This window comes from Schistocerca piceifrons, chromosome 3 (genome assembly GCF_021461385.2).
Source record: "Schistocerca piceifrons isolate TAMUIC-IGC-003096 chromosome 3, iqSchPice1.1, whole genome shotgun sequence".
Lineage (NCBI taxonomy): Eukaryota > Metazoa > Arthropoda > Insecta > Orthoptera > Acrididae > Schistocerca > Schistocerca piceifrons.
The window spans coordinates 695,268,404-695,340,492 of record NC_060140.1 but is presented as its reverse complement, the minus strand read 5'-3'; positions in this window follow the sequence as shown (position 1 = coordinate 695,340,492).

Here is a 72,089-nt window from a genome sequence, read left to right as displayed (position 1 = left end):
ATAATGACCTGATTTTGGTTGGTAATAATTACGAAACATGCGACTTGCCGGCAAGTGAATGTGTGTTGTTTGAATGAACGTGACCTAGAATTCCAGAAAATCACTATTAGAAGTCAGTCAGTATGTCTTCTCTGTTTGCAGTCTGTCAGAAGTAAGACGGCGTGGTCCAGCGTGATTTTCGTCAGCGTTTTGGCATTGATCCGCCTGCATCCAAAAACATTAGTCGCTGGTATCGTCAGTCTGGAGACACAAGATGCTTGTGCAAAGGTAAGAGTTCAGGTCGACCTCGCACTTCTGATGACGTGGTGGAAAGAATTCGGCGAACATTTGAGCGAAATCCACCAAAGTCCACTCGCCGCGAAAGCAGAGAACTGCAGTGTATCCTACGGCTGTCTGGCGAGTGTCGAGGCGCCGTTTGGTCCATAAACCATATAGACTACAAGTATGGAAAGCTCTAGCCCGCCCGGAAAGCTGTGCGATCTAACAAACGGCTTTCCGGGAAGGAAGGAGCGCCTGGCACGAATCCGCCCGGCGGACTTGTGTCGAGGTCCGGTGAACCGGCCAGTCTGTGGATGGTTTATAGGCGGTTTTCCATCTGCCTCGGCGAATGCGGGCTGGTTCCCCTTATTCTGCCTCAGTTACACTATATCGGCGATTGCTGCGCAAACAAGTTTTCCACTTACGCGTACACCACCATTACTCTACCACGTAAACATAGGGGTTACACTCATCTGGTGTGAGACGTTCCCTGGGGGGGGGTCCACCGGGGGCCGAACCGCACAATAACCCTGGGTTCGGTGTGGGGCGGTGGGAGGGGTGATGTGGACTGCGGCTGCGGCGGGGACGGAGCCTCTCCGTCGTTTCTAGGTCCCCGGTTCACATACAACATGCAACAACATGGAAAGCTCTTCGATAGGGCGTACGGGACCCCGAGACACTGCCCTGCATTCTTGGCCACCAAGAACGCCAGACATGAAGTCATGCAATTTTTTATTGTCTGGACATGTTCATGTGCCCTTTACCTCGTGACGTAGAAGAATTGAAGAACAGAATAACAGCCGCCATCACTCCTGTAGAACCAGATACCTTGTGTAAAGCTTATGACGCATTTAGCTATCGTCTAGAAGTTGTTTGTGCTGCATTTGTAACAGCATAGCCAAAACTTTAAGATGTTTTAAGTATTTTGCAATTCGTCTCATGTTAGTAGTAAGTTTGCCGGCCGCGGTGGCCGAGCGGTTCTAGGCGCTTGATTCCGGAACCGCTCTGCTGTTACGGTCGCAGGTCCGAATGCTGCCTCTGGCATGGGTGTGTGTGATGTCCTTAGGGTGGTTAGGTTTAAGTAGTTCTAAGTCTAGGGGACTGATGATCTGAGCTGTTAAGGCCCCCAGTCCTCAAAGCCATTTGAATCATTTTTTGTTGTACGTTTTCATCAATAAATAGGGAGTTTTGAAATCAGGTCATTCTTTTTGGACCACCCACTATATTGTTCCCTCCTATGTATGTGAAGCGAGAAGGTCATGAAGATAAAATTTAAAATTAGAGAGATTCGAGCCACACACAGGCATACCAGCAATCGTTCTACACCGTTACACGCCATGAGGTCCCTTACGGAGTATGCATATTTAAATGTTCCTTGTTTCGTCCGTCCTGTGTTAAATTGCTTCCATCTTATCATACTCCGTTCACTGCGTCCGCTTGTTGCTCTCAGTTTCGATTTTAAGTTTGTCGCTAACGTCACTAAGTTTACTCCTAAATACTCGTCCGCAGCTCGTGGTCTCGCGGTCGCGTTTTCGCTTCTCGAGCGCAGGGTCCCGGGTTCTATTCCCGGCGGGGTCAGGGATTTTCACCTGCCTCGCGTTGACTGGGTGTTTGCGTTGTCCTCATCATTTCATTATCATTCATGAAAGTGGCGATTTTGGACTGTTCAAAGGTTGGGAATTTGTACGGCCGCTGATAACCGCGCAGTTGAGCGACCCACAAACCACACATCATCATCATCATCATCATTACTTGCGTCTTTAGTTGGTTTATTCTCACTCCATACTCAGTGCGCGCTAGGCAGTTCGTCCCAGTCAGTGGGTCCTCTAATGCTTCCCCATTTTCCCGATAAGCAGTCGACTGCTCAGCTTTGGCATCTGGGCAGCCGAGGCCGCGGCGCGGCCTGGCCCTACGCAGCACGGCCCGGCGTGTTTGTGGCTGGCCGCCCGTGCGCTGCCGGATACACACGGCGGCCCCACAACGCCGCGGCCGAGGCAGGAAACGCTGATTAGCTGCACTCGGGCGCGCTCCTTCCCGTGGCACGCGCGACCGCCGTCTGCTGGCGCCGGGACGCGACGCTGCACCACGCCGTTCCGTCCACCGTGCTACACTGATAGACCGGAACATTGCGATCTATGCTTAATAACACGCTGTTACGTCTTTTGAGTCCAATACAAGGGCGATCCTGCGTCGCGTGGACTTCGTTAGGATTTCGGAAGTACGCTACTGGCCATTAACGTGCTACAGACGCGAAATTTAACCGACGGGAAGATGCTGTGATATGCAAATGATTAGCTTTTCAGAGCATTCACACAAGGTTGGCGCCGGTGGCGACACCTACAACGTGCTGACACGAGGAAAGTTTCCAACCGATTTCTCATACACAAACAGCAGTTGACCGGCGTTGCCTGGTGAAACGTTATTGTGATGCCTCGTGTAAGGAGGAGAAATGCGTACCATCACGCTTCCGACATTCATAAAGGTTGGATTGTAGCCTCTCGCGATTGCGGTTTATCGTATCGCGACATTGCTGCTCGCGTTGGTCGAGATCCAATGACTGTTAGCAGAATATGGAATCGGTGGGTTCAGGAGGGTAATACGGAACGCCGTGTTGGATCCGAATGGCCTCGTATCACTAGCAGTCGAGATGACAGGGATCTTATCCGCATGGCTGTAACGGATCGTGCAGCCACGTCTCGATCCCTGAGTCAACAGATGGGGATGTTTGCAAGACAACAACCATCTGCACGAACAGTTCGACGACGTTTGCAGCAGCATGGACTATCAGCTCGGAGACCATGGCTGCGGTTACTCTTGACGCTGCATCACAGACAGGAGCGCCTGCGATGGTGTACTCAACGACAAAACTGGGTGCACGAATGGCAAAACGTCATTTTTTCGGATGAATCCAGGTTCTGTTACAGCATCATGATGGTCGCATCCGTGTTTGGCAACATCGCGGTGAACGCACGTTGGAAGTGTGTATTCCTCATTGCCATAGTGGCGTATCACCCGGCGTGATGGTATGGGATGCCATTGGTTACACGTCTCGGTCACCTCTTGTTGACAGCACTTTGAGCAGTGCACGTTGCATTTCAGATGTGTGACGACCCGTGGCTCTACCCTTCATTCGATCCCTGCGAAACCCTACATTTCAGCAGGATAATGCACGACCGCATGTTGCACGTCCTGTACGGGCCTTTCTGGATACAGAAAATATTCGACTGCTGCCCTGGCCAGCACATTCTTCAGATCTCTCACCAATTGAAAACGTCTGGTCAATGGTGGCCGAGCAACTGTCTCGTCACAATACGCCAGTCACTACTCTTGATGAACTGTGGTATCGAGTTGAAGCTGCATGGGCAGCTTTACCTGTACACGCCATCCAAGCTCTGACTCTATGCCCAGGCGTATGAAGGCCGTTATTACGGCCAGAGGTGATTGTTCTGGGTACTGATTTCTCAGGATCTATGCACCCAAACTGCGTGAAAATGCAATCACATGTCAGTTCAAGTATAATATATTTGTCCAATGAATACCCGTTTGTTGTTGTTGTTGTGCTCTTCAGTCCTGAGACTGGTTTGATGCAGCTCTCCATGCTAATCTATCCTTTGCCAGCTCCTTCATCTCCCAGTACCTACTGCAACCTACATCTTCTGAATCTGTTTAGTGTATTCATCTCTTGGTCTCCCTCTACGATTTTTACCCTCCACGCTGCCCTCCAATGCTAAATTTGTGATCCCTCGATGCCTCAGGACATGTCCTACCAACCGATCCCTTCTTCTAGTCAAGTTGTGCCACAACTCTTCTCCCCAATCCTATTCAACACCTCCTCATTAGTTACGTGATCTACCCACCTAATCTTCAACATTCTGCTGTAGCACCACATTTCGAAAGCTTCTATTCTCTTCTTGTCCAAACTATTTATTGTCCATTTTTCACTTCCATACATGGCTACACTCCATACAAATACTTTCAGAAACGACTTCCTGACACTTAAATCTATACTCGATGGTAACAAATTTCTCTTCTTCAGAAACGCTTTCCTTGCCATTGCCAGTCTACATTTTATATCCTCTCTACTTCGACCATTATCAGTTATTTTGCTCCCCAAATAGCAAAACTCCTTTACTACTTTAAGCGTCTCATTTCCTAATCTAATTTCCGCAGCATCACCCGACTTAATTCGACTACATTCCATTATCCTCGTTTTCCTTTTGTTGATGTTCGTCTTATATCCTCCTTTCAAGACACTGTCCATTCCGTTCAACTGCTCTTCCAAGTCCTTTGCTGTCTCTGACAGAATTACAATGTCATCGGCGAACCTCAGAGTTTTTATTCCTTCTCCCTGGATTTTAATACCTACTCCAAATTTTTCTTTTCTTTCCTTTACTGCTTGCTCAACATACAGATTGAATAACATCGGAGAGAGGCTACAACCCTGTCTCATTCCCTTCCCAACCACTGCTTCCCTTTCATGCCCCTCGACTCTTATAACTGCCATCTGGTTTCTGTACAAATTGTAAATAGCCTTTCCCTCCCTGTATTTTACCCCTGCCTCCTTCAGAATTTGAAAGAGAGTATTCCAGTCAACATTGTCAAAAGCTTTCTCTAAGTCAACTAATGCTAGAAACGTAGGTTTGCCTTTCCTTAATCTTTCTTCTAAGATAAGTCGTAAGATCAGTATTGCCTCACGTTTTCCAACATTTCTACGGAATTCAAACTGATCTTCCCCGAGGTCGGCTTCTACCAGTTTTTCCATTCGTCTGTAAATAATTCGCGTTTGTATTTTGCAGCTGTGGCTTATTAAACTGATAGTTCGGTAATTTTCACATCTGTCAACACCTTCTTTCTTTGGGATTGGAATTATTATATTCTTCTTGAAGTCTGAGGGTATTTCGCCTGTCTCATACAACTTGCTCACCGGATGGTAGAGTTTTGTCAGAACTGGCTCTCCCAAGGCCGTCAGTAGTTCCAATGGACTGTTGTCTACTCCCGGGGCCTTGTTTCGACTCAGGTCTTTCAGTGCTCTGTCAAACTCTTCATGCAGTATCGTATCTCCCATTTCATCATCATCTACCTCCTCTTCCCTTTCCATAATATTGTCCTCAAGTACATCGCCCTTGTATAGACCCTCTATATTCTCCTTCCACCTTTCCGCTTTCCCCTCTTTGCTTAGAACTGGGTTTCCATCTGAGCTCTTGATATTCATACAAGTGGCTCTCTTTTCTCCAAAGGTCTCTTTAATTTTCCTGTAGGCTGTATCTATCTTACCCCTAGTGAGATAAGCCTCTACATCCTTACATTTGTCCTCTAGCCATGCCTGGTTAGCCATTTTGCACTTCCTGTCGATCTCATTTTTGATACGTTTGTATTCCTTTTTGCCTGCTTCATTTACTGCATTTTTATATTTTCTCCTTTCATCAATTAAATTCAATATTTTTTCTGTTACCCAAGGATTTCTACTAGCCTTCGTCTTTTTACCTGCTTGATCCTCTGCTGCCTTCACTACTTCATCCCTCAGAGCTACCCATTCTTCTTCTACTGTATTTCTTTCCCCCATTCCTGTCAATTGTTCCCTTATGCTGTCCCTGAAACTCTGTACAACCTCTGGTTTAGTCAGTTTATCCAGGTCCCATCTCCTTAAATTCCCACCTTTTTGCAGTTTCTTCAGTTTTAATCTACAGTTCATAACCAATAGATTGTGGTCAGAGTCCACATCTGCCCCTGGAAATGTCCTACAATTTAAAACCTGGTTCCTAAATCTCTGTCTTACCATTATATAATCTATCTGATACCTTTTAGTGTCTCCAGGATTCTTCCATGTATACAACCTTCTTTTATGATTCTTGAACCAAGTGTTAGCTATGATTAAGTTATGCTCTGTGCAAAATTCTACCAGACGGCTTCCTCTTTCATTTCTTAGCCCCAAGCCATATTCACCTACTACGTTTCCTTCTCTCCCTTTTCCTACTGTCGAATTCCAGTCACCCATGACTATTAAATTTTCTTCTCCCTTCACTACCTGGATAATTTCTTTTATCTCATCATACATTTCTTCAATCTCTTCGTCATCTGCAGAGCTAGTTGGCATATAAATGTGTACTACTGTAGTAGGCATGGGCTTTGTGTCTATCTTGGCCACTATAATGCGTTCATTATGCTGTTTGTAGTAGCTTACCCGCACTCCTATTTTTTTATTCGTTATTAAACCTACTCCTGCATTACCCCTATTTGACTTTGTGTTTATAACCCTGTAGTCACCTGACCAGAAGTTTTGTTCCTTCTGCCACCAAACTTCACTAATTCCCACTATATCTAACTTTAACCTATCCATTTCCCTTTTTAAATTTTCTGACCTACCTGCCCGATTAAGGGATCTGACATTCCACGCTCCGATCCGCAGAATGCCAGTTTTCTTTCTCCTGATAACGACGTCCTCTTGAGTAGTCCCCACCCGGAGATCCGAATGGGGAACTATTTTACCTTCGGAATATTTTACCCAAGAGGACGCCATCATCATTTAACCATACAGTAAAGCTGCATGCCCTCGGGAAAAATTACGGCTGTAGTTTCCCCTTGCTTTCCGCCGTTCGCAGTACCAGCACAGCAAGGCCGTTTTGGTTAGTGTTACAAGGCCAGATCAGTCAATCATCCATACTGTTGACCCAGCAACTACTGAAAAGGCTGCTGCCCCTCTTCAGGAACCATGCGTTTCTCTGGCCTCCCAATAGATACCCCTCCGTTGTGGTTGCACCTACGGTACGGCTATCTCTATCGTTGAGGCACGCAAGCCTCCCCACCAACGGCAAGGTCCATGGTTCATGGAGGGAGGAATACCCGTTTATCATCTGCATTTCTTCTTGCTGTAGCAATTTGAATGGGCAGTAGTGTATCTAGCGCCAGATGTCTACGCGCAGGTCATGCAATTCCTCGGTGTTTTGTGGGTGCCGAGCTGCCGCCCGATACGTTCCCAAATGTACACTCAGGAACACAGCCGCGAGGTTATAGGCGCAATGTCCCGAATTGCGCAGCCCCTCCTGCCGGAAATTCGAGTCCTCCCTCGGGCATGGGTGCGTGTGTTGTTCTTAGCATAGGTTAGTTTAAGTAGTGTGTAAGTCTAGGGACATATGACCTCAGCAGTTTGGTCCCTTAAGAATTCACACACATTTGAATATTCAGGTACACTGAAAAGAATGCCGGACATTTGACACGCCGGATATTTGCCACACTTGCCCGTTCGCCAGGTAGCGATCCTTCAGGTAAGGGACGCCTTTCCTCGTACATCTTCTGTCCGCTTTCAAACGGTCGTCTGAACATCTTACTCGATACACCCAGTACGTAAGGGACATTCTTCTTCGACATCTTGGCCAAATACAGAGCTTCTTTTCCGAAATCGAAATATTTATAACTTTTGGGAAACGAAAGCAATACCGACGATTATGTCAGTATGTAATTAGTTCCGCCAAGTAAAAATATAGATCCCTCTGCCTGTACGGTAGCTTCCTTTCATGCTTACTGATTGCGACAGGAACAGTCCATCGCCATGGGAGCAACAAGAAAGGAACGATGCAAAGAGAATGCGAATGTACGCTTATCATGTCTTTTTGATCACTGCATTTGTACCTACTTTAATTACTACAACTGCATGTCGAAAGACAATAAGGAAAAAAGAAATGGGTATGTGAATGTGAGAAAAGGAAAACGACATACTCCATATTAATTTACTCTCTAAAATGCGATATCCCTTGCGGTGAAACATTAGTTAATAAAGTGTAGCGCGACAATGTTCAAATCATGACTGAAAATACGTTCACTAAATAGAGATAAGATCATCTATGATCGACATGTCATCTAAAGTCGACATACAATTTTAAAATGTTAAAAATAAGGAAATGAAGTAATACAGAATGCTATGCTTTTAACGTACGTTGTTGTTCTACGTTGTGTAGCTCTGGCATTTACAGGGTCACAGAAAAAGCATCCTAGGTTTTGGAGGGAAAAGCCGTAAATGTAATGATCTGCACTACAAAAGATACAAGAAGCAGAACTTAAGGAAACATAATGTAATTTGTGTTCCAGCTCACAAGCGACATTGAAGCAGATACGAGGTACTGGCAGAAGTAAAGCTGTGAGTACCGGGCGTGAGTCGTGCTTCGGTAGCTCAGATGGTAGAGCACTTGCCCGCGAAAGGCAAAGGTCCCGAGTTCGAGTCTCGGTCGGGCACACAGTTTTAATCTGCCAGGAAGTTTCATTGAAGCAGATAGTTCCTGTGACTTAGTATGGGCAGAGGTTATATTCGACAACCGGAATAAATTAATAACTGGCTCCTTTTACCGACCCCTGGTCTCGGATGAAACAGTTGCTGAACAGTTCAAAGAAAACTTGAGTCTCATCACAAATAGGTACCCTACTAATACAATTATAGTTGGCAGTGACTTCAATCTACCTTCCGTACGTTGACAAAACTACATTTTCAGACCCTATTGTATATAGGAAACAACTTCCGTAATTGTTCTAAATGCTTTTTTTTAAATTATTTTGAGGAATTAGTTCACGAGGCCATTCAAATTGTAAATGGTTACGAAAACACACTTGACCTCTTAGACACAGCCGCGCGGATTAGCCGAGCGGTCTCAGGCGCTGCAGTCATGGACTGTGCGGCTGGTCCCGGCGGAGGTTCGAATCCTCCCTCGGGCATGGGTGTGTGTGTTTGTCCTTAGGATACTTTAGGTTAAGTAATGTGTCACCTTTGGGACTGATGACCATAGCAGTTAAGTCCCATAAGATTTCACACACATTTGAACATTTTTTTTTTCTTAGGCACAAATAACCTGAGCATCACGACGGGTACAGGGATTAGTTAACACACAGTCGTAGCGAGGCTCAATTCCGTGACAAAGAAATTCACCAAAATTAAACGTGAATTGTATATACACTCCTGGAAATTGAAATAAGAACACCGTGAATTCATTGTCCCAGGAAGGGGAAACTTTATTGACACATTCCTGGGGTCAGATACATCACATGATCACACTGACAGAACCACAGGCACATAGACACAGGCAACAGAGCATGCACAATGTCGGCACTAGCACAGTGTATATCCACCTTTCGCAGCAATGCAGGCTGCTATTCTCCCATGGAGACGATCGTAGAGATGCTGGATGTAGTCCTGTGGAACGGCTTGCCATGCCATTTCCACCTGGCTCCTCAGTTGGACCAGCGTTCGTGCTGGACGTGCAGACCGCGTGAGATGACGCTTCATCCAGTCCCAAACATGCTCAATGGGGGACAGATCCGGAGATCTTGCTGGCCAGGGTAGTTGACTTACACCTTCTAGAGCACGTTGGGTGGCACGGGATACATGCGGACGTGCATTGTCCTGTTGGAACAGCAAGTTCCCTTGCCGGTCTAGGAATGGTAGAAAGATGGGTTCGATGACGGTTTGGATGTACCGTGCACTATTCAGAGTCCCCTCGACGATCACCAGTGGTGTACGGCCAGTGTAGGAGATCGCTCCCCACACCATGATGCCGGGTGTTGGCCCTGTGTGCCTCGGTCGTATTCAGTCCTGATTGTGGCGCTCACCTGCATGGCGCCAAACACGCATACGACCATCAATGGCACCAAGGCAGAAGCGACTCTCATCGCTGAAGACGACACGTCTCCATTCGTCCCTCCATTCACGCCTGTCGCGACACCACTGGAGGCGGGCTGCACGATGTTGGGGCGTGAGCGGAAGACGGCCTAACGGTGTGCGAGACCGTAGCCCAGCTTCATGGAGACGGTTGCGAATGGTCCTCGCCGATACCCCAGGAGCAACAGTGTCCCTAATTTGCTGGGAAGTGGCGGTGCGGTCCCCTACGGCACTGCGTAGGATCCTACGGTCTTGGCGTGCATCCGTGCGTCGCTGCGGTCCGGTCCCAGGTCGACGGGCACGTGCACCTTCCGCCGACCACTGGCGACAACATCGATGTACTGTGGAGACCTCACGCCCCACGTGTTGAGCAATTCGGCGGTACGTCCACCCGGCCTCCCGCATGCCCACTATACGCCCTCGCTCAAAGTCCGTCAACTGCACATACGGTTCACGTCCACGCTGTCGCGGCATGCTACCAGTGTTAAAGACTGCGATGGAGCTCCGTATGCCACGGCAAACTGGCTGACACTGACGGCGGCGGTGCACAAATGCTGCGCAGCTAGCGCCATTCGACGGCCAACACCGCGGTTCCTGGTGTGTCCGCTGTGCCGTGCGTGTGATCATTGCTTGTACAGCCCTCTCGCAGTGTCCGGAGCAAGTATGGTGGGTCTGACACACCGGTGTCAATGTGTTCTTTTTTCCATTTCCAGGAGTGTATTTATAAAAGCAACTCAAAATTCGGTTGACGTCTTTCTAAGAAACAGTCTCCAGTCCTTCCAAACTATGTTAAGTGAAGACCATATGTGGCTTAAGTTCAAAGAAATAGTAGCAACAGCACTCGAGAGATTCATACCAAATAAATTAATAAGAGACGGAACTGATCCCCCATGGTACACAAAACACGACAGAAAGCTGCTGCAGGGGCACCGAAAAAGGCAAGTATAATTTAGACGAACGCAAAATCTCCAAGATTGGCGAAGTTTTACTGAGGCTCGAAATTTGGTGCGGATTTCAATGTGAGATACATTTAATAGTTTCCACAACGAAAATCTCTCTAGATATGTGTCGGAAAATCCAGAGATTCTGGTTCTATGTTAAGTAAACCAGCGGAAAGGCTCAGTAAGCGATGGGGAGGAGGAGGAGGCGGAGGGGGGGGGGGGGGAGACAAGGGACCCAACCCTTCGGAGCAGGTAAAATCGTGGCAGATGTCCGCCGTGGCAAATGTCCGCACACCCACTGAAAATAGCGCACACAGATGGGAGCATCGTATCGAAATGAAATTTATTAGACGTAATGATACAGATGAGAGATTCACTTTATACCAAAATCGAGACAAGTAAACGGATACAGTAAGTGCAAGTAAATAAACAGAGTGCAACTTCAATAACGCGCTGGACCACCTACAATACATACCACAACACAGCCCGCCGTCGAGTTGATTAGGCGTCTGATATTGTCCTGAGGCAGACTGGCCCACAAATCTTGAACAGCCACCTCCAATTCATAACCAGAGTGACACGGCGGCATCTGGCGTTTCGGCTAGTCCCACGCATGCTCTGCAGGGGCGCCTCCGGGGAGCAGGTTGGCCATGGAAGACATGGAACATGACGTAGGAAGTCTTGAGCAACTCGAGCCGTATGTAGACTAGTTTTACCTTACTGGAAAAGTTTCCCTGCTACGTCACATACAAAAGGTCTCACATGGAGTCGAAGAATGTCATCAATATAACACTGGCCTTTACAGTTCCACGTACTATATTTAGAAACTTATTTCGTGTTCTGGCTTACGGCAGGTCTTGTCGTGGGGGAAGCCTCGTCAGAAAGATCCACCGCATGAGCGTGTAGGGAAGTGATTCCCGTTGCCTTCCACTGATGATGATGAAATGATAATGAGGACAACACAACACCCGGTCCCTGAGCGGAGAAAATCTCCGACCCAACCAGCAATCTAAACCGGGGCCCTTGACTTGACAGACCGCCGCGCTTACCACTCGGCTGTCTACATTTAGAGGGGAGCTGCTATTGTTACCGGAACTGTACCCTTCACCAGGTTGCCTCCACACCCTGATGCAATTATCATTCGTCCTCAAAACGAACCAGGTTCGTCAGTGGAAACCACGTTTTGGCAATGTGTGACAGTCCACGTCATTGTGGCTTTGCACCTTTGTCGACGGAGTCGTGGATGTTTCGGTGTTAACGGCAGGACACGACAAGGACGTCTGGAATGCAAATTCGCGTCCACAAGGCATCTGGAAATCATTTGTGGAAGAAATGGCAGCCGTAGCTCTGCTTGTATCGTGGAGTGATTCACTGAAGGATCCCTGATAGCTTGCCGCAAGATCTTTCCATCCCCCCTTCTCGTCCTTCCTGTTGACTACAGACCCGGCACGTAGGGCGTGCGTGCCATCTTGTGTCCACTGCTGACGGAACACTCCGAATGATCGACTTGCCGAGCCACACGGTCTGTCGACAAGTCTGAGGTTTTCTTTCCGATGATTAGGTCCTAGCTTAACTGAGAGATGTCTAACCAGTCTACCTGGTATAGTGCATCTACTAAAATCCTCCTCGAGTAGGGATGTGATCGTCACGTGTATGACTCGTCTACTGTGGGCCGTTTAAATAGGGATCCCAGCACGACTGCAGCACCATTGGACGGTCTGTGGGCATTCGCATTGGCGCCAAACTCAGATCATTCGCATATCGGATCTCACTGTACCTATTTGAAAGTTTCGCATTTGTAGCTTTCTTCCCTCTGGGTGCGCTATTTTTAATGTTCTTGATTGTATGCCATAATGTTCAGCTAAGGAAAATTTAATGGACAAGATATCAGCGTCAGTTCACTGCCGTGCTTCTCAAACCACTGTACCACGGATCTGGGATTGTGAAACATACAATTATCCTGCTAGAATATGAAATAAATGCCAGCTCTTTCCTACATACCATGAAATACAAAGCGAATGAAACATTGTTCGCTACTACTACTACTAAACCTTCGTACAATTTACGATTGCAGTTCGTACCAACTCGCAGTTCCCGCCAATCTGGTAGTGTCGGCGTAGGGTGTAAAATAGGATTTTTTTGTACTTATTTCGTATGTGACATAACATTGGAGACCTTATTACTGTAATTAATTAGTGCGTAAACTATAAATTAGGATTTCCTTTGAATAAAATATAGAGTAGTGAAATTTACGATGGTTTAGTGACACTGTAAGATCCCCTTCCCCATTTAGTGATTTAAGGTTAAAGATTGAATAGTTTTTAAATAGTGTTCTGACACGCTTAATATGGGGGTCGTCCAATAAGTAATGCCCCACATTTAAAAAAATCCATTAATATACATCCACAAAGGTCCTTCATGTGTGTTCTGTGCGCCGGTGAGGTTCAAAATGGTTCAAATGGCTCTGAGCACTATGCGACTTAACTTCTGAAGTCATCAGTAGCCTAGAACTAAGAACTAATTAAACCCAACTAACCTAAGGACAGCACACACATCCACGCCCGAGGCAGGATTCGAACCTGCGACCGTAGCGGTCGCTCGGCTCCAGACTGCAGCGCCTAGAACCGCACGGCCACTCCGGCCGGCGCCTGTGAAGTTCCGAAGCATTCTGACAGATGGCAGATCCGTAGTACAGCCTCAAAATGGCGTCTACATTCGACTCACGTTACAAGCAGCGTGCTGTTAATGAAGTCTTGTGAGCAGAAAAAGAAACCGTGGTGAACATCCATAAATGTTTGTGTACTGTATATGGCGATGGTGCAGTTGATAGGAGTACAGTTGGGCGATGGGCCCAGAAAGTTACAGTCTCAGGAAAAGCAGAAACTCAGCTCAATGATCAGCTACGCTCGGGACGTCCTGTCACAGCCCCTGCTCCAGACATACTGAATCGAGCGGATACCATCATTCGTGACGACCGGCACATCACAGCTCGACAATTGGATCTACAGTTGTCGGTCAGCATTGGCAGTGCGTCTGTAATCATCGAGACCCTCGGATATTCAAAGAGGTGCTCACAATAGGTTCCACGAATGCTCACAGCCGACCACAAGATTCAAAGTAACGCCATTTCATCCGAATTGTTCGAGCGTTTTGAGACCGGCGGAGAGGCCTTTCGGACACGGATCGTTACGGGGGACGAAAGCTGGGCGCACCACCTTGCGTCGGAAACAAAAAGGTAGTCCATGGAGTGGCGTCATCCTCGTTCACCACATAAGAAGAAATTCATGAGAACCTGCTATGCCGGAAAAGTCATGGTGACAGTCCTCTAGGACTGTGATTGCGTCATTCTAGTGGATGTGATGCCAAGAGGGTCAACAATCATTTCAGAAGCATAAACTGGAGAACCGTTTCTGACGTGTTCGATCGGACAAGAATCCAGCAGAAATCTTGCTCCAACACGATAATGCACGCCCGCACACAAGTCTGAGAACCCGGGAACACATCGTCAAACTGGGTTGGACATCATCGCCTCATCCATCCTACAGTTCAGACCTGGCACCCACGAACTTCCATCTCATTGGGCCACTTAAGGATTCTCTACAAGGAACACACTTCGAAGATGACGAGAGTGTCAGTCAAGCAGTGAAAACATGGCTACGCCTACAGGACAAGACCTTTTACCAGCAGGGAATACATGCGCTTCCACAATGTTGGCGTACGGCCATAGAACGTGATGGAGACTACGAAGAAAAATACGACATGGAAAAAACATGTTGATGTATATTTTCACCAAATGCTGACTTTTAACAATAAATACGTTCTGAGAAAAAAAATGTGCGGCATTTATTATTAAACGACCCTTGTAAAAGTACAACCTTGCTTTCTCCTTCGTGTTAGATGATCGATGAGAGTTTTAAGTCCATAAGATGTGCTTTTCGGGACAAGGGCTGGTTTTTCGCTAAACATCAACCGAACTTTACAAGTAACTATGTCTTTTTAGATCACGTATTTTCGGCATTCAGCATCCACAGCAGTTTTCTGGCTGTGTCATATGCGTAGACTCACATTGTATGATAGCACGAACTTTCTCGTAAGACAGTAGTCGATATACCGTAGAAAACAGATAATTCTTAAATTGCAAAAACTGTAGTTTCTCCGAAACCGCACACCGCTTTTCAGAGGCTGAAACGAGACTGAGTTCGTCTCTTTGCGATTGAGCCGTAGTAAAGTTAGCTTCGAAAAGCGCGCCGCAGCGCGTAGCATTAAGCAGTGGCCCTCCGTTTTCTGGCGGTGGCCCCTTTGTCGCAATTGAAGGCTTCGGTGTCTCCCTTTAGCGGGAAAGGGGAAAAGTGGGCTGTTCGAGTGGTTTTAAGAGGTGGCTGTATGGGCTCTCGTGGAGAGCTGGCAGTCGGGGCATCAAGAAGCGACTTCTCTGCCGGTGCTAGGACAGCACGCAGATCGCGGCATCAGCGTAAGCGACGCGAGCAGCGGCTCCGTGGTATGGGGCGTTAACTGCTCGTCGCGAAAGGAATGTTCCTGAGAGCATTTGGAGGTGCTGCGTTGGTTCAGTCCTGGGAGTCGTAACGCAACAGAAGTTGAGTATTGATTGTTAACAGATTTTATGAAGTTTCATTGAATTCAATTTACTTATTCTTGTTAATTATACCAGCCGTATTTTTTTCCCGCCATTCATTCTCGTCTGTCCACCGACGGGAAGGTGGTAATATTAGAAAGGGTGGTCCGTTTGTCCCCTTTTGAGGACGAAAGGGGGGGGGAGTCGGATTGCTTCTTTCCCCTGCCAGCTTACCTACGGGTTTATTCGACTGTTAGCCTCTGCCATGCCTGTGGATGTCTAAGGCACCAATGACTGTACTGTTTAAAATGCAAGGCACTATGACCTGATCCATTCTCTCGCCTGCCATACTAGTATTACTAGACTCACGTGTAAAAGGTACTCTAAGAAAGAAGAAAAATTCCTTTTGCCTCGTGGTAAGAACTAGTCAATTGCATAACGAATTCCTGCTCATCTGGAAGCTGTAACTTTGTGTTTACGTATATTGTGTTTATGTATATTGTGTGTTTTTCCAATTCAATACGTTTTAAGCCCCTTACTCAACGTGCTTATGTGTTCTATACAGGTAGTTTATTATTAGTGTGTTTGCCATTCCATTACAGGTAGAAATTGTTGCCTTGAAAGGAGAATGCTGTAAAAGTTCGCAAGTCCTACCTGGCGAGCATGTGTGTTTGCCGTAAGTTAACTGGCAGAAATTTGTAAAATTTGTTTTTTATATATTTCGGAAATGTTAATGTTATTAACTGTGAGTGTCCTCCGTGTGCATGACTCATCCGTTTTGGTTTTTCTATTTTCAGAACTTTTGTAAACAGGATTGTCTTTATATGTTGCAGACAAGTTAGATTCTGCTCCATTTAATGAATGAAGTGAAATTCACCTGTGATTTAGCTGAGCTTGACATATTATACAGCGTCGCGTTGTATACGTTAAATTGCTTGCCTGTACTTGCCTTTTACTGGCGTGAAATTTTTTATAATAATTTAATAATTTAAGAGTCCTTTTCTATCGTAAATTGTGACTTATTTGTTAAATGATTGGAGTTTTTTTAAATATCGTAAAGTCTTGCACCAAATTTGAATAAAGAGTGTTACTGAAAATTGTGTGTAATTTCACCAGTTATTCCTTGGCACCTACTTCCACTTCAAATTTTGTGTATTGATTGTGATTAACCTTTGGTGAACCAGTTGTAATTTTACGGTTCAGCGATCTACGACACTTTCGGCAGAAATTACCCCATGTTCGCTCGGTCTGAAAAAGAGAAGTTGGTACAAATATCCCTATAATTAATATAGCTTAAAATGAGAGAATAACTGATTTATTGAGAATTTTCTGGCGAGAAACAGGATTATTGCATCTTAAACGTATCTGGAAAGATTCTGGATTAAAAGATTGAGCTACAAACAAAAAATTGTCTTCCGCTACGTTCCTATGTCAATGAAGCGAACTGAACATCGTAAAAACGAGAAATGAGAATGGAACTTTTGAGTGTCAACTTACGCCTGCGTAAGCCAAAAAGACAGAGCGGTAAGACCGCGTACTTGGCCGCGTTGTAAACAGCATTCCAACTACATTGAAGCGCCAAAGAAACTGGTACAGGCATGCGTATTCAAATTCAGAGATGTGTAAACAGGCAGAGCAAGGCGCTGCAGTGGGAAACGCCTTATAAGACAACAAGTGTCTGACGCAGTTAGATCGGTTACTGCTGCTACAATGGCAGGTTAACAAGATTTAAGTGATTTTGAACGTGGTGTTATAGTCGGCGCACGAACGATGGGACACATCTCCGAGGTAGCGATGAAGTGGGCATTTCCCGGTACGATCATTTCACGAGTGTACCGTGAATATCAGGAATTCGGTAAAACATCAATTCTCCGACATCGCTCCGGACCGAAAAAGATCCTGTAAGAACAGGACCAACGACGACTGAAGAGAATCGTTAAACGTGACAGAAGTGCGACCCTTTCGCAAACTGCTGCAGATTTCAGTGCTGGGCCATCAAGAACTGTCAGTGTGCGAACCATTCAACGAAACATAATCGATATGGGCTTTCGGAGACGAACGACCGCTTGTGTACCCATGATGACTGCACGAGACGAAGCTTTACTCCTCGCCTGGGCTGGACTGCTGATGACTGAAAACATGTTGCCTGGTCGAACGAGTCTCATTTTAAATTGTATCGGACGAGTCTTGTTTTAAATTGTATCGAGAGGATGGACGTGTACGGGTATGGAGACAACTTCATGAATCGACGGACCCTGCATGGCAGCAGGGGACTGTTCAAGCTAGTGGAGGCTCTGTAATGGTGTGCTTCGGTGCAATTGGAGTGATATGAGACTCCTGATATTTCTAGATACGACTCTGATAGGTGACATGTACGTAAGCATCCTGTCTGATCACCTGCATCCATTCATGTCCGTTATGCACTCCGACGGACTTGGACAATTCCAGCAGGTCAATGCGACAGTTCACACGTCCAGAATAGCTACAGAGTGGCTCCAGCAACACTATTCTGAGTTTGAACACTTCCGCAGGGCACCAAACTCGCCAGACATGAAAATTATTGATCATATCTGGGATGCCTTGCAACGTGCTGTTCAGAAGAGATCTCCACCCCCTCGTAGTCTTACGGATTTATGGACAGCCCTGCAAGATTCATGGTGTCAGCTCCCTTCAGCGCTACTTCAGATATTAGCCGAGTCCATGCCATGTCTTGTCGCGGCACTTCCGCGTGCCCGCAGGGGCCTTACGCGATTTTAAGCATGTGTGCCAGTTTCTTTGGCTCTTCAGTTAGAACAATCGTACGTTCTTATAGTTTACAGCTCTGACTTCAAACGGCGCGAGACGTACATTTTGTTACTGTCGCCAACAGGTGTACTCAATTTCTCATACAATATCCCGTAGTGAGCGATGAGACGAGTCTTTTTCAAATATATATACATTTTTATTCCCAACAAATCAGAACTTCAGTGCGACGTGTTGTAAGTAGGTTGTTTAGGTTTTCTTATTGGTAACGCCACATAGCGCTCTGTATGAAAATCACTGGCTGTACTGTGCGCAGTCTGCGGCTGGTTTTGCATTGTTGTCTGCCATTGTAGCGTTGGGCAGTTGGCTGTTAACAGCGCATAGCGTTGCGCAGTTGGAGGTGAACCGCCAGCAGTGGTGGATGTGGGGAGAGAAATGGCGGGGTTCTGAAATTTGTAAGAATGGATGTCATGAACTGTTATATATATTATGACTATTAAGATAAATACATTGTTTGTTCTCTATTAAAATCTTTCATTTGCTAACTATGCCTATCAGTAGTTAGTGCCTTCTGTAGTTTGAATCTTTTATTTAGCTGGCAGTAGTGGCGCTCGCTGTATTGCAGTAGTTCGAGTAACGAAGATTTTTGTGAGGTAAGTGATTTGTGAAAGGTATAGGTTAATGTTAGACAGGGCCATTCTTTTGCAGGGATTATTGAAAGTCAGATTGCGTTGCGCCAAAAATATAGTGTGTCAGTTTAAGCACAGTCATGTATAATTTTTCTAAGGGGACGTTTCATATGTCGACCCTTAGCCGAGGATACCTCACTGGAATCTTCTGATTTTTTCTTGTAGTTTGTGTAATTAGTGCAGCTATTGTTTATTGCTAGCGCGTAATCATAGAGAGAATTTCCTTTGTAGTTGTAGTTTTTCATTGTTGTGCAGTAAAACAGTTGTGGCATGCATGTAGATTTGCACCAAGTATTTCGCAGCTGCGCTTGCAATTAAGTAGATATTATTTTCAGTGCTATGTTAATGTGTTTTCTTATTTTGCTCTTCAAATTGTGCTTTTCTGTGTTTTCGTGTGAAATACGTGATAATTATGGCGTGTGAAAAACGTAACACTAGGCTCCAAAGTAAACCGAGAAACAATAGTGACGACGAGCGTAGCTTATCAGCACCACTGTGTAATGAATTAACAGACATTCAAAGTAGTAAATGGTAATTGTGCATAGCGAAATGGAGCGGGCGGCAAATAATGGCGTAGACAGTGAAACAAATAGTGAACAGGGAAGCATTATCGATCGATCGGTCGGCAACAGCTCGCCTGAGGAATCCGAAATGACAGGGCACAATCTTGCAAATACTGTAGATTCAGGTTCTGCGTCCTCACCGTTTTCTCAAATAAGTCAAGACACATTTTCTGCTTTTCAAAATGCGAATATTGCCGGTTCAAATGCACTGCCGAATAGCACTGAGGAACATGCTTCAGACACCAGTGCATTGTTATTACAGTTAATGCAACAAATGGGACAAAGGCTACAAAGGTTATACACAATGGAACAAAATCTTCAAAAGTTAGACACGATGGAACAAAATCAGAGACAAACACAGAAAAAGCTTCTAAAGTTAGACACAATGGAACAAAATCTTCAAAAGTTAGACACAATGGAACAACACCAGAGACAAACAAAGCAAAAGCTTCAAAGGTTAGACGCAATGGAACAAAATCTTCGGAAGTTAGACACCACGCTTGAACAAACACGTGAAGATTTAACTACTGAGTTACATAACATTGATTCGAAATGTCAAAAAGTCTGTAATGACGTAAAAACACAAATTTGTGAGCATTTTCAACCTATTTTTTCGCAGCATGAAAATGCATTACAGAGTCACGAAGCAGCCATAAAAGAACTGCAAACTATTGTTCATGAAAATCATGAGACCTTGCTAGCTAAAACTGACTCAGTTGCATGTACCGGTTCGGTTACGCAACTTGCAAAAACTCAGGAAAACCTAAAGGACACAGTAGATGCGATGTCAACACAAATGGACACTCTGAAACTTGGTTCAGAAAAACACACAGAGGAAATAATTTCACTATCGGATAGAGTAGCCGAACTTTCAGATCAGTTCACTAACTTATCTACAAAGGTAGATGATGATCTGAATGACACAAGACCTGTAGCCTTCACTGACACTGAAGAGTATGAACAAATTAGAAAACTCAAACAAAATCAAAATCAAATCAATAAACAGTGCAAAAGAGAAATCCGGGAAGTACAAGATCAGTTGGCACAAGTAATACAAGAATTACATATTTCAGAGGACACTCGCACTCCAGTACAGGAAGAGGGACATAGAAATACGGAACAACCACAAAATAATAACACAGGACACTTCGGAAATTATGAAAAAAATTCGCAAGGCGCATTGAATTTTGAAATGGAACCGCCGAAACGAAGTAACAATGAGCGATGTGCGACTCGCCGACACGATGATTTTGACTATAAACTGTTCATTACTACACGTAAATTCAAAACATTTAAGAATTCTGACAACGACATTCATCCACGAGCATGGCTTCATCAATTCTCTCATTGTTTTCCTCCCAACTGGTCATTGCAGCACAGATTAGAATTTATGTGTGGCTACTTAGAGAATGAACCAGCTGTAAGAATGCGATCTGTCATTCACGATTGTCACAGTGAAGGAGAATTTTATCATGCCTTCCTCTCAGCATATTGGTCTCAAGCTACACAAGACCGAGTAAAACATAGCATCATAATGATGAAACATTTCGAACAATCTGAATTCTCCAGTCTTGTGAAATATTTTGAAGACATGTTGCACAAGAATCAGTACCTGTCAAACCCATACAGCCCCTCAGAACTGATTCGCATTTGCTTATTCAAATTACCTGAACATTTACGACATATTATTTTGGCAGGACGTTGCAAAGACGACATTGAAGCTTTTCAGGGACTCTTACAAGAATTAGAAATTGACACTGACAATCGCAGAACGCGAAAACAGGAACACAACAATTACAGGTCACATCCGTCGCAATTCCGCGATGAAAGAAATAATAACTGGACACGACAAGGCTGTTCTCACAACACAAATCGTAAAGTCATTTCAGATAATGGACCGCAATTCAGATCTGCTGTTTGGTCATGCATGCTACGGAACCATAAAATCAAACCTGTTTTGGTTTCATTGTACTCACCACATTGTAACCCGTCTGAACGGATTATGAAAGAAATCAATAAACTTTGCAGACTTTATTGTCACAGAAAGCATCAGCATTGGGACAGATATTTACACTTATTTCAAAATGTGCTGAATGAAATGCCTCATGACTCCACTGCTTTACCACCTATTCTTGTACTAAAGAATGAAGAACCACCGAACAGAATCCGAGAGCTTGTACCTTTTCCAAATATGCGTAAACTTCGACACAAAGACATACTTGATTTAGCTATTAAAAATATAAAATCTGCAGCAGACAAAAGGAGAAAACTACACGATTAAGCAAATGCAAAGAAGTTATACATTGGTCAGAAAGTTCTCATTAAAGCTCATTCATTGTCACATAAGAAGAAACACTTGAGTCACAAATTCTTTCTAGTTTACAATGGACCTTACAGAATCCAACGTATACCACATGATAATTGCGTTGAAGTTGAAACTCAGCATACTAGGAAGAGTAAAGGATTGCACCACCACATTTCACATGCAAAACCGTTTATTGACAGATAATCTGCTTTATAACTTAGTCTTTGCCATAAAATTTTTCACTTCACGTTACTAGTATGCTTTGTCAGACTTAGAAACTGTTAACACGCAACAATGTTTTGAAGTTCAATATCCAGTCTAGAACCTAGGTACGAGTGCATTGTTATAGTGAACAGATGACACAGTGTTATTGTGTGTGTACATTCTTGCTTGTGAGTTGCACGATTATGTAACGACTATAAGGCTGAGAGAACATGTACCGGTACTGCTAATGAGATTATAATGTAACATTATGGTTTACTTGAAAATACATTCTAGAGTTAAAGTACTTTCTGAGAGATACCAGATGACACAGTGGCTAGTTTATTTGACAGCTACACGATTATATCACGACGCCACTAATATGTGACACAGTTTACATTGTTGCTTTTGCGGTGTATCTGTTTTATATCTGCACAGTTTCTCTGTATTATTCTGGAAAGTAAAAATTGTTTTAGTAGTAACTTTTGTGGTATAGCTACAATGACATAGCCTTTTCCGTAGCAGAACAATATGTTACATTATAGTACTTTCTTGATCACGGTAAGGTACGTAATAACTACGATATCTATATGCAAAGCATTTCACTTTCGCTTATGATGAGGTAAGTACATTGACTTCAGCAGAACATTGCTTACAGAGGACGATAACTACGACACTTCCACAGAATTATCTTACAGCAAGATGCACATCTAGCGCTACAGGACACGCATTTGAGTGACTAATTTTGTACTTAAACCATTTATTTTTCAAGATTTTTCACTTACAAAGAAAGTTTTCTGTGATACATTTCATTCCATTGCTGTAATCTGTAACACCTGAGGGTATAATTACATTAATCCTCAGGGGGTACACGCTTACTTCGTGTACCATGTGTTTGGCAAGCACAAGGAGCCCTAGCTAATATGGTATTTGCTTATACAACTTTACACATCGGTACCATATTTCTCTAACACATAAATTACACAGCTATCTGATCATTTAACTGAGAGAGACAAAAATTTTTTTCACTACATCAGTGACAGATGTTTACGTACTTACACCGTTGGATAACTTCACACTTACAAAATTGTATTTTGTCTGTACTTTATGAACTATTCATATTTTTTTCTGAACCATTGTGATACTATGAGAGCTTTGAATGATGTATTTGGAATGGGATCATGATTTTTAAAGTATGTTTGAGGTAGATGACACTACTGAAATGAGCAGTGAATTTTCTTTAGGTTTTGAAATTATTGGAGGAAGCTACGACGTTTTTGAGATTTGACTGAGTTTTTATGATATTATTACGACGACAATGTGTATTATGCTGTTGAGGAATGTTTATTATGATATGTATTTATTATGAGGAAATATTGAAGAAGTGTCGACGAATATGTATATGTGTAATAAGGTAAGGCATAATGAGTAGTGGTTAGGGACTCTGACTTGTGAAAAAGGATGCTGGAAACCAAGAATCGTACCTCAAGAGTTATGAAATGTGTGTAAGTGCGTGAATGCATCACAATGCCGGCGAAAATGTTTTGGACACTTATATTTATAGGATTTTGTTTCTACAGATTTGTAACGCAAATATTCCGACCTGTGAAATTTTATTTGTATCAAACTGTCACTGTAGCAGAAACTGATGTCGTAAATATTTCGGTAAGGAAGGTAGGTCACTGTAAGCAGCCAGCTGCGCGACAGTCGCCTGGAAAAAAGCCATTAGTGTGTGCCTTTCAGAGGCACAGGTGGAGATAAAAAGAGGCCATTATCCTTGCTATTGACCGATGACCTCGCTGTCTGGTCTCCTTCCCCAAAAACAACAACAACATCCTCGCTATTGACATTTCTTTGTAGAAAGCATCACAAATACGACACACCCAAACTTGAAAACATACGATTACACTGTGGAGCTCTTAATTTATGATATTTACTAAATTGCCTAATGAAATGATGAGAAACATTTTTACATCTATTGTCTTTCTAGTTGAGAGATTGCTTATTTTGTTTAATATCTAGTTTCTAGCTGCACTGCAGCATTGGTTAATATAAAATTTAATAGATGTACTAATGTAAATATTTTCTGTCTACAGATCCATTAAACAGTAATTTTATGAACTACTTCCAAAAAAACGAGGGAGCACAAAAAGACATTTCCCTTCACAGGAATTGCATACATAATTTTTGTCAATGACTGGTAACTTTTTAGTAGTGTAAGTTAAGGTGATGCATCACCCTAGTGTTAAGATGTGACATAGGTATTAAACATTGCCATTTTTACTGTAATATTTTTTCTGCTTGAGCTTTGTCATGTTTAGGTGTAAAGTTACTGCATTTGCTGCTGCTGCTTGCCAGGCACAGTGCTATTAAATTTCACTTTGTATTACTCTGTTAAGCCAGTTTTACTACTGATTTATTTTTCTTTTTGCTGCACATTGGCTCATATTAGTGATAATGTTGCATTTGCTTTTGTAACTTATGTATATTGCTGCTTGCTTTGCCAATTTGCATTTTTTGTCATTGCTGTTTGTGTTAATTGTTTTGTGGTGCTGCATTGCCTTGTCCCTTAGTTTAGCATCTGAGCTCAGTAGATTTAAGTTAGCTTAAGAGGGGGTAGACTACATAAGAAACTAACTATGATGAATTGGAAGAAATACATTGAGAAGCTATAAGAAAATGGTTTGGCCAAAAAAAAGTAGTGTACAGTGGAGAAAAACTATTTTTGAAAGAGGATGTGAACAGAATACAGAAAGCATGCTTGGATAGGATTTTTTTTGGCTGGAGCAAATGTTGAAATAAGAGGGACGATCTATGGAATGAAGTTTTGGGTTGGACTGCAGTACCAAATGTTACACTGAAAACAAACCCTGTCCTTTCCTTTTGTGTTATCCCACTATGTGTTTGTGTACCCTTGTGTATTTGTTTTCTTCCTGTCTCTGTGTACTGTTTCATAGATTTTTTCTCTTCTAATACTAAGCTACATTCACTGTGATGAGGAATACTGTTATCATCAAATATAATTTGCATTAATAATATGTTATTTACTTCGTAAAGATGTTTAGACATTATTTATTCTGTTTTGTTTTAATACTCATGTGTGAAGTTGATGTTTCAAAAGTTATTCTGATCTTTTATGTATGAACTTACGTCATAATTCCTGTAACACTGATGTATATGTATATTTCTATTCTTTTGTAAAGACTGTTTTACTAAAAATGTTATCTGTATTATTATGTTTTTAATGATGTTTTCTGTATCTCTGTAATTGTATTCTCATGTTATAAAATTGTAATTGACACCAGTTTATCAAATTAAGTTTCATTTCACTGCACACGTTTTTGTTGGTCATAGTACACGCAGAATATGTGAGAAACAAAAGGGGACTGGTAGCATTTGCACGTGTGTTAATAATTCAGCAAGGGACTGGATAACAGCGTTGCTGGGTCTAAGGACATTTCAAAAAAAAATTTTGTCAGTGTGCAAGTGGTGGTTCATGGACTTGCTATGTTCTCCACAAGACTCTTCAATGGTGATTATGCACCTGCACAGTCACAGCAAATGGCTGCTAGCCATCTCTACAAGGACTACAGCGGGTCTACACCTTCAATAACTCACCAATACCATTATTTCTACAAGGACTGCACTGGGTCTGCACCTCTGGTGGCCCACCAATACCATACTCTCTACCAAGACTATAGTTGATCTGCTCTGTGATGAGCTACTTACCAATATTCTTCAAAACTTCGAATGACTCTGCTGTGGGTTTGCTCTGTTGTGGCCCATTACCTGTCTGCATGTCAAGAGTCAGCACTGTCTTTCTGTTGGAAGGACAACACTACTTCTTCAATACTGCGTTGAAATCCACTACTTCCGTGTGCATTGTCTTTTACTGCTCAGACTTTGAGAAAAACATTGCTATTTTACTGTGATGAACGATCAGGACTGTCTTTATGGACTGTGACAAAATTTTAGCTTTTGAACAACATTGTATCAATAAGTGTGGGCATTAGATTTCTTTGTTATTGTAATTGTGAAAAAATTTTAACAAATATGTATTGGCCAGTGCCCAAAACAATTTGCAAAATTTTTTGTGGGGAGCATGGGGGCTATGTAAGTAGGCTGTTTAGGTTTTCTTATTGGTAAGGCCACGTAGCGCTCTGTATGAAAATCACTGGCTGTACTGTGTGCAGTCTGTGGCTGGTTTGCATTGTTGTCTGCCATTGTAGTGTTGGGCAGTTGGCTGTTAACAGCGCATAGCGTTGCGCATTTGGAGGTGAACCGCCAGCAGTGGTGGATGTGGGGAGAGAAATGGCGGAGTTTTGAAATTTGTAAGAATGGATGTCATGAACTGTTATATATATTATGACTATTAAGATAAATACATTGTTTGTTCTCTATTAAAATCTTTCATTTGCTAACTATGTCTATCAGTAGTTAGTGCCTTCCGTAGTTTCAATCTTTTATTTAGCTGGCAGTAGTGGCGCTCGCTGTATTGCAGTAGTTCGAGTAACGAAGATTTTTGTGAGGTAAGTGATTTGTGAAAGGTATAGGTTAATGTTAGACAGGGCCATTCTTTTGTAGGGATTATTGAAAGTCAGATTGCGTTGCGCCAAAAATATTGTGCGTCAGTTTAAGCACAGTCATGTATATTTTTTCTAAGGGGACGTTTCAGTGTGATAGAACTGTGGGAGAATATGTTATCCAGAGTTTTAGGTTTTTCAGAGTCAGGTTAACTGTTTAACTTTCCCGTTTATTCTGCGAACAATAAATCCTAAAGGAAGTAAATAAATAACGATTTTTCATTTCGAGCATAGCAGCATGTGCTCTTCGGGGTATTTACCTCTTTATCAGACTCCATACACAGGGTGTTTCACAATTCCCGTTTCAGGATTCTAGACGTTGCAGGGGGAAATCAGTAGACGAAGTTTTGACAAGGAACCCATGGCTGAAAATGTACCCTTTGGACGTTAAATAAGTTTGAAAACTGGATCTCATTAAAATCTCCCGCTACACGGTACACAAAACAGCTACACGGTCCTTGCTGTTGTTCTGATCGTCACATACAGTCTATGTCCGACCGCAACTATGGGTGCGCCACGGACGCGCCGTACTCTAGACTTTGAAGAGTACGTCCGTCTCGTAATAGAGAACTCTACGACCAGTACTCGGAACACTGCCCACGCCGTGGGCTGCTGTAAATCATACAGGTCAGAGCTTGTTGTCTCCGCTGTTTGCGTACCGTGAAACGGGAAATTTAAACGTGATCCGATCTTTAACTTCATTTTACATCCAAACGGAGCATTTTAGGACAGAGATTTCTCATCAAAACTTCACCTACTAGTTGCCCTACACAGTCCCTGGAAGCCCATAGTAGGGATTGTGAAATACCCTGTGTACACCAATGGAAAACATTGCACCACTAACACTTTGACGAACGCTGCTAAACTGCACTAGAGTATTTCTATGCTTGAGGGACATGTTGACTAAAATTACATCCTTATGTGAGCTTATTTTCTTTCTAGAAGAAACCAGAGTTGCAGATGAAAACTGACGTGAGTGAATGATAGCTGTTGCCTGTGTCCATCATTACTGAAACTTTGCAGCTCGCTACACGACATGTCCAAAGGATGTGCATTGATAGCTTACGCTATCGCCGTCAGTGTAAGAGGGACGTCTGAGAACCATCCGTCAGATTTGTACATGGAGTTGACAGTAGCATAATCATTGCTGAAAGAGTAACGATGAGGTAGACGTAGGACAACAGTATGCCCCCGTATCATTGCACTTTCTTTAATAAGCGTCAGTAAAGCACTGAATCAACTCAACTTGACAGCCGAGAGCGTTAGCAGGCCGATTCCGGTATTCGAGAGTCGCGCCGGCTCCGGATCGGATCCGCCCGGAGGATTAACGACAAGGGTCGATGTGCCGCCCAGCCTGGATGTGGTTTTTAGGCGGCTTCCCACATCCCACTTGGCGTATATCGGGTTGTTGACCGAGCGAGATGGAGCAGTGGTTAGCACACTGGACTCGCATTCGGGAGGACGACGGTTCAATCCCGCGTCCGGCCATCCTGATTTAGGTTTTCCGTGATTTCCCTAAATCGCTCCAGGCAAATGCCGGGATGGTTCCTTTGAAAAGGCACGGCCGACTTCCTTTCCCATCCTTCCCTACCCTAAACCGATGAGACCGATGACCTCGCAGTTTGGTCTCTTCCCCCAAACAACCCAACCCCAACACGATTCGCAAACGTCGAAAAACTTTTTCACTCTTTCACGAGGGATGGTATTAAAAGGTTCAGAAATGGTTCAAATGGCTCTGAGCACTATGGGACTTAACATATGATGTCATCAGTCCCCTAGAACTTAGCACTACTTAAACCTTACTAACCTAAGGACATCACACACATCCATGCCCAAGGCAGGATTCAAACCTGCGACCGAAGCAGTCGAACGGTTCCGGACTGAAGCGCCACTGTGGCCGGCGGTATTAAAAGCAGAAAGATGGGGTGCACAAGTTCTGTCCCGCGTTTGCTGCGATTGGGCGGGGTGGGGTGGGGGGGGGGGGGGGGAGGGTGTTGAATGAAGGCAGGAACTGTTTCCGGCCCACTCTCTACCATTAACGCTGGCAAACCCAGAAGTAACATGCTGACCTTGTGAAGACACAAGGCCAAGAAAGAAGTACTAAGGTACTGAGACAAATGCTTTGTGGATTTCAAGAAATATTAAATTTACCTAACAGCCGAAAGGCATAAGGGGTTAGGATGCCACGTGAGAAAAGCACGATGGTCAGGATCAAATAATGCGGCAACTATCTCCCATAAAGCTATACCTGAGTTAATTCTTCATATCAGATCTTCTGTCCTCTGTCTTTTGATTTATGGACATAGGTGATTTAAGATGGGCAGCGTATCACAGCCACTACCCACTCCTCCCCCTGATCTAGAGAAAAAGGTATTAATGAAGCCTTTTATAGAGTATATTAAGAAAAGATATTCCATACTTTTCGAGGTGATAAAATGGATCAAAACAAGACGAAAATATCCAGCAAAAATTGGAATCTAAAGTGCTTAACTTAGCAGTTAAGAGCACTTGTTCATCTTCGCTGCTGTGAAACACAACTCGTCTACTGCAAGCTCTCTGCCATTACGAACGCCCTACAAAATGCAGTAAACAAATGGGAATATGCACTGTCCAGTCGCCTGTCAAAAGCTTGAATAACCAGCATTTGCAGCGTGGACCGCTGAGAAATGTGTAGGGAGAGAGCCAGAGAGGTTCGGGAAGGTACCGACACAGATGTGGAGCCATACTGTCTTCAGTACCATAGGCAGCTGCGCTAGGTTTTCAGCTGAAAATCTGTGTTTAAATCCGTGGAATTTGATGGTAAACTCGTCCTGGTGCTCTTCCAACCACACATGTACACTGCGAGCTGTGTGACATGCTGCATTGTTCTGCTGGTACATACCACAGTGCTGAGGAAAACCAAACTGGATGTAGTGTTGGACATGGTTCCCAAAGATAGTTGCATACTTGTATTGTCCCAATGTGCCTTCCAGAATAACGAAATTCCCCACAGAATATCACAAAACATACCCCAGACAATAGCGCTCCCTCCTCCGGCCTGGAACCTTCCGACAGTTGCTGCAAGGTGTTTCACTCGGTGGATGCCAACGGCCATCTGAACGATGGAGCGTAAAACGCGATTTATTTGAAAAGGCTACCCGTCGCCTCTCAGTGGACGTTCAGTTGCGGTATTGGCGTGCAACTTCCAGCCTCCGTCACCGATGAACAGCATTCAGCTTGGGTGCGTGAACCAGCCGCCTCATGCCGAGGCCATTACGCAGCAACGTTCGCTGAACGATAGTTGGGTAGCCGCTGTTGGTAGAGCCTTGGTCCATCTGGGAGGTCAGTTGCTCAACAGTTGCACGCCTATTCGCCCCTACACATCTTCGCAGCCGTCATTAGCCTCTGTCATTCATGGCCGATGGCGCACAACTGCCTCGGCGCCAGTTTTTGGTAACGCCGTTTTGCCCTGCACAGTATACTTTAACCACGGAGGCACGAGAACAGTTTACAGACTTTGGCGTTTCGGAAAAACTTTCATTCTTGGCCCGAGGGCCAATGATCATGCCTTTTTGGACGTCAGATAAACCGCAACATTTCCCCATTACGAGAACGACAACGACTGCAGTGTTATTCGCGTCCGCAGGTAGGCTTAATGTACCCTCCACTGCCACTGCTGCCATGTGCAGCATGTGAGGGGCTACTGCGCACAGACGTCGAACATAGGCGGCGGTCTTATTAATGTGACTGGACCGTCTATTATTCTGTATCAGTGGAACAGGAGAGCTTCTAATGTACAGGAGACTGCCAGACCATAAAAGAAGATCACGTCTGCCAGCTCCCGTGTGGAATAATAGGCTTCCTTTACGCTCGTACGTGCAAAAGTAAAACTACAATGTGGAAGCTTTCACGAACATATCGTAACACAAACTGGTGAACTTAGTATGTGCCGCATTTACCCAGAACTGTGAATACGGTTTACAGTAACGCCACTAACAGATGTTTACTACACTACTGGCCATTAAAATTTCTACACCAAGAAGAAATGAAGATGATAAACGGGTATTCATTGGACAAATATATTATACTAGAACTGACATGTTATTACATTTTCACGCAATTTCGGTGCATATATCGTGAGAAATGAGTACCCAGAACAATCACCTCTGGCCGTAATAACGGCCTTAATACGCCTGGGCATTGAGTCAAACAGCTTGGATGGCGTGTACACGTACAGCTGCCCATGCAGCTTCAACACGATACCACAGTTCATCAAGAGTAGTGACTGGCGTATTGTGACGGGCCAGTTCCTTGGCCACCATAGACCAGACATTTTCAATTGGTGAGAGATCTGCAGAATGTGCTGGCCAGAGCAGCAGTCGGACATTTTCTGTATCCAGAAAGGCCCGTACAGGGCCTGCAACATGCGGACGTGCATTATCCTGCTGAAATATAGGGTTTCGCAGGGATTGAATGAAGGGTAGAGCCACGGGTCGTAACACATCTGAAATGCAACGTCCACTGTTCAAAGTGCCGTCAATGCGAACAAGAGATGACCGAGCCGTGTAACCAATGGCACACCATACCATCACGCCGGGTGATGCGCCAGTATGGCGAAGACGAATGCACGCTTCTAATGAGCGTTCACCACGATGTCGCCAAACAAGGATGCGACCATCATGATGCTGTAAACAGAACCTGGATTCACCCGAAACAAATGACGTTTTGCCATTCGTGCACCCAAGTTCGTCGTTGAGTACACCATTGCAGGCGCTCCTGACTGTGAGGCAGCGTCAAGGGTAACCGCAGCCATGGTCTCCGAGCTGATAGCCCATGCTGCTGCAAACGTCGTCGAACTGTTCGTGCAGATGGTTGTTGTCTTGCAAACGTCCCCATCTGTTGACTCAGGGATCGAGACGTGGCTGCACGATCCGTTACAGCCATGCGGATAAGATGCCTGTCATCTCGACTGCTAGTCATACGAAGCCGTTGGGATCCAGCACGGCGTTCCGTATTACCCTCCTGAACCCACTGGTTCCATATTCTGCTAACAGTCATTGGATCTGGACCGACGCGAGCAGCAATGTCGCGATACGATAAACAGCAATCGCGAGAGGCTACAATCCGACCTTCATCAAAGTCGGAAACATAATGGTACGCATTTCTCCTCCTTACACGAGGCATCACAACAACGTTTCACAAGGCAAAGCCGGTCAACTGCTGTTTGTGTATGAGAAATTGGTTGGTAACTTTCCTCATGTCAGCACGTTGTAGGTGTCGACACCGGCGCCAACCTTGTGTGAATGCTCTGAAAAGCTAATTATCTGCATATCAAAGCATCTTCTTCCTGTCGGTTTAATTTTGGGTCAGTAGCACATCACCTTCGTGGTGTAGCAATTTTAATGGCCGGTAGTGTACATGCTCTATGCGGACAACACAGAAATGATTCCTCATTTTTCTACGGCATTCTGCAGGTCATTCATACTTGGCAGCAGAAGAGATGGGTTTTTTTCTGTAGGTCATTCATACTTGCAGCAGAAGAGATGGGTTTCACAGTGGCGAAGAGGAGCAAGCGCTCGTTACTGCTAAGGTAAACACTTTGGAATTGTTTACTGGAAACTTTTGTCTTGTTTTGGTCCATACTAACATCTTTCAAAATATGGAATACCTTCTTTGCAACACCCTGACCTTTTAACACACACACATCAAAAAAAGTTTTGCATCACCTCGGTTCCGGAACCTGTACAGAAAACTGGAATAGAGATCAACATATACATCATTTGCGCCCTTTTTATTGATCATCAAAACCACACATTGCATGTTGTACCACTATACAGCGAGACCTTCAGAGGTGGTGGTCCAGATTGCTGTACAAGCCGGTACCTCTAATACCCAGTAGCACGTCCTCTTGCATTGATGCATACTTGTATTCGTCGTGGCATACCACCCACAAATTCATCAAGGCACTCATGGTCCAGATTGTCCCTCTCCTCAACGGCCATTCGGCGTGCATCCCTCACGTGGTCCATAAACAGCTCTTTTCTCTTTTCAGTCTATCCCAGGCATGTTCGATAGGGTTCATAAGATGTGCACGACGGGGGCGTGAACTGTCGTCCATTAAGACGAATGCATCGCCAATATGCTGCCGATATGGTTGCGCTATCGATCGGAGGATGGCATTCACATATCGTACAGCCGCTACGGCGCCTTGTATGACCACCAGCGACGTACGTCGGCCCCAAATAATGCCCCCCTCCCCTGCCCCCCCCCCAATAAAACAGCAGGGAACTTCCACCTTGCTGCACTCGCTTCCAAACTCGTCTCCGACGAGTGTCTAATTGAAGGCATATGCGACACTCGTCGGTGAAGAGAACGTGATGCCAATCCTGAGCGGTCCATTGGGCATGTTGGTCCCGTCTCTTCCAGGTAGTATGGTGTCGTGATTGCAAAGACGGACCTCGCCATGGACGTCGGGAATGAAGTTGCGCATCATGCAGGCTGTGGCTGCACGAAAAGCATTATTCAACATGGTGGCGTTACTGTCAAGGTTCCTCCGAGCCATAATCCGTAGGTACCGCCCATCCACTGCAGCAGTAGCCCTGTGGCGGCCTGAGCGAGGCATGTCATCTCGACAGTTCCTGTCTCTCTGTATCTCATCCATGGCCGAACAACATCGCTTTGGTTCACTCCGAGACTCCTCGACACTTCCCTTGTTGAAAACCCTTCCTGGCACAAAGCAACAATGCAGACGCGATAGAACCGCGGTATTGACCGTCTAGGCATGGTTGAACTACAGACAACACGAGCCGCGTACCTCCTTCCTGATGGAATGACTGGAACTGATCGGCTGTCTGACCCCCTTCGTCTAATAGGCGCTGCTCATGCATGTTTACATCTTTGGGCGGGTGTAGTGACATCTCTGAAAAGTCAAAGGGACTGTGTCTGTGATACAGTATCCACAGTCAACGTCTATCTTCAGGAGTTATGGGAACCAGGGTGATGCAACACTTTTTTGATGTGTGTATATCAATTTCCAAGTTTCAGGGCTAACTTTCGAAGTAGCAAAAAAACTCAAAAGTTTCTAAAACGGGAAAAAAGTCTAGGAAATTACAAACCATGTTTAACACAAGATGCTTTTCAATTTCTTGCCCATGTTGCAAGAGCTTGCTTCCTGGCCGCCTGGAGCGAACATTCCAGACAGGTTGTTGCGGCCGCTCACAAGCTGACCGTACCTGCTGTTGACAAATCCGACACGGTTCATGGATTCACGGGTGGGATGGACAAACCAAAGAAAGTCGAGTAAGGCAACACAGGAAGGGAAAGACACTCCTTTATGAAATAAATAAGACGAAGACTTATTTATATGAATGCAAGGTGTCTTCCTCTGGACATGTCCGATAGAACAGACACAACGCGGACTCCGCAGCTGTGAGAGATATTATTTAAATTGAAGGTGGAGGAGGGAGAAAGGAAAGGCAAGAGAAGGAACTAATGATATCAGCTGCATTGCTACTTTATGCGAAATCAGCAGCAGCGGTTCAGAATGTGTGCCAGACTGGAATTTGAACCTTGGATCTCCTACTTACTAGGCACTTGCTTTAACCACTTCGCCATCCGGACACAGTGTTTATCACAAATGCGCGGACTGTGTCGGCACGCTCCGCAGTTGAGCCACGCCTTTACTTACCGCCACCTGCCCACGGTCCCCTTTCATATCCTCCAAGCTCACTAATTTTTGATTCCCACGGGAGGTCGAACTATATGTGCCTCCGGACTGAAGCTTGTGAATTCGTTGTCCACTGTGGTGAATCAATTATATGAATGCGTGGTGTCTGTTCTTTCGGATCTCCTGCGGGAATCTAAAATTAGCGAGCGCGGAGGACATGAAAGGGGACTGCGAATAGGTGGCGCTAGCTCGAGGTGTGTGTCAACCGGGCAGCGTGCCGAGGCAGTACGCGCATTTGCGATAAACACTGTGTCCAGATGGCGTAGTGGTCCCTAGTAAGCAAGAAGTCCAGGGTCTGCGCCCCGATATGGCATACAATGTCACTCGTCGCCGCTGATTCCGCGTTAAGTCCCGATGCAGCTGATATCATTAGCTCCTTCCCTTTCCTTTCCTTTCTTCCCACTCCACCTTCAGTTTACATAATAAGAATACTGAGTTCGCAAACGTGACTTCTATAAACAGTATTTCCCTCATCTTATTTACACGCTCGCTTACCTAAAGGCTATAGGCCCTTTGTTCACAGGTATATAGTGGTACGTTGTTAGCAAACAATTAAGTTGGATTTAAGGCTAATACAAAACATGCCTGTATTAGAATGCAACGTTGCGTCAACATTTCATAGCAATCAGTCAAAAACTTTCGGAGATGCACCATTTTGGACGATACAATATTTACGATTTTATTTATATAGATTCTTCTCGGAATGCCATTGCGATCATTTATTACCGAACACTGCAAAACAGTTTACATTTAAATAACTGAAACAGTTCATCATAAAAGTGATAAAGACGACAAGTACAGAGAACAGACTCGGAATACAACCTGTCGCCGCCTGACTAGATTGTCGCGCACGAGAAATCTCGTGCATACTTCGTGCAGCTTCGTAGCTATTCGTATATGATTGGTAGCTCAATAATTTTCATTTGTGGCGTTGTAATATCAAAGCTTTAACGACAATTAGGCTCCTTCTAGCATCTACTATGCCAAAGGTGGACTCTAATGATTAATATGTATTACGCGCCGTCCGCTGTGATCGAGCGGTTCTAGGCGCTTCAGCCAGTAGCCGCGCTGCTGCTAAGGTCGCAGGTTCGAATCCTGCCTCGGGCATGGATGTGTGTGATGTCCTTAGGTTAGTTAGGTTTAAGTAGTTCTAAGTTCTAGGGGACTGATGACCTGCGGTGTAAAGTCTCATAGTGCTTAGAGCCATTTGAACCATTTATTACGCATAGATCGTCGGGTAAGATACTTTCCCATGGCTCGCTTACATTTCCTCACTCCACTGACTCACTACCACACAATATCCGTTACCGATGCCTGCGTGGGAACAGCTTCTCACTCGTTGCCATTGTGTTCTGCAGTGCTGCTTAAGAGAGCAAGTCAGTTCTGCTAGCTACAGCGTTTCAATAAAATGTAAAATTTAGAAAATAAGATGAACTTCAAAAGGTGGAAACAGTGAATACGGTCTTCCGAAATGATTTATTGCGGAAAATTGTAATCAACTGTGACCCTCCCCAGAACCGAACCATGGATCTGTGCCTGTTTCACGTCCTCTTGATTGCCGATCGTCCAGTGCCAGGTCGTGCACATACGCTGTGTTTTTATCTACACGGGAAGTTTTAATGTAGTCCCCGTTTTCACAGTGCTGCAAACGAAGGAGCAGGCTCCTGCAAATCTATGTCAATAATTTACCTATTTGCTTTGCAGTAGACAGTCCAAAAACAATTGTGACTGAGCGCTTTTCTAGTTCATCCTTGTGAATGATACGCAAAACGCCACCAAAAACTCATATAACGAAAGCTATTCCCGGAAGGTCATCATAATATCCGTCTTCCGTTTTTGAGCATCGTGTATCTTGACCCAAAAAAATCATTTACATCACCGTCGTCATTGTATCGGGGCCAATAATTTATGCCCATGTATTCCTACTAGCTGTGATCTCCCAGAAATGCCTTTTAACCTACGTCACAACCTCTGTTGCAATGAAGAGGCAAAAAAATAATAATAATAAATCAATAAAAGGAGGAAGGTAAGATCTTTACTGTCGTCGGCACTGATGTCGTAGATTCGGACAGCTAACAGTGCTGCAGTGGTGTGGTGGAAGGAATCAGCGGGGATGTGTTCGAGATAGAAAGCAGGTATTCGTTGGAAGAACCTTAAGTAAATGATTTTTTTTTTTTTTTTTGGTCATCAGTCTACTGACTGGTATGATGCGGCACGCCACGAATTCCTTTCCTGTGCTAATCTCTTCATCTCAGAGTAGTACTTGCAACCTACGTCCTCAATTATTTGCTTGACGTATTCCAATCTCTGTCTTCCTCTACAGTTTTTGCCCTCTACAGCACCCTCTAGTACCATGGAAGTCATTCCCTCATGTCTTAGCAGATGTCCTGTCATCCTGTCCCTTCTCCTTATCAGTGTTTTCCACATATTCCTTTCGTCTCCGATTCTGCGTAGAACCTCCTCATTCCTTACCTTATCAGTCCACCTAATTTTCAACATTCGTCTATAGCACCACATCTCAAATGCTTCGATTCTCTTCTGTTCCAGTTTTCCCACAGTCCATGTTTCACTACCATACAATGCTGTACTCCAGACGTACATCCTCAGAAATTTCTTCCTCAAATTAAGGCCGGTATTTGATATTAGTAGACTTCTCTTGGTCAGAAATGCCTTTTTTGCCATAGCGAGTCTGCTTTTGATGTCCTCCTTGCTCCGTCCGTCATTGGTTATTTTACTGCCTAGGTAGCAGAATTCCTTAACTTCATTGACTTCGTGACTATCAATCCTGATATTAAGTTTCTCGCTGTTCTCATTTCTACTACTTCTCATTACCTTCGTCTTTCTCCGATTTACTCTCAAACCATATTGTGTACTCATTAGACTGTTCATTCCGTTCAGCAGATCAGTTAATTCTTCTTCACTTTCACTCAGGATAGCAATGTCATCAGCGAATCGTATCATTGATATCCTTTCACCTTGTATTTTAATTCCACTCCTGAACCTTTCTTTTATTTCCATCATTGCTTCTTCGATGTACAGATTGAAGAGTAGGGGTGAAAGGCTACAGCCTTGTCTTACACCCTTCTTAATACGAGCACTTCGTTCTTGAACGTCCACTCTTATTATTCCCTCTTGGTTGTTGTACATACTGTATATGACCCGTCTCTCCCTATAGCTTACCCCTACTTTGTTCAGAATCTCGAACAGCTTGCACCATTTTATATTGTCGAACGCTTTTTCCAGGTCGACAAATCCTATGAAAGTGTCCTGATTTTTCTTTATCTTTGCTTCCATTATTAGCCGTAACGTGAGAATTGCCTCTCTCGTCCCTTTACTTTTCCTAAAGCCAAACTGATCGTCACCTAGCGCATTCTCAATTTTCTTTTCCATTCTTCTGTATATTATTCTTGTAAGCAGCTTCGATGAATGAGCTGTCAAGCTGATTGTGCGATAATTCTCGCACTTGTCAGCTCTTGCCGTCTTCAGAATTGTGTGGATGACGCTTTTCCGAAAGTCAGATGGTATATCGCCAGACTCATATATTCTACACACCAACGTGAATAGTCGTTTTGTTGCCTCTTCCCCCAATGATTTTAGAAATTCTGATGGAATGTTATCTATCCCTTCTGCCTTATTTGACCGTAAGTCCTCCAAAGCTCTTTCAAATTCCAATTCTAATACTGGATCCCCTATCTCTTCTAAATCGAGTCCTGCTTCTTCTTCTATCACATCAGACAAATCTTCACCCTCATAGAGGCTTTCAGTGTATTCTTTCCACCTATCTGCTCTCTCCTCTGCATTTAACAGTGGAATTCCCGTTGCACTCTTAATGTTACCACCGTTGCTTTTAATGTCACCAAAGGTTGTTTTGACTTTCCTGTATGCTGAGTCTGTCCTTCCGACAATCACATCTTTTTCGATGTCTTCACATTTTTCCTGCAGCCATTTCGTCTTAGCTTCCCTGCACTTCGTATTTATTTCATTCCTCAGCGACTTGTATTTCTGTATTCCTGATTTTCCCGGAACATGTTTGTACTTCCTCCTTTCATCAATCAACTGGAGTATTTCTTCTGTTACCCATGGTTTCTTCGCAGCTACCTTCTTTGTACCTATGTTTTCCTTCCCAACTTCTGTGATGGCCCTTTTTAGAGATGTCCATTCCTCTTCAACTGTACTGCCTACTGCGCTATTCCTTATTGCTGTATCTATAGCGTTAGAGAACTTCAAACGTATCTCGTCATTCTTTAATACTTCCATATCCCACTTCTTTGCGTATTGATTCTTCCTGACTAATGTCTTGAACTTCAGCCTACTCTTCATCACTACTATATTGTGATCTGAGTCTATATCTGCTCCTGGGTACGCCTTACAATCCAGTATCTAATTTCGGAATCCCTGTCTGACCATGATGTAATCTAATTGAAATCTTCCCGTATCTCCCGGCCTTTTCCAAGTATACCTCCTCCTCTTGTGATTCTTGAACAGGGTATTCGCTATTACTAGCTGAAACTTGTTACAGAACTCAATTAATCTTTCTCCTCTTTCCTTGTCCCAAGCCCATATTCTCCTGCAACTTTTTCTTCTACTCCTTTCCCTACAACTGCATTCCAGTCGCCCATGACTATTAGATTTTCGTCCCCCTTTACATACTGCATTACCCTTTCAATGTCCTCATACACTTTCTCTATCTGTTCATCTTCAGCTTGCGACGTCAGCATGTATACCTGAACTATCGTTGTCGGTGTTGGTCTGCTGTCGATTCTGATTAGAACAATCTGGTCACTGAACTGTTCACAGTAACACACACTCTGCCCTACCTTCCTATTCATAACGAATCCTACACCTGTTATACCATTTTCTGCTGCTGTTGATATTACCCGATACTCATCTGACCAGAAATCCTTGCCTTCCTTCCACTTCACTTCACTGACCCCTACTATATCTAGATTGAGCCTTTGCATTTCCCTTTTCAGATTTTTTAGTTTTCCTACCACGTTCAAGCTTCTGGCATTCCACTCCCCGACTCATACAACGTTATCCTTTCGTAGATTATTGAATCTTTTTCTCATGGTAACCTCCCCCTTGGCAGTCCCTTCCCGGAGATCCGAATGGGGGACTATTCCGGAATCTTTTGCCAATGGAGAGATCATCATGACACTTCTTCAATTACAGGCCACATCTCCTATGGATACACGTTACGTGTCTTTAATGCAGTGGTTTCCATTGTATTCTGCATCCTCATGTCGTTGATCATTGCTGATTCTTCCGCCTTTAGGGGCAATTTCCCACCCCTAGGACAAGAGAGTGCCCTGAACCTCTATCCGCTCCTCCGCCCTCTTTGACAAGGCCGTTGGCATAATGAGGCTGACTTCTTATGCCGGAAGGCTTCGGCCGCCAATGCTGATTATTTATCAAAATTTAGCCAGTAGCGTGGATCGAACCCGGGACCGAGGAAGTTTAGTTTATTAATTATAGACGCTACCCCTAGACCACGGGTACAGATTCTGAAACGTGCTACGACTTTTGCTGCTGTTGAAGGGATGTAAAACTACGACTGCTTGGTGTGAAATTAGACTGTAATTTATTTAGACGTACGCAGTGGCCAGCTGACTCCTGTTCCTGCTCCCTGCCTCGTCCCCCACATGCATGAGCTGCACTGTATTGCCATCTGTCATTTCAGTCAGTTTATTCGATTCAACTCCATTTTGTGTGTCAAGTGATCTCTCTATCTGTCGCTGCTCTGTTGTGCTCGCTCAATTCTCTCGAGTAACGTTCTCAAATTAAAGTGCGTGAAATTTTCATTCGTCGTGTACTATGGTTAAAATAACTAGTTGTTTCAACAAAACAAACTAAAAATCAAAAACTAGAAGAAGAAGATGAAAAATGCCCACCACAGCTAATGCAAACAGTTCAAACGGAGCCATGATTTCCTGCTACAGCCAGCGTCACTTCATCTTCTTCTATTGAGAACGTCAAAGGAGGTGATAAAAAGTTTCCAGACCTTGCACCTTTCAACAAAAGAAAAGTGCTACTTTTGTAAAAAATACAGCTGGCTTATTGTACTCAACAAAATCTGGGCTGTGAGGTTTGCCTAAAAGATGGATCTCAGGACTTTGAAAAAAAAATCTAGTAAGCAAATATCTAAGCAATGGACTGTCTTTGGTATCGCTAGTTTTAGGAAAACTAGATCCCACCAACAAAGAGAGTTGCGAAAAACGATATGTGTTCACACAGACAGTACTGCGCAAGGAGCAGCTGAAAAAGTTTTAGCAGAGTCCCAAAAAGAAACACTAGGAAACGTTTGTTTGAAAATCATACCAAAAAAGAAAGAAGATACAGCAAGAACATTTCGCACTAACTATGCTTGCAAAAGAGAACCACTCTTGCAACAATTTTGAATCAGAAATTGATGTTCAGGAGAGCAATGGATTAAATATGGCCCGAATTCTATAACCGAATAAGGCGTCAATGAATATTGTTAACCAGATCAGAGCAGTAATGAGAAAACATATTGTACAAGATACAGTACAACCGGGCGATAAATTTTCAATCAGCATTGATGAATAAACAACTTTATGCAAAAAATTAACTCTAATTTGTACGTTACACTTTGCCTAGCAAAACTCAGTGTGGTATCCCCAGCAAATTTATTTTTGGGCCTAGCTGAACTCGAAAGTGCGACGCCTCTTGGCATTTTTCAAGTTGTGAATCAATGTCTTGAAGGCAACAAATAAGATGAACAATTTAGAAATTATAGGTTAATTTCTGTGGCCTGTGCTGCAGCTGCAGTGATGATTGGACGAAAATATAGAGCTGAGGCTCTTTTTACAGACAGGTTTCCGTCTATTATTGTCTGGCATTGCTGTCAAGATCGCCCATAGACGGGAGCCAGGGTGGCCACCATCCTCCGCCCTTCTCCCCCTCTTACTCGCAGGGAAAGGGAAAGATATAGCGCAGTCTAGTGTTTTTCTTTAAAAAAAGATTTAAAAATCATTGTTATGCAGGTTTTCAACGGGGTTGGAACTGAAACTTTATTATGGCTACTTCCAAGTCACGTTTGTCTTCAAAAAATATTATAATATTTAATACCACCCGGTTTGCGACCCCCCCCCCCCGCCCCTCCACCGCCCCTCCCCCCCCCCGCCCCTCCACCGCCCCTCCCCCCCCCCCTCCCACACACACACACACACACACACACACACACACACACACAAAACATCGTTTGGGCGCTGTTCATAGGCCTGAACTTTGTGTAAGAGACGTCGTAAATAAAATGAAAAGTAGCAATCGATTTAAAGTATTCATTGAAAAGCTTCACTGAAAAACTTCTGTACCACACCTCCAAAGAACAACAGAGAATTGCATAATTGCATTATTTTTTTTTTTTAGACGAACTTGGTGTTGGACACGAGATGGGTTTCGTCCAATTTTTGTACCGTTTCAGCTGTTTGTGAGGTTTCTGCAAGCCATTTTGTAGCAGTGATGCTTCAGACAGATGCAAGTGTGAAGGCCCACTCAGGTAACTTTAACATCGACGTGCATTGTTTTCGATTTGGCATGGATGTGTGATGCAGTTCAAGGACTTTGAGAAGTCAGTGAGGAACTGGAGTACCGAGATATGCAGACTATTTCGGGCTAATAAAAACTTCAGATGTTCGTTAACACATTTATTGGTGGGATAGGATGAGCAGGCAGTGACATTTGTCAACAACAAAATATTTGTGAAAATCAAACTGTATAAAACCAAACTATAGAACTACCCATTAAAGCTATTTACTTTTATGAAAATCTTTCTCAAGCGATTCAAAAGGGAATGCTGAATGAAGGTGATAGCAAAGTCTGTCGAAACCGGTTGTCTTAAATAAAGAAATATTTATGCGACGTAGGCTGTTGAATGTTTTAACATTAAAGACAATACTCCTGGAGAAAAAGAGCTGGAGTCGATTGCATTTCACTTTCAGATACGATACGATTGTAGCATTTCGTGAGTATTTTTTTGACAATAATGAGAACTTTGGTGGAAATTGTGAAAAAAAAATCCCACAAATTTGCTTCCGTTGACAATTACCATCAAGACAATTCCAGTGTCGTCTAAGGAATGTGAGAGGGGTTTTTCCCACGTGATCTGATCATTACTGACAAGTCTCTCTGTTAACAAACACTGTGTCTTCAATACTTTTTCTGAAGTCGCACGGCCCTCCACAGACTCGTTTTGACCCTTTAAATTGCATGGAAACTAGGCTGCCTCGTGGAAGGCACTCCGCTACAGACACCAATGGCAAAGGAAAGAGAGAGAGAGGAGGGACGCACAACGAAAACCTTTCAAAGCTTTGGACAGTTTTATACAATGTAGGTTGAAACATTTATAAGTTTTCCCTTTTTCAGAATCTTATAGTCCAAATTTACCTGTGTTAACCTTACCGTAAATTAATTTTTGTAACGAGTGGTAAACTGAGAAGTAATATTTGACTTAATATAACTTGTGTTAAACGATCGTTGGAGAACAGGGGAATTTTATTTTTTACCAGTACATATGTTGTATTCACACTTTTTAAAATGCTCAGAAAAGCATTAAAATAGCGTTTTAAGGAGTCTAAATTTCAAAAACATCCCCCCGGAAAGTCTCAGTACCGGAACCTCTTGTTTTACAAATCAAGCATTGGTGACTTTTATAATTTCTTTTCAGTGCAAATCGCCGAAAATTTTACCACATGTTCTTAAGGTGATGGTCTCGGGGCACTTAGTAGAAACTTTCTTCAGTATCATTATTCGTCACCCAGATCCAACGGCACAAAGTTCAAATGGTTCAAATGGCTCTGAGCACTATGGGACTTAACATCTGAGGTCATCAGTCCCCTAGAACGTAGAACTACTTAAACTTACCTAACCTAAGGACATCACACACATCCATGCCCAAGGCAGGATTCGAACCTGTGACCGTAGCGGTCGCGCGGTGCCAGACTGAAGCGCCTAGAACCGCTCGGCCACAGCGGCAGTTACCGTAGTTATGCACGTTTAAAATCTGTACCTAATATCCGGTCCGAGGCGTAAATATAGTCTTAATTGATGTAGTGAACACATAAAAAGGGTTCCTAGGACCATCGTAAGAGTTCTGAGGTTAACAAACTAAATTTTCAGTCACCAGTTTTTCACCAATAAAAATTTATTACGCGTTGGTCATTTCATGCCTATACAAACATACCCAAAGTCATATTGCAGAGATTACACATGTGCTAAAGAGAGTCTAAATATTCCTTAAGAGCACTCGCAAGGGGAGGCCGCCAATTGTGAAATTCAGATCCGATTCATACTGCGCATAATAAAAGCTCATGGCCAGAGGTGTAATGTGGCAAAGCACCAAGACGCACTTCTCAGCCGTTGTCGAGAAAATCGACAGTTAAAAGAAACCGTTGCGGTGAAATACTCTCTACGATTACTAACTCTCTGCAGCGTCGTGGCCCAGTGGTAAGCGCCCGGGTTAGTAATCCGAAGGTCGCCGGATCGAATCTCGCGGCATGCAAATTTTTTTTTTTTAGTATTTGTTTTTTTGTAATTCAAATGTGTGTATACACACACACACACACACACACACACACACACATATATATATATATATATATATATATATATATATATATAAAATTCCCGGCAATCAGTTGCAACAATTATGCATATAATAAGTTGTTGAAAGTCGTTTGTCTTGAAAAAACTGGCGACTTCGAACATCATTATGTTTCCGCACACAAAGTTGTATTTCACAAATGTTATTAATTGTCTTCATAATGTTAACCTTGTATAGTTAACGGAAGACGTAGAAACGATATTCCGAAACGAATAAGTATAGCGTAAGTCAAACGTTCGAATTAGAATAGAGACCCCCACGAACACAAATTTGCTGTGGCAGGTATGAAACATAAACTCCGTTACTCGCTCGTTACACTTGAAGGACAGATGCTGAATGGGCCGAAACGAGCCGCCTTATAACAGCGTAGTTGCCTGCTAACTTCGAAAGAAGGTAGATGCGGGCCCTAGCGCAACTTATAACATCGTCGAAAATCAGTGCGGACGTGAGAGCTTTGGTATACCCTGTTAAACAAACGGAAAAATGGAGGCGGTACAATTGGAGAGCGACCCGCCTTCACCAACATGCATAAGCAATTCATTAATAGTTTTTTTATATATATATATATTTGAATTACAAAAAACTAATAAAAAAAAATTGCATGGCGCGAGATTCGAACAGGCACCCTTCGGATTACGAACCCGAACGCTTACCGCTGCGCCACGACGTTGTAGAAAGTTGTTAATCGTAGGGAGTATTTCACCGCAACGGTTTCTTTTAACTGTCGATTTTCTCGACAACGGCTGAGAAGTGCATCTTGGTGCTTTGCCACATTACATCTCTGGCCATGAGTTTTCATTACGCGCAGTATGAATCGAATCTGAATTTCACAATTGGCGGCCTCCCCTTGTCAGTAAAATATTTCTACCTTATATTACGCATACTTATTTGTTCTTTCTGTGTGTCAAGATACAAAAATGTGTCGAAGAATATGAACTATACTGTAACGTCCTATAAAATTCGTTTTGCTTATGCAGCCCACACTGCTGTAGCAGGGGAAAGAAGGGAACCAGCGGAACAATGTTACTGTTGGTTCACAATAAACTCGAATATGTTCCTCTATAAAAGACTAACAGAAGAGTGAGGAACCAGCTGACTCAAGTCTCATTCCGCCCTCCTCACCAAAATTTTTGGTATGCGAACATATTCACGATTTTTTGTGCTTAAAGAGAGCAGCAGAGACACAGTGACAGTGGAGGAGAGAGGAGACAATGCCAGTGGCAGTGAAGGACAGAGGAGACAGTGACTGTGGAGAAGAGAAAGTGGCGCTGAAAGAGAAAAAGATATGAATGATGACAACAGCTCTTGGAGAAAGGAGATACTGATGGTCACTGAGAGACAGTGGGAGTAAAAGAGAAAGAGAGACGGTGGAGCTAGAAGAAGTGGGACCAAAATAGAGAGGAGAAAATGGCTATAAAACATACAGATGCTTTGTCACCACTCATAATCTTGCAGGGTCCGGAACTTCACAGACGAGAGAACTTTAAGTCATAACAATGGGGGGCGGGGCGGGGGGACATTTTGGATCGTAATTTTAAACACCTGGGTATAGGGGAAAATACAAGCTAGACTTCTCACAATTTTTGAGCTGCCGAGGAATGGGGAGGCAGTAGCAGTGGGAAAGAAGGAAAAAGAGTGCGAGTATGTCTTCATGTCAAAAATTTTGGTGAGGCTCCCCAATTTTGTGTCAGAGTGTTTTAGAGATGAACATATGCGCCTTTTTTGTTCGCTAACAGGAGTATTTCTTCGCTGGTTATTTAATAGAGCAACGTTTTTCGAGGTACAAACCTCACTTTAAGGCTACATTTCACACAAGTATATCTAAACATTAAAGTTGTTATTTACAGTCTGGTCATGTGCTGCGTCCATACTACGGATAAAGAAAAGGATAATTTAATATACGGGAATAGTTACTACGCAAACTATTTTTTACATAAATAATCACTCATTTTGATCATATGATATGGCTGTCTTCTTGTGGACTGTTAAGTAACATCCACTGTTTAGCTCCTTGGATCTTGCTTATTACTGTTCGTACACTTGCAAAGGACACTTAAAACACATCATGAAAGTGAATGATTATTTTCAAAAAATTATGTGGAAGATCGATTAACAAACAAAATAAATATTACCTCTTATTAGGTTTTCCTACCCTTTTTTCGCAGTTTGATCACAGAACAAGCCAAGAATGTGAAGAACAACTTTAACATCTATGTGTGTGCTCGCTATACATATTTGTGTTGCCATTGGATCCTTGAAATGACATTTGTACTTCGAAATCTGTTCTGTTACTAAACAATTTAAGTAAATCAACAAATATTCAACTTGTAACGGTCTATAAAAAACTTCTACATGCTTTTCATAGTCATGCTCGATTTATAACTAATAAGGCTTTAAACACCCACAGTCGCTTTTAGAAATTACTTTTACAGTTATGATGGTGTATTAAGTCATAGAAGAAATTATAAAATTTTCCCATGCCGGGAATCGAATGCGAGCCTGCTGGGTGGGAGCCAGCTCTCCTAAACACTTTTTTTTATTTTTTATTTCTTTTGCGAAGAGGAAAAAAATTTTTTCATACCTAGCCGTTTGCGAACCTGTGACCTTCGGCACTGCAGTTCGTTGCCTTATCCGCTTTTTTTACTTTTTTAGCTTTAAAATTTTTTTGTATAAAAAACGGGACCTCCTGCAGCCAAAGCAGGAATCAGATCCCCCCTACAGGGTACAGGAACAGAAGGAATGGTCTCCGGAGCGAAGTGGGTAGGGGTCATGGATCGAGGCCTGGCCACGATGTCTCCGCTGCAAAACGGGAACATGTGAAAGGGGTAAATGGCCCAGAAGAATTTTCATTTATTTACTGACCAAAAGCAAATCCAACTTTTCCATGACTTGTCTCTGAAAGAAAGAAAAATAAACACAAAGCTACACTTCTGTAGCACAGCCATGCGGCGTAGATACTCCACGGACGCCGCCGCCCCATTTCCATGGGATGACTCCTTCTAATGTCGCGTAGGTACCGTTATCTATTCATCTACTTGTGTGAATGTATCAGATTAATCTCCTGCGACGAATAATCCAGCTACAGGGCAGATCGTGGAAGATGCTCTGTACTTTGGTTTCTCCAGAATAACTCGATGACGATAGTTTAAATACCAACAATCCATGGGTTCTATGACACCACTTCCAAATAATTTATGAATTGCGTGATCTCTGATCCACGCGACAGCGTTGTGTTTCGTCCTCGGGTAATAAACAGCGTCCAAGTAGAGGAGAGTGCGAGAACATCCGTAAAAAGAGAGCCAAAATCTGACGCACAAAATACCAGATCTCTTCCGCCGGCCCACAATGAAGCCGGTGTTCGCTTGTATCCTGGACACTGCAATTTACACATAAAGATGAATCAGCAAGACGGATCCTATGGAGTCTCTCTAGAGTAAGCTTTCTGTTCACCGTCAAATACCAGGTCGAACGTGTGGTGTCACCGCCAGACACCACACTTGCTAGGTGGTAGCCTTTAAATCGGCCGCGGTCCGTTAGTATAAGTCGGACGCGTGTGTCGCCACTATCAGTGATTGCAGACCGAGCGCCGCCACACGGCAGGTCTAGAGATACTTCCTAGCACTCGCCCCAGTTGTACAGCCGACTTTGCTAGCGATGGTTCACTGACAAAATACGCTCTCATTTGCCGAGACGATAGTTAGCATAGCCTTCAGCTACGTCATTTGCTACGACCTAGCAAGGCGTCATTACCCGTTACTATTGATGCTGTAAAACATGTATCTTCAAGAGCGATGTTCGCCAATTATGGATTAAAGTTAAGTATTCCCGCAGCTACGCACATTTTTTGTTAGTCTCATTTCCTTGACCTGTTCCAGACCTCACGCCAGCCTGCGTGAGCTAAAACGCGTGCCTTTCGGCTTCCTCTCATAGTGGGTTGGCTGTCTTGCCAATCCACAACATTTTGGCGACGGGGCCACACCGCGTTCGTAACTATACTGCGCTGATTTACTTGTGTAATGGCTTCGCCACCATCTCCAGATGTACTGTCCGAATTTTATCGCTTACAGAACCAGCAGACGCAGGCCTTGCTGGATGCCCTTGGACAGCTCGTCCAGGGTCAACGCGCACTGCAAAACGATGCGGCAGCCGCCGCTCCACCGCTCACGTAGCCACCACACGCAGTTGCACCAACTCCTCGTCCTTTTGATGCTGCAATGGAAAGCTGGACGGAGTGGTCACGCCAATTTGGATTCCATCTCGCCGCCTACAGAATTCAAGGTAACGAGCGGCAGCCTTTCTTATTATCTACCGTCGGAGTGATCACGTACCGTGTGATAGTCAAATTATTTCCCCGACACGACGTAGCAACTCTGTCCTATGAAGAAATTTTGTCTGCATTAGATGCATATTTCAAAGAATCAGTCAATGTAGTTGCGAAAAGGTATACCTTCTTTCGTACAAAACGTACGGCAGATCAGACTAATCGGGAGTGGGTTGAAACCTTGCAAGGCCTTACTAGGGACTGTGCTTTTGAGTGTGACTGTGGACTCCCTTATTCAGATACTATGGTGCGTGATGCAATTGCACAGAACGTTTCTGATGTTCGTATAAGGGAACAGATTTTGAAACTAGTCAATCCCTCCCTTCAACAAGTGATGGACATATTGGATCTGCAGGACACACTTGACTTTGCTCAGGAATCATTTGAAACTTCGCCACCCCTGCCACCAGGCTCTCAGCCACGTGTCCCGCGCCGGCGAGCAAATGCAGTGAAATCATGCCCGCGGTGTGCTACTAGACATTCGCGTGAGAATTGCCCGTCACGCCAAGCTATTTGCTTTTTCTGTAATAAAAAAGGACATGTTCAAAGTGTTTGCCAGAAAAAGCTCCGCTCGGAAGCTGACAACCATTCCAGGCCCTTTGCTTCGCGCCGAAATCGAACCAAGGATACTCAGGCTCGTGAAACTTCGCCCATGGAAATTCATGTAGTTCATTCCACTCCGCCCAGTGCCACTCTCTCTAACAGTGACTGTGTTCGTCCCACAAATAGTGTGCGTCGACATCAACGGAAATCCCGTCATGTCACAAGTGATTTTGTACCAGTGTCAGTTCACGTTGCAGGAGACAGTCGCTCTTGTCGTCAGCAGTACAATAAACTTTTTGTAGACTTGGACATTAACGGCAAAGTGATACCATTCCAGCTCAATACCGGAGCTGCAGTTTCACTGATCAATCAAGACACGTACAAACAGCTGGGCACACCTCCGTTGCGTGCCGCAAATGTTACGCTAACTACATATTCAGGTCACGGGCTCCCTGTGTTAGGACAGTGCAGCCTTCTTGCAACATACAAAGGACAAACAAAACTTGTGTCATTTTACGTCCTTCGTTCTTCTTCTGCAGTGAACTTGTTTGGTTTCGATTTATTTCAGTTGTTTAACTTGTCTATAGTCAATCAGGTCCTATCAGTGAACCAGACTGTGCCTTCAGACAGTGTTTCTCGTCTATGTGAAGAATTTGCAGACATTTTTGCACAGGGCCTCGCTTGCGCTAAGAACTATAAAGCACATTTGGAACCTAAAGTCAACGCGCAACCGAAATTTGTCAGAGCGCGCAATGTTCCCCACGCATTGCGTGATGAGGTTGCAAAAACATTACGCGATTTGGAATCACAAGGTGTGATTCAACGTGTGCAGGCTTCTCTCTGGGCATCACCCTTAGTAATTTTTCCAAAACCTTCCGGAAAATTGAGACTTTGTGTGGACTTCAAGGCAACAGTGAATCCACAACTAGTGATTGCAACTTTTCCTTTACCCCGCCTGGAAGATCTTTTTGACAAACTGTGCCCGGGTAAATATTTTTCGAAGTTGGACCTAGCAGATGCGTACTTGCAAATACTGGTGGACGAAGAATCCCAGCGCGTTTTGGTGGTTAACACGCATCTTGGTTTGTATCGATTCAAACGACTGCCATTCGGGTGTGCATCAGCCCTGGCATTGTTTCAGCAGTATCTACAAACTGTTTGTGCGTCGGTCCCTACTGCAGCAAACTATCTGGACGATATTGTGATCTCCAGAAAGACAGAAGTAGAACATTTAGCCAATCTCAGAACATTATTTCAGATCTTGCGACAAAATGGTCTTCGCTTGCGGAAGGACAAATGTGTGTTTTTTGCTCGTGACTTACCCTATCTGGGACATGTACTCAATGCCCAAGGCATACATCCCAGTCCAGAGCACCTCCGTGCCATACAAGACTTGCCTTCGCCGCAGAATTTGAAGCAGCTACAGAGTGTGCTGGGGAAAATAAATTACTATAACAGATATGTGCCACATGCCTCTTCCATTTCAGCTCCGCTTCATCGCTTACGCCGTAAGGGTGTTCCGTTCGTCTGGACGACGGAATGCGAACGCGCCTTTCGCCAGTTGAAACCGGCGTTGCTTTCCAATACTTGCCTTACGCCATTCGATCCCCAGAAGCCCCTTTTGTTGATGGTGGATGCATCGGATTTCGGGATCGGTGCTGTGCTTGCGCACAAAAATGGTTCGCACGATCGCCCTATTGCCTTTGCGTCCAAATTGCTCTCGTCTGCGCAAAGACATTATTGACAGATCGAGGAAGAAGCATTGGTTCTCGTATTTGGTGTTACAAAGTTTCCTGATTTCTTGTATGGTCGTCACTTTACCATCATCACAGACCACAAACCTTTGACATCGCTTTTTCATCCGACCAAGCCTGTACCTCCACGTACAGCGCAGAAATTCATTCGCTGGTCTATTTTCCTCTCGCAGTACCGCTACGATATCTTGTATCGGTCCACCGCTAAGCACGGAAACGCCGATGCGTTGTCCCGTTTGCCTGTTGCTGAGGATAGAGCATTCGATTCCTCTGAACTTGCTTGCATGATCATTGATTCGAAAACCGATGACGTGGTCGAATCGTTTCCGATTGATTTTCGTCGTGTAGCTACAGCCACAGCTGCCTACCCTGTTCTTGCTACCGTTCTGCGTTTCGTTGCTACTCAATGGCCCTTGTCAAAGTCACGGATCGGGGATCCGTGGGTTCGCCGATTTTTTGCTCACAAGGAGAGACTTTTTGTACGGCGTGGTGTTTTGCTGTTGCGTTCTGATAATGATCAGTCCAGGGTCGTGGTCCCACGTTCGTTACAGTCCTCTGTCTTACAGCTTCTCCACCAAGTACATTGGGGTATAGTGAAGACGAAACAACTTGCTCGTCAGCACTGTACTTGGTTCGGAATCGATGCCGCGATTACGAATATGTGCTCTTCTTGCATGGTGTGTGCCGAACAACAATCAGCACCACCACGGAAATTCTTTGCATGGCCAAAAGCCACTTCACCTTGGCAACGCTTACACATCGATTTTGCTGGTCCATTCTGGAATGCTCGATGGTTGGTTGTGGTAGATTCATTCAGTAATTTTCCTTTTGTTGTCCGGATGTCTTCCACGACGTCATCTGCCACCATCCAAGCGTTATCCGCTATCTTTTGCATTGAAGGTCTTCCACAGACTGTTGTTTCCGACAATGGCCCACAATTCATGTCCGCAGAATTTCAATCATTCTGCAAGGCCAATGGTATTCAACATCTGACGTCCGCGCCGTTTTCGCCACAGTCAAACGGTGCCGCTGAACGTTTGGTCAGGACTTTCAAGTCACAGATGTTGAAAGAGTCTCATTCTCGGGAGGACGCGTTATTGCTCTTTTTGTCCTCGTATCGCTCTCAGCCCCGCGATGGTCGCTCGCCGGCTGAGTTGCTCCACGGTCGTCCTCATCGAACCTTGATGTCTTTGCTGCATCCGCCGCATCAGGTTCCTGTGCAGCGGCAGACACCTGCTTTTGCTCCAGGCAACGTTGTCTACTATCGCAACTATCGAGGTTCACGGCGTTGGCTCGCAGGGCGCATTCTTCGTTGCCTCGGCCGCGCTATGTATCTGGTTTTGGGGGCCTCTGGTGAGGTGCGTCGGCATCTCAATCAGCTGCGCCTCTGTCGTCGCACGGGATCTGCCGCTCCCCGTCTGCTTTCAGCGACGGTGCCGTCCGGTCAGCGCCCTGGGGACCCATCTACTGGCTCGCCTCAGCCCCAGGTGTTACCGACGCTGCCTTCCATTTTGCCCCATGGCGACGCGCCGCCGCCGGCGCCGGCGCCGGCGCCGGCGCCGCCGCCGCCTGTTCTCCCGCCGGCGACGCCCGCAGTGGACGCGTCGCTGCAACCGCCGGGCGCCTCCCTGCGTCACGCGCCGATGGAGGTCGACCCTTCGGCCCCTTCTGTCTCTCTACGGGCGCATATACCGCATGTTGACGTGCACCCTGGAGCAGGTTTTCAGGCGTTTCCTAGCTCCCTTCGGTCCGAATGGCAGGGTGCGGGTGGCACAGCCTCGCCTGTTGCTAGGCTCCCCACCTCGTCGCATACGTCAACATGGGGTCCTTCCCCCGGCGGGCGGAAGCCTTATGCCACAACCGTCCGCCGATTTGCGGGGGAGGAATGTGGTGTCACCGCCAGACACCACACTTGCTAGGTGGTAGCCTTTGAATCGGCCGCGGTCCGGTAATATACGTCGGACGCGCGTGTCGCCACTATCAGTGATTGCAGACCGAGCGCCGCCACACGGCAGGTCTAGAGATACTTTCTAGCACTCGCCCCAGTTGTACAGCCGACTTTGCTAGCGATGGTGCACTGACAAAATACGCTCTCATTTGCCGAGACGATAGTTAGCATAGACTTCAGCTACGTCATTTGCTACGACCTAGCAAGGCGCCATTACCCGTTACTATTGATGCTGTAAAACATGTATCGTCAAGAGCGATGTTCGCCAATTATGGATTAAAGTTAAGTATTCCCGCAGCTACGCACATTTTTTGTTAGTCTCATTTCCTTGACCTGTTCCAGACCTCACGCCAGCATGCGTGAGCTAAAACGCGTGCCTTTCGGCTTCCTCTCATAGTGGGTTGGCTGTCTTGCCAATCCACAACAAAACGTATGTCTGAATCTAGCGCTACCGCTTTGACAGTGCACCATACTATGTTCCAACGCACGGTAGGGCACGTCAGTTCGACGACATTACGCGACCGGTGGCGAATTAGTGTGCGCCAGATGTCACTGGCCGTTGGCAGGCGAGAGACGGGGAGAACGTCCCGTAGGTAACTATACTCCAGACAAAACCTCCCAAAGTAGGAAAAGGGCACCGGGATCTCAGAAAGCGCCACCGGAGGGTCAAGGGATTATGGTGACAGAGCCTCCATCAGGCTGGTGGGGCATCGTCGCCAAAGCCTGAGGTGCATACTAATGTATAGAGACACTGCTTGATCGTGAAAACTGACAAGGCCAAGTCCGGCTTGTTCTTTGGGAAGAGTGAGGGAGTCGTATGGAACCTTAAATATCATTCCAGAAGTGACAAAGGAACCAAATGCCGCTATGATGTTCCGAGCTATGTGTTAAAGGCATCGTCAGCGTTTGCGCTACATGCGGAATTCGTGATGCCTGACAGACATTAACAAATTCGGTCCGTTGATGAATGTCCAATGCACGAAGACGATGATCCACAAGTGCAGTGCGGATGTGTTGCAAGAGGCTCCGATAATTAATGGTCGTCGTGCGTAAGATGCCGTCTGTGAAGTCGATAGCAAGACAGCGAATTTTATCGTACTGTCTGAGTGGGGCGACGCTTGAATGTGTCATCCCGATGCCAGTATTCAAAGCCATCGATTTGTGTACATTTATACGGCTCCTCGAAGCTTCACCATAAGTGGTTAACCAATCCAAGGCTCTGCGAACATCACATTCGTCACGAAGAGTTGACATCAGATTATCTGCATACGCAGTGCACCTAAAAACAAAGCCACCAAGAGACAAACCCGTGAGGCGGTGTCTCAGACCGCACAACAAAGGTTCTAAAGCTAAAGCGTATATCATTGTCGATAATGGGGATCCCTGTCTAACAGATTGGCGAATGTGAAAGGTGTTCGACAGTCTACCGTTGACAAGCACTTTCAGTGTTGCGCAACGTAAGTGATGGAGTACCACCTCGATGAAAGCGCCCAAGTAATGCATATTCTGAAGAACAGCAGTTAAGAACATACGACTGACGCGATCAAATGCCTGACTGAAGTCTATCGCAGCCAGCGCTCCCGGTACGCAACGTGATGTCGAACAGCGGTTCTAGGCACTTCAGTCTGGAACCGCGCGACCACCACGGTCGCAGGTTCGAATCCTGCCTCGGGTGTGGATGTGTGTGATGTCCTTCGGTTAGTTAGGTTTAAGTAGTTCTAAGTTCTAGGGGACTGATAACCTCAGATGTTAAGTCCCATAGTGCTCAGAGCCATTTGAACCATTTTTAGATGTCGTACAGCGAATTCGGGCTGCCAATAGACGTGTGAAGACTTTCATATCACAGTTCAACCTCCGCGAGGTTTAAGGATTGGGAGGATGATATCTTTAACAAATGCACCCGGAAGTTGCACCTGTGGTGTCATGAGCTTTTGACATATAGGAGTCCAATAGGGCACCATAGTCCCTGGAACGTCCAATAAAACTCCGATAAAAATCCGGTCCAGGCGACTTATTGGGCTCCCCTTGTCCTATGGTAATCAACACTTCTTTTTCAGTCACCGGTGAACCGTGACGAAATGTCACGGTTGGTTCTCTTCGTTTCTTCCTTGTCTGTAGCGCGTTCCTTTGAAATTCCCGCTTCGCGCTCTGCTGTTTTCTTACCCTAGCCAGAGGGCGATGTGGCGTTGCTGCGGCCGGTTGCCTGCCGTGTTTGCAGGAGAGCGTCGGTCGGGAGGAGGAACTGTGATTGCGGACGTCTGGGAGCATACAGGAGGCTACGCCGTTTTGGTGATGGTTTGCCGTGACTCGTGTAAGGTGTAATGCTTCGTTAAAGTCATGATAGCAGCCAATGTTACTGTCTTGGTCGCAAGTGCATCCAAGGGGATGAGTTCTGGTTGTCCACTGAAACTCCTATCCTACGGATGTAATCGGACTTGACCATTATTTGCGTCATTTGCAAGCGACTGGGGATTCCAGCGACTGCAGTAATTCGGCGAAGGTTATTTGTTTCGTCGGTGTGTAAATGACAGAACAAGGAGCAGTTTATTTGATGCTCACCTTATGCTCGTGTTCTGCGTGTGCTGCTTGCGAGTGTAAACTTGACTCTCACCTTTGCCTGTTGATTTTGAGCGCATCGTCAACTACTGGATCCAAGTAGTGACTTTCAATTAATTAGCTGGATTCTTGCGTTTCCTCTTCACGACGCCTATTAAATGGCAAAGTAGAATTGTGGACCTTAACTTGTTACGTCATTTGCGTAGCTTCAATAACAGAGCCTAACCTGTTAACTAATTAAGGCTTGTGGTAAACAAAGGTATTTAAGTATGTGGTTTTAAAATATTAACTGAAATGTGTCAATCATTTATGTTGCGCTAGTTGATCCTGGGGTATGAACGGATATGTTGGCACGTCTGCCGTGTAAGGTAGTCCTGCTATTTTGATTACCTTTTGACCAGGGTCCTTGATCGACGCTTGTCTTTAAATACGTCGCTAACCTGGCTGGCGTATGTTGTGGCTATTTTAAATTAATCACAGCTCCATAGCCCAACACAGTTCGTCGCCCGTCAGAAGCCATGTATGTGTTATTTATTCCTTTATTCTAGTCAATCTATAAGCATGCTATTCTTAATTTGTTATTCTAGGCAGTCATTAAGTTGCCATTTTTTGGAGTGTTTAGATGGAGTGGGATTTGTCAATTTCCAATTTATTGTTTTTCCACCAGTTTTTAATTGTGCTTATGCGCGTGTACGTGTATCGGTGGAATCAATTTTTTTTTTTTTGTTACTATTGAGCTGTACTTAATGTCATATTGTAAAGAAAGGATCTTGTTGGATGCTAACTGTCGTCGTAAGGTGTTGTGGACGGTGTACTTTCCTGTTATTCACCTTAATGTTCTAGTCAATTTGTAAACTTGCTAATTATTTTCCCTTTAAGCGGAGTGCGCCTGCCTTGATGTTATAAGTGACTGTTTCAGAACCAGTTCTTTAACGCACCTACGCGCATATTTATATTTATGGAAGTACTTAAATTGTGTTCGCCTGCTGAACTTTAACTTAAGTGCAGAAAACTGAATCAGGTGTCTGTTATTGTTCTAGTGCTATTATCTGTCAAGAGTAACAAGCGACATTTTCTTGGTCTGTTATCAAGTGTTACAATAAATGCAAATTGCAGTGAAGTGATACGCTATTTCAGTTGTTCCCGTGATTTCCTATATCTGCATAATATTTGTTTGATATAAGACTGATTAAGCCTTTGTTGAAATATTGGAGGGAGGAGCGCGTGTCTCAACCGATTCTAGCATTTCTTATAGGAGTTTCAGAGTGCGTCACACCAGCAACAGTAGTAATGATCTCTACATCAGATTTCTCCGCGTGCAGAATAATGGGTATGTCTCTTTGTATGAAGTGGGGAACACCATCTTCTGTCATCACCTCATGAGTCGATGTCCTGTGTCTGTGCTTTCTTTCCAAGCCTATCTGGTACGCGGAGGGCCGTTCGTTGGTGATTCTGGCCGTTTGTCGTATACGAATGATGGTATCTTCCAGGTGTTGACGCGTCAACTTCAAAATCTTCGCTTTTGATCGGTTGACAGTCAGCTTTCCTACTAAAAGTCTTCAAGATACGTCGAAGGCTCGGCTTGGCACGGTCTAGACAGCACTGTAAAGCGGATGTATACGCTCCTCGTCGCCGTAGGCACAGTCTCCACATGTCTCCCATTGCCGCTTGACATTCCGGTGAGGCCAGGTCAGCGGTGTATAATTTCCACGGGCCGCGGCTGTGCCACACTTGTTGGCGTCGAAGAGTGACGGCACATACGTAACTAGTGTGGTCAGTAAATGCTGTTGGCCAAAACTCGGATGCTGTTATCGCATCCCTGAGAGAGTGGGAGGTATATATCCTATCAGTTCTGCTGGACGAATGTTCCGTTAAGTGCGTGTAATCCTGTCTATCAGCATAGTCGATGTTCCAAGTGTCTACCAAACGGAGCTCGCGAATGACAACGCCGAATGCTGGGCATGGTGAACGCTGAGGAATTTGTTCCTTGGGTGATTATGTACAATTAAAACTGCTCCCAATCACCGTATCAGCTATCCTGCCTTGGTATAAGTGTGTAATTCCTCAGTAAAGAAAGCGAATGTTCATGCCTCTAGCTGGTACCGGATGGTGCGTAAACACTGACGAGGTGTATCCCTTGGACCGTCTCCCACGTCGTCCGCCCACGAGTTTCTGGGGAGAGGTTGTCGGTGTGGTGCATCGACTGCCAAAGAGGCCCTTGTTGTGATTCCTCTCAGCTGCGACGGTGATCCGTCGCCCCCTCCATCTCCGAACGAAGACAAGAAGAGTCCATCGTCTCAGTTCCTAAAGAGAGAGCAGTGTCGGCCGACGCCTCCGGAGCAGGGGTATCCACGTCGCTGTTCGGGTTATCTGTGAAAGTAGGCTGTTTAGGTTTTTTATTGGTAACGCCACGTAGCGCTCTGTATGAAAATCACTGGCTGTGCTGTGTGCAGTCTGTGGCTGGTTTGCATTGTTGTTGGCTATTGTAGTGTTGGGCAGCTGGATGTTAACAGCGCGTAGCGTTGCGCAGTTGGAGGTGAGCCGCTAGCAGTGGTGGATGTGGGGAGTGAGATGGCGGAGTTTTGAGAGCGGATGATCTGGACAGAGACAGTAAATTTGTAATTTTGGATATCATGGACTGATATAGATATTATGACTTTTGAACACTATTAAGGTAAGTACATTGTTTGTACTCTATCAAAATCTTTCATTTGCTAACTATGCCTATCAGTAGTTGGTGCCTTCAGTAGTTTGAATCTTTTATTTAGCTGGCAGTATTGGCGCTCGCTGTATTGCAGTAGTTTGAGTAACGAAGATTTTTGTGAGGTAAGTGATTTGTGAAAGGTATAGGTTATTGTCAGTCAGGGCCATTCTTTTGTAGGGATTATTAAAAGTCAGATTGCGTTGCGCTAAAAATATTGTGTGTCAGTTTAGTGTTGATCAGAACAGGTAAAGAGCGAAATGTCTGAGTACGTTCAGTTCTGCTCAGCTGTTCGAAAATCAAATAATGTAAGAGGTTTATCAGTACAGTAATTGATTAACTTTTCTAAGGGGACGTTTCATGTCTGGCGACTCCGTCTGCATAGAGCGAACGGTATGTGCCTCATCAATAACGTGTCCGTCTGTCTGCGGTAGTAACCGATCCCGATCCGCACCGCCCGACGTCGCAGGTGCCTCCACTTGTGCGCCAAACATCGTAGATACCATCACTTGTTCATAAATAATTGGAAGAATGATGGATTCTGGGTGATCCCCCCGCTGCAGACAGAGTAAACGTCATCCTACTGTCCACATCCTGAGCTTGTGCGCGGTTGTCCACCGTACATGACAACTGCACGGCAACCGGCAATGTAAGTATGACGGAACATGCTTCGTCAGTTCGATTTTGACCTGTCTTACTCCGTTGAGTACGAGATACATTGTAAAGGCCTGCCACTTCTCAGCCATGTGGCTAATGATGGTCTCGTACAGTTTAAGAGCGAAGAAACGGACTCGGCGTGTACCGCAAAGGTAGCTCGAATACCCAAAGGGTCCTCATGCCTAGGCTTGCACGTTCAACGGTAACAACGACGATATGTCCGTCTGAATCCCGGTAACCACCTTAGTTCACCCTTCATTGTTAATCATCTTGACATTGACTACACTGGCCATGATCGAAAAGTGAATACCAATTGTGTCCTATGGACCTAGACGTAGTTCATCACGCAAAAAGTTTTCTACTTCATATGCTCTCGATCTTGGATATTCGGCTTAGAACGGAATCTTGATAGTGTTCTTCCTAAAGGAGTTCGCCATGTTACTGCAGTGAGCTTGTAGTAAGCGACTCGTACTCGTGGGAAGTAAACAAACTCGCATACGTGACTAGACCAGCGGGAAGGCAAGCACACGTCCTCGCCGCTACGTGGCCGACGGCCAACTGAACCACTTGACCACTTGTGATACGAATTTCCCTCTTTCAAGCAGGGTACTTATATAAGCAGAGGTGACTCACCGTCGTATTTACAGTTCGTGGTGGATTAGGCGGATGGTGCAATCAACGAAGATAAAACAAGGATATTAATTCATGTAACCGCACAGTTTTACACAGTGGCAGGAGGGAGTTCCATCAACAACATACTAAAAATCCTGATAGGCAAGGGCGGGAGGATGGAGGGGAGGGAGTGGGGAAGCGGAGTTCAATGGGTGGGGGGTGGGGCGAGGTGTTTGAGGGTCAGATTTTTACGTTTTTCTCAAATAACTTGAAAACCATCGACCTACAGCAAAAACGTGTTCCAGTGCAAAATTAGACAGCCAGACCGAGACTCGAACTCGGGACCTTTGTCTTTCGCGGGCAAGTGCTCTACCATTTTTTTTCTTTTTTTCAATTTGTTCGTTATTGATCGTTGTGTTTGGTCGTTGCGTACCTCACATGACATCCGGTCAAATTCGTTTGTTGATCCTTGGACTCAGTTTTTTTTATTACAGAGGCCAAGCAGATCTCTGACCGAACACGCTGAGCTACCGTGCCGGCTACCATCTGAGCTACCCAAGCACTACTCACTCCCCGTCCTCACAGCTTTAGTTCTGCCGGTACCTCGTCTCCTACCTCTCGAGTACGAGTCGGTCCGGCACACAGTTTTAATCTGCCAGGATGTTTCATTGTTTTGATCGCATAAAATTAATATTTATTGTTAAATTGAGGGGGTTAAGAGCAAATATCAAATATGGTTACCACCTCGAAGTGCAGTAGAGCCATATTAATGGATAAACGGTGTTCTGGGATTGTGGCAGGACGGAAACGGGGGGGGGGGGGGGGGCGACGACAGAGGCACGAAGGATTGTGGATCAGCGTAATGTGGTCAAGCACTGCCGTGCCTCAGATTTCACAGTAAAATAAAGCTGATCCTTCTTTGTAAATCGGTGGTGACACAGTGTGCAGACACGCAAGGGAGTGTTAATTTTCCACAAAATGTGTGGCTACTATACTGAATACAGTTATTAGTTACTAGTAATACTAGTGCAGGAAACGCATACTGGCATAATTTATGTACACTCCACTGCACTGCTAGACGGGAAATTGATGCTTATATTCAATCTGTACGGCAGTTGCAGCATTCTCCCGAGATGGCTACTGCAACCTGAGCCCTGGGAGAGTCGCTGGCGCCAATAATTCTCTTTCTAGCCGGCGCAGCAATCCAGGTTGTTCTGACATGCGTGATTTTTCTTCTGGCCGTTATTTAGGCGCGGCGCTTCTGGCGATTTGAGTCTTGGTTTTCTGCTCCGGGGCGCTGGAGGTCGTGCTTACGCGTGGTGTGGGCGTAGGTTGTGTTGTGTAGTCTCGCAGTGACCGTTGCGTGTTGCGTTGGTTGCGCGCGGCGCCGTGTTATGATTTGAGAGGTGTGTCGGCGCCGGACTGGTGGTGATGGTCTCTAATGTACTAGCAAGAGGGTATACAGTACGACTTGATGCTGGATGCCTATGTACGTTATGCGGAGTCTCGTCGCTTGCTGCTACTAACGATGGGCACCCGCTATTTTCTTTGAAGTTGCATTGGTGATCAATCTGATCGTAATTTGTGTTCACAGCCGGAAACTGTTTGACTGTGATTATACCTGCTGAGGGGGAAATAAGGAATTCACTCATGGTTCCGGTAGGAATGTACTGACTAGTGGTGTTCAGAGTACGAAACACTGCCCAGTGACGTGAGTACTAAACGTGAGTAGTGTGAAACCTGCGTGATTCATTCTAGCATAGTGCGCTGACAATGTTTTGTATTAAGACAGTGGGTTTCTAATGTACTTAAGTATCTTGTGATTTATACTGTGTTCTCCGTTTGAAGGGGTCGTGACCTTCGTGTCTTGTATTATAGTTTTAATACGCTGCCTGCAAAAATTTTGAATTATGAACTGTAAGAAGTGAATAATTTTTTATGTCATTTATTGGAGATTTTCTTTTTGTTATGGGTGTTAATTTTAAAACGGACATAACCTTGAAATTGGAGTGTTTCGTGTTGCCTTTTTTGGTTTGGTTGTATGTCCTTGCTTTGTTTTAAAAATGCTCCAGTGTACTACAAGCGGCGAGCACAACGAGTTCCGGATCGTCCAATACAGGGGGCGGTGCCTTGGACGAAATGTGTTCGGACGCCGTCAGCTCGGCCAGCTACGTTCCGATGACGCTCCACGCTACTTGGCTGTATCCTGTCAATGTCGCTGCTCGTTCCAGTAGTCAAAAGAAGAGTATTTTTCTCTCGCTATTATTTGGGGATTTCTCTCGTTAGGATGTTCGAGTTGCTCCAAGGTGCGTCCCCTGTTCCTAGTAATTGGTTTCTCATTCAATTTGTGTGGGTCATCCGTCGGGGTGTGCCCGCTGTTGCATCGAATTTAAAGTGACTATTAAAACAACTGTTTTGCGCATATTTGGTGTTATGCTTGGAAGGAATTCCACGTGTGAGTTCTGTGGAATAGTCATTAAATTATTAGTGGAATTCCGCTGATCTATTTAATGGATTACGCTTCCCATTGCTGAAATTACTCTTTAACAAGTTGTTATTAAATTTTCTATACTGTTGCTTAATGCACCTATGGGGACTTTGTCCCAGTAAATTCCTGTTACCTTTGTCGGGAATTAAGATTGTCATTCATATTCATTGGGGTTCGTTTATTTGTTCAATTAAAAAGGAAGGATCTTTACTTAACTAGTTTCATTCTGTGTACTCATGTAAAGATTGTATAAGGGCTTCGATTACCCTTGTTGTTGGTGGCCATTGGAAAGCCGCTTTTGTAAAAGATTTTGTAAAACTGTTTTGGGGATGTCTGTAATAAATCTTTGTAAACTACATGCCTGTGTTTGCGTTTTCTTGTGATTGCTCTTGACTGTTGAAGAACTACAAATTTCACTTCGCACACCCATCACAAGCGCTGCTCTTTCTGCAGTTTGCAGACAGGCAACATCTCCCCAGCATTCCCTGTCCAGTTCTTTTAAGTAAGTAAGTAAAATAAATTCACTATAATCGTATCCCTGTAGTGGAGCTATTTCTCAATTTAAAAATGAGTACTTGTTTGCTGTTATATTAAGTGAGTTTTTATGCAAAGTGCCTTCCTAAAGACAATGGCTGAGAAGTTTTTAAGTGATGTGTTTGTGACTTTTACCCTATTGTTAGGAAAACGACTGTAGAGGTACATGCACGCTTTTGAGAGATGATGAGAATGCTGATTGTTTCACGAAAAAAAAAAGACATGGTGTGTTTCATGAATCTTGCAGAAAAGAAAACATCAGAACTGACTCAAAATATTTCTGAGAGACTTTAAACATGGTTGCGTTATCAGCGACCGTTACAAAGTAAAATTAAAACAATTGCAGCCCTCGGTCGCGAAAATGAAGTCTTTTTGACTTAGGTTTCGCCCACGGTCGCAGGTTCGAATCCTGCTTCGGGCATGGATGTGTGTGATGTCCTTAGGTTAGTTAGGTTTAAGTAGTTCTAGGAGACTGATGACCTCAGATGTTAAGTCCCATAGTGACCCGAGCCATCTGAACCATTCTTTGAACCACATCTAAGAGTGCCTTCATCAGAAATATAACATTTAAAAATGGCATGTCAAGTATAAAATAACTATGAAGCGATAACGCTTTCTGCACCACATGCCGAGTGACCGATATATCTGAAAATGTATCTGCTCTGTTGTGGATGTGAAGTACCACATGATTGTTATAAAAATTTCTTTTTTGAGTCACCATCTACATTTTCGCTAGAGGCAGCAGGCTTCGAGTTACTCAACGAAAACGTAGAAAGTGATCTTTAAATGCCTCCCGCATCTGGTCAGGACTTTTAGTGTGTGGTTGACGGCACGCCATCCTACCACTGTACGAAAATTTGTGAATGCATGAGTTATTTCTCCTATTCGACCCTTTTTGGTCTTCGCTGAGTGGGGTAAAGGGCGCAGAAGATGAATCGACCAGGACCGAGTTTTAGGATCCTTAGAGTTTACTCTCATTCATTTAGCGAAACAGCGAAAAAAGTATATTAGGCTAGCGAGAACAAGACATGGTTTAAATACCCATGTGACTACTCAGATTCAGATATTCCGTGATTTCCCTAAACGACCTCAGTCGAAGACTGTGTGGTTCCCTTGAAATCGTCACGACTTATTTCCAGCTCCATCTTCGTACAACCGAAGCATGTGCTATGGCTCTAATGACCTGTTCATCTAGGTGCCTTTAAACCCTAATTTAGCTTTTCTTTGCTTCCGGCAGAGGTTTGAGTCGCGAAATCAGATCCAGTGTCTGAACAATGGCCTCTTCTTCCTTGCTTACTTAAATACCGGGAGATCAAAAAGTCAGTATAAATTTGAAAACTGAGTAAATCAAGGAATAATATAGATAGAGAGGTGCAAATTGACACACATGCTTGGAATTACATGGGGTTTTATTAGAACAAAAAAATACAAAAGTTCAAAAATGTCCAACAGATGGCGCTTCATCTGATCAGAATAGCAATAATTAGCATAACAAAGTAAGACAAAGCAAAGATGATGTTCTTTACAGGAAATGCTCAATATGTCCACCATCATTCCTCAACAATAGCTGTAGTCGAGGAATAATGTTGTGAACAGCACTGTAAAGCATGTCTGGAGTTATGGTGAGGCATTGGCGTCGGATGTTGTCTTTCAGCATCCCTAGAGATGTCGGTCGATCACGATACACTTGCGACTTCAGGTAACCCCAAAGCCAATAATCGCACGGACTGAGGTCTGGGGACCTGACAGGCCGAGCATGACGAAAGTGGCGGCTGAGCACACTATCATCACCAAACGACGCGTGCAAGAGATCTTTCACGCGTCTAGCAGTATGGGGTGGAGCGCCATCCTGCATAAACATCGTACGTTCGAGCAGGTGTTTATCAGCCAGGCTGGGGATGAAGCGATTCTGTAACATATCGGCGTACCTCTCACCCGTCACGGTAGCAGTTATTGACGTTTTGCTGTCCATCGCCATCTGTCGGACATTTTGTGAACTCTGTTCTTTTTTTTTGTTCTAATAAAACCCCATGTCATTCCAAGCATGTGTATCAATTTTTACCTCTCGATCTACATTATTCCGTGGTTTATTAAGTTTTCAAATTTATACTGACTTTTTGATCTCCCGGTATTTGGGAAGGTCTTAGTGCAATTCTGTTACTTTTTGTTTACCCATTTTCACTGTTGTGGAAATTGTCGTACGTAGTCCTGGAGTAAATTCACAGGGAGCCATAGCCATATTATTGCCAACTATTGCCGGCCGCGGTGGCTGTGCGGTTCTAGGCGCTCCAGTCCGGAGCCGCGCTGCTGCTACGGTCGCAGGTTCGAATCCTGCTTCGGGCATGGGTGTGTGTGATGTCCTTAGGTTAGTTAGGTTTAAGTAGTTCTAAGTTCTAGGGGACTGATGACCACAGCAGTTGAATCCCATAGTGCTCAGAGCCATTTGAACCATTTTTTTGCCAACTATTCAATACCAGAAAAATTAACGCAATCGTTTTAGGTTCTCTAATGCTAAAATTGAAAGTCTGACCCAGGTGTGTCGATGACTCTTCTGTTACATGGCCACAGGGCGAAGACGACTTACAACGCTTGTTCAATGATAGTGTACGACTTACCAGGCGTATAGTGTCAGAGTGGCTTTCTGAAAGCATTAGAAACAAGAAATGCGAATATGGCACCAGTGCATACACTACTTAGAAATCCCATATACCTAAATCGATCGATGGAATGAGAGGTCACGGTGGTTAAGATACTGGCAACATATTCAGGGGGAATGGAGTAAAAATCTCCTCCCGTTCATCCTCGTTTATGTTCTCCGCTGTTTTCCTAAAACACTGTAGTTGAAGTTCCGTGTGTTTGTTCTTTTGATCCTTCTACTTCTCCTTCTACACTTCAATTTTATGGGGAAATGAAAACTTCCAACCCAACGTCAGCCTTCAGCGGTTCGCTATTTCGTCATTTGGTATCGTGGGCGGTAGTTAGTTAGTTACATATTCCGTAGATCATTTGTTCGATACTTAATTCCAAATGATATGGAACGAATCCCCCCCATGAACCATGGACCTTGCCGTTGGTGGGGAGGCTTGCGTGCCTCAGCGATACAGATAGCCGTACCGTAGGTGCAACCACAACGGAGGGGTATCTGTTGAGAGGCCAGACAAACGTGTGGTTCCTGAAGAGGGGCAGCAGCCTTTTCAGTAGTTGCAAGGGCAACAGTCTGGATGATTGACTGATCTGGCCTTGTAACAATAACCAAAACGGCCTTGCTGTGCTGGTACTGCGAACGGCTGAAAGCAAGGGGAAACTACAGCCGTAATTTTTCCCGAGGGCATGCAGCTTTACTGTATGGTTAAATGATGATGGCGTCCTCTTGGGTAAAATATTCCGGAGGTAAAATAGTCCCCCATTCGGATCTCCGGGCGGGGACTACTCAAGAGGATGCCGTTATCAGGAGAAAGAAAACTGGCGTTCTACGGATCGGAGCGTGGAATGTCAGATCCCTTAATCGGGCAGGCAGGTTAGAAAATTTAAAAAGGGAAATGGATAGGTTGAAGTTAGATATAGTGGGAATTAGTGAAGTTCGGTGGCAGGAGGAACAAGACTTCTGGTCAGGTGACTACAGGGTTATAAACACAAAATCAAATAGGGGTAATGCAGGAGTAGGTTTAATAATGAATAGGAAAATAGGAATGCGGGTAAGCTACTACAAACAGCATAGTGAACGCATTATTGTGGCCAAGATAGATACGAAGCCCACGCCTACTACAGTAGTACAAGTTTATATGCCAACTAGCTCTGCAGATGACGAAGAAATTGAAGAAATGTATGATGAAATAAAAGAAATTATTCAGATTGTGAAGGGAGACGAAAATTTAATAGTCATGGGTGACTGGAATTCGAGTGTAGGAAAAGGGAGAGAAGGAAACATAATAGGTGAATATGGATTGGGGGACAGAAATGAAAGAGGAAGCCGCCTGGTCGAATTTTGCACAGAGCACAACATAATCATAACTAACACTTGGTTTAAGAATCATGAAAGAAGGTTGTATACATGGAAGAACCCTGGAGATACTAAAAGGTATCAGATAGATTATATAATGGTAAGACAGAGATTTAGGAACCAGGTTTTAAATTGTAAGACATTTCCAGGGGCAGATGTGGACTCTGACCACAATCTACTGGTTATGACCTGTAGATTAAAACTGAAGAAACTGCAAAAAGGTGGGAATTTAAGGAGATGGGACCTGGATAAACTAAAAGAACCGGAGGTTGTACAGAGATTCAGGGAGAGCATAAGGGAGCAATTGACAGGAATGGGGGAAAGAAATACAGTAGAAGAAGAATGGGTAGCGTTGAGGGATGAAATAGTGAAGGCAGCAGAGGATCAAGTAGGTAAAAAGACGAGGGCTAGTAGAAATCCTTGGGTAACAGAAGAAATATTGAATTTAATTGATGAAAGGAGAAAATATAAAAATGCAGTAAGTGAAACAGGCAAAAAGGAATACAAACGTCTCAAAAATGAGATCGACAGGAAGTGCAAAATGGCTACGCAGGGATGGCTAGAGGACAAATGTAAGGATGTAGAGGCCTATCTCACTAGGGGTAAGATAGATACCGCCTACAGGAAAATTAAAGAGACCTTTGGAGATAAGAGAACGACTTGTATGAATATCAAGAGCTCAGATGGAAACCCAGTTCTAAGCAAAGAAGGGAAGGCAGAAAGGTGGAAGGAGTATATAGAGGGTCTATACAAGGGCGATGTACTTGAGGACAATATTATGGAAATGGAAGAGGATGTAGATGATGATGAAATGGGAGATATGATACTGCGTGAAGAGTTTGACAGAGCACTGAAAGACCTGAGTCGAAACAAGGCCCCCGGAGTAGACAATATTCCATTGGAACTACTGACGGCCGTGGGAGAGCCAGTCCTGACAAAACTCTACCATCTGGTGGGCAAGATGTATGAAACAGGCGAAATACCCTCGGACTTCAAGAAGAATATAATAATTCCAATCCCAAAGAAAGCAGGTGTTGACAGATGTGAAAATTACCGAACTATCAGCTTAATAAGTCACAGCTGCAAAATACTAACACGAATTCTTTACAGACGAATGGAAAAACTGGTAGAGGCCAACCTCGGGGAAGATCAGTTTGGATTCCGTAGAAACACTAGAACACGTGAGGCAATACTGACCTTACGACTTATCTTAGAAGAAAGATTAAGGAAAGGCAAACCTACGTTTCTAGCATTTGTAGACTTAGAGAAAGCTTTTGACAATGTTGACTGGAATACTCTCTTTCAAATTCTAAAGGTGGCAGGGGTAAAATACAGGGAGCGAAAGGCTATTTACAATTTGTACAGAAACCAGATGGCAGTTATAAGAGTCGAGGGACATGAAAGGGAAGCAGTGGTTGGGAAGGGAGTAAGACAGGGTTGTAGCCTCTCCCCGATGTTGTTCAATCTGTATATTGAGCAAGCAGTAAAGGAAACAAAAGAAAAATTCGGAGTAGGTATTAAAATTCATGGAGAAGAAATAAAAACTTTGAGGTTCGCCGATGACATTGTAATTCTGTCAGAGACAGCAAAGGACTTGGAAGAGCAGTTGAATGGAATGCACAGTGTCTTGAAAGGAGGATATAAGATGAACATCAACAAAAGCAAAACAAGGATAATGGAATGTAGTCTAATTAAGTCGGGTGATGCTGAGGGAATTAGATTAGGAAATGAGGCACTTAAAGTAGTAAAGGAGTTTTGCTATTTGGGGAGCAAAATAACTGATGATGGTCGAAGTAGAGAGGATATAAAATGTAGGCTGGCAATGGCAAGGAAAGCGTTTCTGAAGAAGAGAAATTTGTTAACATCCAGTATTGATTTAAGTGTCAGGAAGTCATTTCTGAAAGTATTCGTATGGAGTGTAGCCATGTATGGAAGTGAAACATGGACGATAAATAGTTTGGACAAGAAGAGAATAGAAGCTTTCGAAATGTGGTGCTACAGAAGAATGCTGAAGATTAGATGGGTAGATCACGTAACTAATGAGGAAGTATTGAATAGGATTGGGGAGAAGAAAACTTTGTGGCACAACTTGACCAGAAGAAGGGATCGGTTGGTAGGACATGTTCTGAGGCATCAAGGGATCACCAATTTAGTATTGGAGGGCAGCGTGGAGGGTAAAAATCGTAGAGGGAGACCAAGAGATGAATACACTAAGCAGATTCAGAAGGATGTAGGTTGCAGTAGGTACTGGGAGATGAAAAAGCTTGCACAGGATAGAGTAGCATGGAGAGCTGCATCAAACCAGTCTCAGGACTGAAGACCACAACAACAACAATGGAACGAATCAGTAGATACATGATTAATGAACGTATTATTATTTTTAGTCCTACTGATGCAACTACACATTTTTTTTAATAGCTGCCAGTTTTCAAAGTCCTCAATGAAATAGAATGAGCAGTCCAGGAGAAATGATTTTAAACTGGAACTAAAACTTTCTTCGCTACCTGTCAGGCATTTTATGTTATTGGGCAAATGGTCAAAATATGAAGGCTTTCACGACCGGATGACATATCTTCTGGTAAACCTTGCGGGATGTAGGGTCGTGGTCCATGAAACTCTTCAGCTCCTAACGTTTCGTCCAGTGCTTCGCTGGACATCTTCAGAGGGGTGTTTCTCCTCCGGTGAGTCGGCAAGACTCACCGGAGGAGAAACACCACTCTGAAGATGTCCAGCGAAGCACTGGACGAAACGTTAGGAGCTGAAGAGTTTCATGGACCACGACCCTACATCCCGCAAGGTTTACCAGAAGAAATGGTCAAAAATTTTTACAGCTGCATATTGAATTCCTCTCTGAGCCACGGACAGCTCTAACAATGGGTAGTAAAGGTAATTTTTTAATAAAATATGGCGTTTCAGTCTTCGATCGCTATTCTTTATTTTCAATTACCGGTTTCGGGCTAGCTGCCCATCTTCAGATTTGTTAGACAAAGTTAAAAATGTAATTAATAAGAGAGATACAGTTAGTGATAAAAATATCTTAGTTTACAAAATGAAATTTTGGAACGTATTAAATGCCAACATACCATATGTTGTAGTTACAGAGTAACTTGTCCGTACAGAACACACGGTTCACTGTCATAAGTAAAGTAAATTTCAATCTGTTAAAACATTATATCGCAGTTTTTAAGCGTAACCTGATTGGTAACAGTAAAAAGTGCCCTCTACCCATAACAATTGTGCACCTGTTATTATTTCGCCGTATATATTAATGGCGTATATTCTTTTTAATAAAACAATTTTTAAGGTAATAACATATGAATAATCTTTTTTGAGTGGACCATGAAACGAAAAATTTACATTAATTTAAAATTTCTTTATAAAGAAACATAAAATATAATTAAAATGTAGATATTCTTCCGAAAATGTGCGTTTCCTCTTCTTTGTTTATGATTGGTGGTGGTGTGGATTTCCCTACGTCAGAACGTATACAACGCCACGCCGTGTCCTCTTCCGCCGCGCCCAATTCACCTCGCCGCCAGTACGCTGAGGGCCGTTCCGCTGCAGCTGTTTCTTACTGGGGCGTGCTGTTGCATTCAAGAGTAAGCCTAAAACAGGTCTTTAAAAATCTCATAATAATTCCTTAAAATCACTTTGCTCATTAAGTAGTAGGCCTGGGGTTTTTCTTTGGTGTGCGTATATTTCAATCTCTTCGAGCACGTTGAGATAGAGACTTTTTGGAGCTTTATGTAGCACCTCCATTTGTTCATTTACATTACTCACTTCATGTCTACTCTCTTTTACATGTGTTCCAAATGCTGTTCGATTGCTATGACTGCAATGTTCCCTGTATCGAATTTCAAAATTCCGCCCTGTTTGTCCTATATAATAACTATCACATTCAGCACATTAAATCGTATATACTCGGGAATTATTGTATTTCATTTGTTTTGTCGTTGCTGGTTTATGTCTTAATCTATGTGCCATTTGCCCTTCGTTCTGAAATGCCACTGCGATGTTTTTTGGAAAGCATTTAGCAATTCTTTCCGACACACGCCCTTTGTATGCCAGGGTGATAAACTTCTTCTTAACTTTAATTTTCCTAGAATCGCTGCTGATGCCCGCGGATTTGTTTTTGATCTTGTTAAACATACGTGTAACATCTTGTGTCCTGTATCCGTTAGCTGCTGCTACTTGCTTAATAATACCTAGTTCTTTCTGCAACTCATCTTCCTGTAGTGGAAATCAGAGGGCTCTGTTGCACATTGCATGAAATGTGGTCAATGCAATTTTCGGAAGAATATCTACATTTTAATTATATTTTATGTTTCTTTATACAGAAATTTTAAATTAATGTAAATTTTTCGTTTCATGGTCCACTCAAAAAAGATTATTCATATGTTATTACCTTAAAAAATTGTTTTATTAAAAAGAATATTCGCCATTAATATATACGGCGAAATAATAACAGATGCCCAATTGTTATAGGTAGAGGGCACTTTTTACTGTTACCAATCAGGTTACTCTTAAAAACTGCGATATAATGTTTTAACAGATTGAAATTTACTTTACTTATGACAGTGAACCGTGTATTCTGTACGGACAAGTTACTCTGTAACTACAACATATGGTATGTTGGCATTTAATACGTTCCAAAATTTCTTTTTGTGAACTAAGATATTTTTATCACTAACTGTACCTCTCTTATTAATTACATTTTGAACTTTATCTAACAGATCTGAAGATGGGCAGCTAGCCAGAAACCGGTAATCGAAAATAAAGAATAGCGATCGAAGACTGAAACGCCATATTTTATTTAATGAACGATCGCGGAATTCCCATTGAGACAACCATGTCTAGTTTTGATAAAGGTCATTTTTGCCTCTAGTGTTGTAGGCATGTACATCGTTGTTCTTCTCAAGCTGCGATGGATTATTTGTGACGAATTTCATTAGCGAGAATATATATTGTGAAGGAGCAGTTAAAATACCTGGCACCTTGAAGAGGTACCTACATGACATCCGTGGATGACACCACATATTATTCTTACTGCTCACTTTTGTGCAGTTAGTACATTCTTTCTATTGTGGTCTGCCCACTCGTCTAATATAAGGTGCCTATGAAGCTATTTTCTCAGATCACTAGACAACAATTCAAGCAAATCGTATTAATGGACTTCAATACGTTAAGTTAAATAGACAATACTTAACTTTGCGTATTCACAAAGGTGTGTTGCAAGCAAATGGCGATATCCAAATAATGAAGCAAAGCAGTACAGTTCTTAAGCCAAGGCTGTAGCGCTTGTTTGACGGCTCGCCTATCACTCCGCCCGCGGCTAGGCGGCGTGGTGCTGATATTATTCCCTTCGTGTAGAGGCCGCTGTTGTCTTGGTGTCGTTCTTGAAAGGGGTCCGTCAGCGCACTATTGGCTGACGTCGTCTCACAGCCCTTTCTGCTCTAACGTTCTTGATCATCGTGCCGATGCTTGTCATTACACCGGAAGACTTTCGACGTAATGAGTTGGTCTATAAAATTATCCCACATGTTATTATTGAGTGAAAATATGCATAATACATAATAAGGTTGATACACTTGTTTTCAATATTATCAATTATACGGAGAGCAAAAGTGGCTTAATTGTCTGAAAAGCTAAGTGATACGCTTCTTCCCGTTCTAGTTTTCGTCAATACATACACCAAAAAAAACTGGAGCATTCTACCCTACATACTGACTCCTGCTCACATGCCACATCAATTGTTGACAGACTCTATTTGTTGCACGGAAGAGCAGCGCTTTTTTTTAAAAAAAAATTAGGAAGAATCCATTTTCAGAGAACCACTTAATAATTCTATGGAAAATATCATTTACTAACTTTTGTGTTGCTTTTTCTCTAATGGGATTTACTATAACACCAGTAACGTCTGCAAAAAGTACCAATTTTGCTTTTCGGATGTTAAGTGGAAGGTCAACCAGGTACATAAGGAATACGAGTAGAACCAAAATTGAAACCAGCTGTTTGTAATACCATCAGTTCCATAACACTTGAGTTTTTCTAACAGAGTAACATGATGTACACATTCGAAGGTATTGGAGAGATCACAAAAAATACTGACTGGCGATATATTATTACATAAAGCTTGCACTACTTGATGATTGA